Source organism: Tachyglossus aculeatus, chromosome 3 (assembly GCF_015852505.1).
Source record: "Tachyglossus aculeatus isolate mTacAcu1 chromosome 3, mTacAcu1.pri, whole genome shotgun sequence".
Classification (NCBI taxonomy): domain Eukaryota; kingdom Metazoa; phylum Chordata; class Mammalia; order Monotremata; family Tachyglossidae; genus Tachyglossus; species Tachyglossus aculeatus.
Window position 1 is genome coordinate 89135393 of NC_052068.1, and position 52197 is coordinate 89187589.

Here is a 52197-nt window from a genome sequence, read left to right on the forward strand (position 1 = left end):
CACTTCTCTGGGCCTCAATTACCTCATCTGTAAAATGGGGATGAAGATTGTGAGCCCCACATGGGACAACCTGATCACCTTGTATCCTCCCCAGCGCTTAGAACAGTGCTTTGCACATGGTAAGTGCATGTAAAAAATTTTGGTAAAAAATACCAAAATTGTTATTATTATTATATGGATAACTAGGTATGAAGCAGTGTGGGCTGGTGGAAAGAGGACTTTGGAGTATCTGCCTTTGCCATCCACTGTCTTCCCCCGTGACAGCAATTCATTCAATTGTATTTATTGAGCGCTTACTGTGTGCAAAGCAATGCTAGTCCCCAGAGGTAGGGATAGGCGAGTTGCCAGTTATGGACAAAAGTGAAACCTTTTTGTTGATACTTTTGTAAAGCGTGGGGAAACCTGTTTTGTACTTGTTCGTACTGGTAAATATCAAATCGGGTCTCTTCTGTCCCACTGAGCTCGTTACAGGGAGGGAACGTGTCCGGTAATTCCCTTGTATCCTCCCAAGTGTTTAGTACAGTGCTTGGCACATAGCGCGCCTGGGAGTCAGAAGGTCATCGTTTCTAATCCCGGCTCGGCCCCTTGTCTGCTGTGTGACCTTGGACAAGTCATTTCACTTCTCTGTGCTTCAGTTACCTCATATGAAAAATGGGGATTGAGACTGTGAGCCCTCAGTGGGACAGGGACTATGCCCAACCTGATTTGCTTGTACCCACCCCGGTCGAGTGCCCGGCCCATAGTAAGCGCTCAACAAGAACCACAATTATTATTATTATTATTAAATATCATTGATGGATTGGGCCTTTTGGTTATTGCTGTTACTATTATTTGCTGAGTGACTAGGCGCTCCGCGCACCTTAAAATATGGATCTTCACGAGGAAAAACCATTTCAATAAAATACCTAGTAAGGGGCCCGCCTGATTCATTCATTCAATCGTATTTATTGAGCGCTCACTATGTGCAGAGCACTGTACTAAGCGCTTGGGAAGTACAAGTTGGCAACATGTAGAGACTGTCCCTACCCAACAGTGGGCTCACAGTCTAGAAGGGGGAGACACATCGCCACAAAAATACAAATTGTCAACGCTGCGGTGTTTCCAGTGACAACGTATGGATCCGAAAGTTAGTGAAAAAACAGAATAGAAAAACATCGATTCTTTTGAAATGTGGTGTTGGAGGAGACTTCTGCGAATCCCGAAAAAAACAAACAAATGGACTTTGGAGCAAATTAAACCCAAGTGGGCTTTGGAAGGACAAATGACTCGACTTGGGCATATTTTGGGCACACAATCAGGTGGTCTCATTCTCTGGAGAAGACACTAATGGCAGGAAAAGTCCTGGGAAAACGTGGAACAGGGAGACATGGACAGAGACCATGACAAGGGTAACGGAAGAACTGTTAGGTGGCGGACTGTGGACGTTCTGGAGAAAATAGATCTGTGGAGTGGCTATGAATCAATCAATCATATTTATTGAGCGCTTACTGTGTGCAGAGCACTGTACTAAGCGCTTGGGAAGTACAAGTTGGCAACATATAGAGACGGTCCCTACCCAACAGTGGGCTCACAGTCTAGAAGGGGGAGACAGAGAACAAAACAAAACATATTAACAAAATAAAATAAATAAATAAATAAATAAATAAAATAAAACAAAATAAAATAAATATGAATGGGAAACGACTCAACGGCACATACTACTACTAATAAGGGGCCGGCCAAGGAAATAGAATAAAATGAATAAATAAAATAAATAAAACAAAATAAAATAAATATGAATGGGAAACGACTCGACGGCATGTACTACTACTAATAAGGGGCCGGCCAAGGAAATAATATAGAATAAAATAAATAAAATAGAATAAAATAAATAAATAAAATAAATAAATAAATAAATAAATAAATAAAACAAAATAAAATAAATATGAATGGGAAACGACTCGATGGCACGTACTATTACTAATAAGGGGCCAGCCAAGGAAATAAAATAGAATAAAATCAATCAATAAATGAATTAAATAAATAAAACAAAATAAAATAAATATGAATGGGAAACGACTCGACGGCATGTACTACTACTACTAATAAGGGGCCAGCCAAGGAAATGAAATAGAATAAAATAAATAAATAAAACAAATAAAATAGATATGAATGGGAAACGACTCGACGGCACGCACTACTTCTAATAAGGGGCAGGCCAAGGAAATAGAATAAAATAAATAAATAAATAAAATTAATAAAACAAAATAAAATAAATAGAATAAAATAAATAAATAAATAAAATAAAACAAAATAAAATAAATATGAATGGAAAACGACTCGACGGCATGTACTGCTACTAATAAGGGGCTGGCCAAGGAAATAGAATAAAACAAATAAATAAATAAAATAAATAAAACAAAATAAATATGAATGGGAAACAACTCAACGGCACACACTACTACTACTAAGGGGCCGGCCAAGGAAATAAAATAGAATAAAATGAATAAAATTAATAAAACAAAATAAAATAAATAGAATAAAATAAATAAGCAAATAAATAATGTAAAACAAAATAAAATAAATATGAATGGGAAACGACTCGACGGCACGCACTCCTACTAATAAGGGGCCGGCCAAGGAAATAAAATAGAATAAAATAAATAAAACCAAATAAAATAACTATGAATGGGAAACGACTCGACGGCACGTACTACTACTAATAAGGGGCCAGCCAAGGAAATAAACTAGAATAAAATAAATAAATAAATAAATGAATAAATAAAACAAAATAAAATAAATATGAATGGGACACGACGCGACGGCATGTACTACTACTAATAAGGGGCCGGCCAAGGAAATAAAATGGAATAAAATAAATAAATAAATAAATAAAATAAAACAAAATAAAATAAATATGAATGGGAAACGACTCGACGGCATGTACTACTACTACTACTAAGGGGAATAAAATAGAATAAAATAAATAAATAAATAAGTAAAATAAATAAACAAAATAAAATAAATATGAATGGGAAACGACTCGACGGCATGCACTACTACTAATAAGGGACCGGCCAAGGAACTAAAATAGAATAAAATACATAAATAAATAAAACAAAATAAAATAAATAGAATAAAATAAATAAGTAAATAAATAAAATAAACAAAATAAAATAAATATGAATGGGAAACGACTCGACGGCACGCACTACTACTAATAAGGGGCCGCCCAAGGAAATAAAATAGAATAAAATAAATAAAACAAAATAAAATAACTATGAATGGGAAACGACTCGACGGCACGCACTACTACTAATAAGGGGCCGCCCAAGGAAATAGAATAGAATAAAATAAATAAAACAAAATAAAATAACTATGAATGGGAAACGACTCGACAGCACGTACTACTACTAATAAGGGGCCGGCCAAGGAAATAAAATAGAATAAAATAAATAAATAAATAAAATTAATAAAACAAAATAAAATAAATAGAATAAAATAAATAAGTAAATAAATAAAACAAAATAAAATAAATATGAATGGGAAACGACTCGACGGCACGCACTACTACTAATAAGGGGCCGGCCAAGGAAATAAAATTGAATAAAATAAATAAATAAATAAAATAAATAAAACAAAATAAAATAAATATGAATGGGAAAGGACTCGACGGCACGTACTACTACTAATAAGGGGCCGGCCAAGGAAATAAACTAGAATAAAATAAATAAATAAATAAAATAGAATAAAATAAATAAATAAAATAAATAAAACAAAATAAAATAAATATGAATGGGAAACGACTCGACGGCACGTACTACTACTAATAAGGGGCAGGTCAAGGAAATGAAATAGAATAAAATAAATAAATAAAACAAAATAAAATAATTATGAATGGGAAACGACTCGACGGCACGCACTACTACTACTAAGGGGCCGGCCAAGGAAATAAAATAGAATAAAATAAATAAATAAATAAGTAAAACAAATAAAACAAAATAAAATAAATATGAATGGGAAACGACTCGACGGCACGCACTACTACTAATACGGGGCCGGCCAAGGAAATGAAATATTATAAAATAAATAAATAAAATAAATAAAACAAAATAAAATAAATATGAATGGGAAAAGACTCGACGGCACGCACTACTACTAATAAGGGGCCGGCCAAGAAAATAAAATAGAATAAAATAAATAAATAAAACAAAATAAATAGAATAAAATAAATAAATAAAATAAATAAAATAAAATAAAACAAAATAAAATAAAAATGAACAGGAAACGCCTCGACGGCACGTACTACTACGAATAAGGGGCCGGCCAAGGAAAAAAATAGAATTAAATAAATAAAATAAATAAAACTAAATAAATATGAATGGGAAACGACTCGACGGCACATACTACTGCTGATAAGGGGCCGGCCAAGGAAATAAAATAGAATAAAATAAATAAAACAAAATAAAATGACCATGAATGGGAAACAACTCGACGGCACGTACTACTACTACTAAGGGGCCGGCCAAGGAAATAAAATAGAATAAAATAAATAAAACAAAATAAATATGAATGGGAAACGACTCGACGGCACGTACTACTACTACTAAGGGGCCGGCCAAGGAAATAAAATGGAATAAAATAAATAAATAAATAAATAAAGTAAATAAAACAAAATAAAATAAAATAAATACGAATGGGAAACGACTTGACGGCACGTACTACTACTAATAAGGGGCCGGCCAAGGAAATGAAATAGAATAAAATAAATAAAATAAATAAAACAAAATAAAATAAATATGAACGGGAAACGACTCGACGGCACGCACTACTACTAGTAAGGGGCCGGCCAAGGAAATAAAATAAATAAATAAAACAAAATAAATAGAACAAAAAAATAAACAAATAAAATAAAACAAAATAGAATATGAATGGGAAACGACTCGACGGCACGTCCTACTAATAAGGGGCCGGCCAAGGAAATAAAATAAAATAGAAATAAATAAATAAGATTAATAAAACAAAATAAAATAAATACATAAATAAAATGAAACAAAATAAAATAACTATGAATGGGAAACGACTCGACGGCACATGCTACTACTAATAAGAGGCCGGCCAAGGAAATAAAATAAAATAAAATAAAATAAATATGAATGGGAAACGACTCGACGGCACTAATAGGAGGCCTGCCAAGGAGCGTTCCGCCTTTTTATTTTGGATGGATTTGGGGCCGACGCTGGGCCCCGCTTGGCCCTTCCCCGTCTTTACCTCAGCACCGCCCCACCCGCCATGGCTCCCTCACGCTCCCCCTCCGTAGAGCGGTGCATTCTGGGAGGCGCGCGGCTGGGCGCGTGCCACGCCGCGAAGGCCCCGGGCGGCTCGGCTCTTCCCCCCGCCACTTCGAGGGCCGCCCGAAGAGATGCCTGCCTCCTGGTAGGCGCCCCGGCCGGGATGGGAGGAGCGACGACCGAGGCCCGAAAGGCGGCGGGGGACGTCCGGCCGCCTTTCAGTTCGTTCAGGCGCGCGGCCCGGGCAGCCCGAGGGTCGCGGCGAGGACCCCAGAGGGCACCACTCCGGGCGGGGGCGCGGCCGTGTAGGTGGACCGCGGACCGTCCGAAATCCGGGGGCTCGCCGACTCCCCCCGGCCCGCGGATGGACCCGTCCGATCTCCCAGTCGACCGCCTCGGGGAAGACGAGACCACCGGGAGGAGGTGAGGGGCGGCGGGGGGAGGGGGAGGGGGAGGAGTGGCAGCAGTGGCAGCGGGCGATACCATTGTCTCCCGGGAGGGGGGGCGGCGCCAAGATGGCGGCCCGCCCGACGTGAGGCGAGGGCCATGAGCGCCGGAGGGTCGGCCCCCGGGCCCGGCGAGGCCAAGAAGAGGAAGTCCATCAGCCTGGAGCAGAAGTTCGAGGTGATCAAGCGTTACGAGAGGAACGAGCGGACCTGCGACATCATCAGGGCCACGGGGTTCCCGGGCTCCACGCTGCGCACCATCCGCGCCAACGCGGAGAAGATCAAGGAGAGCCGCGCCGCCGCCACGCAGCTGAGCGCCCGGCGGAGCGCCAGGGCCCGGCCGCAGATCATCGAGCGCATGGAGAAGCTCCTGAGCGTCTGGATGGAGGCCCAGACCAAGAGGCGGGCGGCCATGGTGTTCCTCACCGTCAAGGAGAAGGCGCTGGCCGTCCACGAGGACCTGCGGGCCGGCCAGCCGCGCGAGGAGGCGCCGCCCTTCAGCGCCAGCAGCGGCTGGTTCGCGGGCTTCAAGAACCGCTACGGGCTGCAGAACGTCAGGCTGACGGGGGAGGCCCCCAGCGCCGACGAGGCCGCGGCCGCCGCCTTCCCCGCCGCGCTGAGGGAGGTGGTGGAGGCCGGGGGCTACTCGCCCAAGCAGATCTTCAACGTGGACGAGACCGGCCTCTTCTGGAAGAGGCTGCCCGCCCGCACGGCCGTGTCCCGGGAGGAGGCCCGCGGGCCCGGCCTCAGGGCGGCCAGGGACCTGGTGACCATCATGCTGGGGGCCAACGTCAGCGGGGACTGCAAGCTGAAGCCCGTGCTGGTCTACCACGCCGCCAGGCCGCAGGCCCTGAGGGGCCTGGTGAAGCACTACTTCCCCGTCCACTTCCGCTCCAGCCGGAGGGGCCGCATCACGGCGGGCATCTTCTCCGACTACTTCTCCGGCCCCCTGCACGACGAGCTGCGGGCCTACTGCGAGCGGGAGAACGTGGCCTTCAAGATCCTCCTGGTGGTCGACCACGCGCCGGCCCACCCGGCCGGCCTGGCGGAGCTGTCGGAGAGCATCCGGGTGGTCTTCCTGCCCCCCAACACGGCGGCGCTGCTGCAGCCCATGGACCAGGGCGCCATCGCCGCCTTCAAGGCCTACTACCTGCTCAGGACGTTGGCCAAGCTGAGCGAGGCGACCGGCGGCGACGGGGGGCCGAGCGTGCGGGACTTCTGGAGGAGCTTCAACATCCGGAACGCCATCAACCTCATCGTCCTGGCCTGGGCGGACGTGCCGCCCTCGTGCCTCAACGGCGCGTGGCGCCGGCTGCTGCCCGGCGCCGTGCCGGACCCCAGGGGGTTCGACGAGCAGGCCGCCCTGCTGAGGAACGTCCGCGCCCAGTGCGTCGTCCTCGCCAAGAAGGTGGGCTTCGAGGAGGTGGAGGACGCCGACGTGGAGGAGCTGCTGGAGGCCCGGCGGGAGGAGCCGTCGACGGAGGAGCTGCTGCAGCTGGTGGAGGAGGCGGAGGCGGGGCGCGACGAAGAGGAGGACGCCGAAGAGGCGCCCCAGCACCGGCTCACCAAGGCCGTCCTGTCGGCTTCGCTGCAGCAGATCGAGAGGGCCCTGCGCAGGCTGGAGCAGCACGACTGCAACGCCGAGCGGAGCGGCAAGATCATCAGGGGGGTGAAGAGCGTGCTGACCCCTTACACGAAACTCCTGCGGGAGAAGAGCTGGCAGGCGGAAGACTGGCCGCTGTTAGCGGAGTCCCTCAAAGTTGAGGAAAACGTTTGCCTGCCGTCAAGCGGTAAAGCGTAAGTGCTGAAACCGGAAGGGGAGAAAACAAAACGCACCAAACCGAAACACACGTGCTTGAAATCGTTTAAAGCTTTTCTAAACGGTTAAAGCGTTCGGGTCTTAGAACTGGCAGGTTGAGATATTTAAGCTCATTTTTTTTTCCTATTACCAATCCGGATGCATAATAAAGGGTTAGAAAGTATCAACTGACTTCTGTAGTCTCCCTTATCCATCACCGTGTTATTTTTCCCACATCGGCAGAGAGTAAATATCCGTTTACCAACCCGGAAGAGGTTTATCGGGTGTCCACGGCGTGACGAGCCCTGAACGGAAATGTTGAGAGGGCAGGGAGCTTGCGGTTTTGTCGGGGGGCAGAGGCAGGCGCAAGTCATGCCAGAAAAAAGGGGAGCGGGGGAAAGAACGGTGCCCTAAATGGAAGGATAAGTAAGTGAACACAAAGCAATTTTCTACAAAAGTGCTAAAGATGGCTGTTGGGATGAAACAAACTCAGATGGAACAATTAATTGGGGAATGCCTCCCAGAGGAGGTGGATTTTTCAGTGGGGCTTCGAAGACGTGGAGAGGTGTGATCTGGTGGATTTGAAGATTGGACGGAGGTCCGGGCAGGGACGGGCACAGTCCAGAGTTGGAGGCGGGAGAGTCGAGAGCAAGATCTCGTAAGGTTACCTTGGGAGGAGCGAACAAGATGAGCTGCAGTGTGTGGGTGAGAAAAGCAAATAAATAAGGAGAGTGATGACGGGGTGCGGAGAAACCAATCCTAAAGAGCCTTTCCGTGATGTAGAGGGAAATGGTTAACTATTGGAACTTTATGACGCTTCGAGGGATAGTGTGGGTAGCCGGGTGCAGGATTGATTGGAGAGGGAAGAGGCTAGAGGCAGGGAAGCCTGTAAAGAGGCGGAGGGAAGTAGTCAAATCAGGCTATGGCCAGAGCCTGAACCAAGATGGTGGCTATTTGCGGGGATGAGAAGATCCACCTTCAGAAACCGTGGGGAAAGCCAGTCCCACCTAGCATGGGTTTGTATGTGTTGGTGGCAAAACAGTGAGTTTCTGAGAGAGAGGTCAGGTCAGGATTTTTGAACTATTTTCTCCTTAATCCCATATTTTTTATCGACACAACACAATTTTACGTTAGCACAAGGGGTCTTGAGAACTCAGCTATTGGGTTGTAGCAGGAAGAACTTTAAAATACATTTTGAAAGACTTGAGGTGAAGAAAATAGGAGTTCTTTCTCTTTCCCCACCCCTTCGGGTATTAGAATGTGACTTTGGGTGGGAGTGAACCGAAAAGATGTGTTCTGCGGGGATTTGATATCATGCAGGGCACGGTAATCACTTAAGGATCTCTAAGGCATCAACAACTCTCAGGGTGCTTACATGATGCTATTTGCAGTTCCAAGTGTGAAAGAGCTAAATAAAAACATTTATTTATGCGCTTAAATCAGTTACTTCTAGGGATTTCCGTAGCCTTCCGGTTTGGCATGTTCGTTGTTGAGAACATTTTTTTAGGAAACTAATAGTTGGGCACATATGCCATAATCGATGCTTTTCCTTCATAAAGCAGCGTCAGAGGATGGAAATTTCATGGTTTGAAGACTCCTACCACAGAAAAGAGTTGTAGTAAGGAAAGCCTCATTTACATCTACCGTACGGCACTTAAAAAAAGAATTGGCAAGTCACCTTAAGAATGGAAAAGCAGCTCTTAGGACATGTGCATTAACATTTTTCATTAAATTTTTATTCCTTTTGATATGTAAATTCACGCAGTATCAGTAGCACACTACCCTGCTTTGGTGTGAGGAGTGCATTACAAGTCATTGTGTTAAACTCCATTTAATAATATTTGTATGCAATGGTCTGACACATTTACTGTTGTGAAGCCAAGTACAGTTTTACGTAATTATGATCTATAAGGTACATTGCACATTAAAACCGACCAAAAGTGTCGAATATTGTTAATAGCTCTGAATTTGCTGATAATTTCTTCCTTGCCTGTGTACCTAAGTGCCATCCTTTCCTCCGTGCTGAGAGTGTGCTAAGACAGGAGTATCAATGATAGTCCACACCTTTTCCCTGTGTTTGGGGGAGTAGGCAATACTCGAACAATACGCCATCTAAACTGCCACTCATTGGAGAAAATAGCAGATTCCTTAAGTCCTGTGGTGTGATTTTTTTTTTTCTTCTTGTGGAAAATTTTGTAGACATGTGAAAGCTGGAATTCTGGCACTAACTGACCTTAGTGGGTTAACCAATATGGTTAGTGTCTTAAGGCACTTCTTTCTTCACTGTGGCAACTATGGGAATATTCGCCATTCATTTTTGGGGTTTGGGTGTAAGTGAAAACTGGGGTAAACAGCTGTCCCCCGAAGCAGCAGGGGAAAGTACTGTGGGATTTACAAATGGAGAATTTAATGCTCATACCCAACATCCACACATTTGTGAAAGATGAGAAACCATCGTTCCATCAACTCTTGAGTATCTGATGACTAATGGTGCAGTTTGTGTGTTTTCTAAGCCAGTTACTTCTCTTCTTCCCCCTGGGACCAGCCTTTTGGCACCTCCATCAGAAGATGGGCAGGGAAACCAAAGATGATGGGGTAAGAGGGGGAAACGAAAACAGCTAGATCCACTTGGGGTGCCAACTGTGCCTTCTGTCCCTCGTCATTAAGAAATAAAATCAGGAATTTAGTCCTTCAGACTCGCAAAGAGGCCCTGGGTAATGTGACATTGCGCAAATGCCCTGAAAGCACTTCTGGGGGCCTTTTAGAAGACGAGACATAATTAATTCCATAGAAAATTAGCAAGGGGTTGAAAGGGTCCCCTTGCCTATGAGCCCTGATGCACAGATTCAGTTTTCCCACTAGTGGAACTGTTGTTTTTTGGTATGCACATTCTGACTCCTCAGCCTCGTCACCCCTAGGAAATAAATGATGGGTAATGCATTTCAAAATCTATTCAGCTGCCAGTTTAGTGCCCGAGCTATCAGGAAGAGGAGCAATAGCTCTTTTCCCCAATTGTAATTTAGACACCCAGATCTTGGCTAGTGAATGTGGGCACCCTGGTATCCTTGCTGCATCACACATCCATGTTTCACAAATGTTTTTATCTTAGCTTCACCATATGGAATATTCAAGTAACGTTGACTTGGTGTAAATCCCTAGGGCTCTCTTTGCATTGTAAAACCACTATTCCTATATTTATAACAATAGACCCCTAATTTTCTGCCCCTTGTTTCTTGGTTTGTTTTGTTTTATGGTAATTGTTAAGCACTTACTATGTGTCTGTTTCGCTGGGGTAGATATAGGTTTATCAGGTTGGACACAGTCCCTGTCCCACATGGGGTTCACAGTAGGATTTAATCCCCATTTTACATTTGAGGAAACTGAGGCCCAGAGAAGTTGTGACTTGCCTGAGGTCACAACAGAAAGCAATCGGCAGAGCCGGCAGTAGAACCCAGGTCCTTTGAATCCCAGGCCTATGCTCTTTTCACTAGGCCACTCTGCTTGATTCAGATAACTGCGTCATCTGGACTGTTTTTGCTTTAGCTCGAACTTGGTTCAGCATTCTCCTATCGCATTCTTCAAGGAAATAGGTAGGTCTAAGCAGTTCTGAATCTTCCTGGAACATCTCATTCTATTCTTGGATAGATTGGATTCTGACTAGAAGGGATGATTTCTCCAGCAGCTGACCCAGAAGTACTCCTATTGATGTCTGCCTCCTTCTCTAGACTGTAAGCTCATTATGGGCAGGGAATGCATCTGCTCATTCTGTTGTATTGTGCTTTCCCAAGCGCCTAGTACAGTGCTCTGCACAGAGTAAGCACTCAATAAATACCATCGATCGATTGATTCTCCCACCATTTGCCCGCTGAGGAGATCTGTACGGCTCTTTTGTGAGCACCCATTCATCCTTCCGCCGTTCCTGTGACTCACTGACTCCAGTTTATTCAGGTTTATCCAGCGTATAAAGAATTGGAGTCCATTTACACGAGGAAATTTGTCATGTCCTATCATTACTGGATCAGATCAATAATCGTCCACCCAGCCCAGGAGTGTATGAAAACAGGTTGTTAACAGAAACTGCAGTCTGTGCCATCCTCTGACATTTCATCCTCATGACTGTGTTTCACCATCTACTCCCCTAACTCTTACCTCCGCAGCTGTTAACTTTTCCTCTAGTGGCCCATTGTGGATCGTGTGTCCATGAATTTATCTAAACCTAATATAATGTTTTGCACAACTCACTAAGGTGGCAGATTCTTTATGTTGCTCAAACCTGCTATGTGAAAAAGTGTTTCCCTCCATTTGTTTTTAATGTACCCCCTTCAAGTTTCATTGGGAAGAAGAGGGAGCCTCTCATTTCTGGTGATGTGGGCCTCGGCTAACAGCCATACCTCATTTGCCACACGGTTCCTGATCGCAAAACCTTTCAACACGTGTCATCTTGGCCTTCATCTTTCCAGACTGAAGAGACCTAATATTTGCAGGCCATCCTTCGGCAGAAGTTTCTGCACCTTACTGTTTTGGTTGCTCTTCTCTCAGTCTTCTCCAGCTAGGTGATGTCTTTCCTGTTCCTTAAGATGGCATTCAGACTATGCCGGGAATCCAGATGAAGATATAGGTAGTTTTATGTTGTGGCAAAACTCTGACCTTTTGTTTTCTGTGCCCTTTCGGACTGACATTTAGCATTTTGTTACTGTTTGCTCAGGGGACTTGCCCACTACGTAGTCGGCCCAGGCTTTGAATGAGGAGTTGCTTGGGTCAGTTAGCTTAGCGTAGGACCCTTCTCAGTCAGCGGACGTAAGAAGGGCTTTGGCACAGTGGAAGTTCTGCCTTTTAAGTTTCTTCTCCACCCTCTCAGAGAAAACCCATTGCTGTTGCTGTGTCTCCTTCCGGACAGTCCTTGGCCACAATCCCGAAGGAACCCTGCCCCTCCTAGTGAATACAGATTCCAGAGAGCTACCAAATTGGGCTCAACTGATCCCACCCTCTCCCGAGCGCTTAGTCCAGTCCCCTACATATGGTAGGAGCTTAATAAATTGCCCTAATTGGCCCTACCCTAGAGCAGCCCTTCCTATCTCTTGTGTTTCTCTAAGTGTTCAGATTTTAAGCATAATTATGGATCCAGCTAAACACCAGGTATAGAAGAGAGACAACAGTCTAGTCTCCCCAGGATCATCCCTGGAAACTTTCTTACAGATGGTGATTACATTGGTGATCCAATGTAATGTAGTCCTCCGATCCATTTAAAAGTCTCCCTAGACTATCTGATTTATGCCAGTCCCAGATTGAGAATAATTGAGGCCCTAGTGAGCACCTGCAGAACTGTTGAAATATATAAAATTTAGTCAGTGAAAAATTTGGTGGGTTGGGAGCAAGTGGGGAGAAATAAAACATTTCTATACCCACCTCTAAATTTATGGTAGGAATTAGACTCTGGTTGCTGTAGGGACAAATTTTATCATTTTGTACACCGACTTCTTCAGGATTTGCTTTATAAGGAAATAAATAATAACAATATCCCATTTTAAAATTGTAACCTTGAAGCCTAAAGAGAAGCTAGTGCAGAATAAGAAGATACATCCTAATCCAGCACACACGTACAAAAAAATGGAAAGGCAAGCCACACCCTAAAATTTCATAAATATCTTTTCCCTTTCAAAATATTGCTTTCCTGTTTTTCTATTCAACGACTGTCACCAGACAAACATTCCTGGGAATAATGCAGGGATGGGAGCTCACGCTATGTCCATCACAAGGTAACAAAGCATTGGTGTACATAAATAAAATCCATCAAAAGACTTTTCCCTCGCTCTTTTCCCAAATTAATCCTGTTGTGGGAATAGATTTAATTTCAAAAGCACATTCTTGCCCTTCCATTTTTCACCTGTTTCTTTTAAGGTATTTTCCTGAGAACAAGGACCCTGTTTTGTTTTCCTTTTTTGACTCCCCACAGTTAGATTGTAAGAACATAGCAACACCACATTCTGGGTCAGGTCGATGTTGCCAATTTGTACTTCCCAAGCGCTTAGTACAGTGCTCTGCACATAGTAAGCGCTCAATAAATACGATTGATGATGATGATGATGATATTGCATAGAGCCCAGATTGTTGGCTCATAGAGCAGCAGGAAAAGATGCTCCGAGGAACAGTCTGATATTTGCCCTCCCTGACAGCTATCTTCCCGATAGAGATGTGCCATCCAAGCAGAGCCCTCTGCACATAGTGGGAACTCAATACTGTCTAATTGACCTTAAGCAGTATTTAGCCTTATAACCAACCCATCTAATATCTGGAAGTTGGTTCTAAGTGTCATCCTAATATTTTGATTCCTGCAAAAGGATTATACAGCTTTACTATTTTAATTTTTACTCTATTGAACTTAATTTTGCTCAACGACAGATATATTAATCCGGAATAGTACTTTTCTCGGTTTGAATGGATATTGTTTGCAGATTTCCCAGTTTTTATTGTCCATTGTCTTCTAAACAGTATTTTTAATTTCATTTGCTCTCTCCCAGGGAATGAAGGATGGCAGCACGCCGGGCATTAAAAGCTGTTTTGGTGGATCTCAGTGGCACACTTCACATTGAAGATGCAGCTGTGCCGGGCTCACAGGAAGCTCTTAAAAGGCAAGCTATCCTCCAGATTCAGCTGACAAATATGTTTGTAAGTGCCATTTTACCAAGGCAGATCATTAGCTAAATGGATGGCCTAAAGATGGCACATCATAAGCTAACTGTATTCAGCAAGCGCCTTGGGTTTAGCTACAAGATGTGCGTATTATAATTTCTTCCAACCACTTTTCTTCAGGCCTACATTAGTTTAGTTAGCCTTTTCGTTTCCTTTTCTTTTTGTATTGGTAGTTCTGGATGGAAAAGTAAAAAAAAAAATATATAGAATCTTGACTAATAGGGGAAGCAAAGAGGTAAGGGCAAAGAAACCATTGAGCTAAAGGAGGTTGAAAACTCCTGATGAACAGGAATAAGTTCAGGAGTTGGATGTCAGAGTTTACTTTTACTGTATTGGTCAAGGTGTCACCTATTATTCCTGAAGCCAACCTCCCGATGTTCAGTTCATCAAATAAAGCTGAAAAGACTGGATTGTCTCCATGTGCTTGCTTGCAGCGGGGAGTTCTAGTGTGAAATAAATAACAGTGCATTTTTGAACAAACAGTCCAAAATCGCTTTCAAAGAACTTTTCAAGTGCAGCGATATTTCACACTTTGGTGCTTTTCCAGGCTAGACCTAGCCACGTGCCTGTGACGGATATTCCAGTGTTAGCAATCCTGGTTTATAAATGGAGAAAAACACAGGCAAAGAGCATGTCTTTCCCAGAACCCATAAAGTGAAACAGTGGCAGAGTTTGAACTCCACCTCAGCCCCAGCTTAATTCCTCATTCTGGGACGATCCAACCTCCCTCTCTCTATGTTCTGCCTTCTAAGAAGAGAGCAGCTCAGCGAGGGAGCGTGCTTTGCATTAGAGCAGATGCTTTGACTGCTTTTTAGATAGGTTCACACATCAAATTGTGGGTGAAATTAAAAAGAAAAATCTGGATGTGCTGAGTCTTGGGCAAAACAATAGCATCTCTAAATGATTGCTAGGCAAACTGGGTTTCTGCATTCTTGAGGTGCCGGGCCCTATAACGGCCTCCGTCACTGGGGCTGGCGGTTTTCCATTCCCAGGAAAACACATTCTCTCATTCGCGGTGCCAACACCACCAGTGTTTGTTTCTATAGTAACAAATAGGCAAAGAGAAGGTGGGGGACTAGTAAAAAGGAAAAAGAGGACTCATTTAAAATGATGTGGCCATTCCAATACTTACACATTTAGGAAGGAAATAGTTTAGTTGAGGTAAGCAGTATTTTTTGAAGGGGAAAATAATGAAGTTAATGTGTTTTGCACAGAAGCTGCCACATACCCAATATATCTTTACATTTCCAATTGATAGTGAATAATTTAACAAAATAAATATTTAGCATTAGGAGGAAGAATAATTTTCTTTAATTTTTAAAATACGGTCAATACTGTAAGTCTCTTGGTCCAGGTGCCAGTTTATAAAATTGTTCCCCAAATAGTTGCTTTAATCATTTTTTTTTTGCCTCAGAATAGTATTGGGTTACTAGTTTTATCCTTTGAAGGGATCATAAGAGTTGTTTCTCATACTGTTTCCGGGCACACAGTAGAGTGAGTCTGAAGAATGAAACCACTTCAAGGCAGAGCCAAAGCGAAAATCGGGATAAATACATGGCTAATTGAGGCAAAGGTCGTGGTAGATTTGGGCATATTTACCAAGGGTGTAGGCTTGCATTATCATTAAAAATAGGGATCCAAATCTCACTTTTTCTCCAGGCTTCATGGGGAAGGAAGTCTGCACTATATTCTTCGTTTTGGGCAATGTACACTTTCACGTTAGGAGTTAAGTGCACTTTCACCTCAGAAGAACCCTTGAGGGGCCTTACGGAGATAATTCCTAGAAATCCAGGCTTAACTTTGGAGGACGGTTGTGCTTTAACGTATTCCGTTAGGTTCAGAAGTCATTCGGTAGAAGCCCTTGGTCCCTCCGTGCCTAGATTATAGAGCCAGCACTGAGCTTTTGATCACTTTTCCCTGAAAAATCTCCCCTTGACATTCCAACTCTGCTCTCTTTAATGCTAGGTTGCGTAACGCTTCAGTTGTCGTTAGGTTTGTGACAAACACAACCAAAGAGAGTAAACGAGACCTGCTGGAGAGGCTGAAGAAACTAGACTTTGACATCACCGAAGATGAGATCTTCACATCTTTGACCGCGGCTAGGAACCTTGTGGAGCAGAAGCAGGTCAGACCTATGCTGCTGGTAGATGACCGAGCACTTCCTGATTTCCAAGGTAGGGAATGGGGGAAAATGGGATTTGGAAAGAATTGTGCTTCTTTTCCCTTCATTTTTCTTTCCATTTGCTCTTGAAACGTTGGCCTTTAATACTGAGCGTCGTGTGGGCCAGCATTACTGTTCTAAATTTCTCCAGTGAGAGGTTTATGTTCCGTAACCCAGTTGCCACTAAATGGATTTAAAAATTAATTTTGCTAGGAGGTCCTTGCAGAAGCCGCTGTCTGAGATTTTAGAAGCATATACTGTCTCCCCCTTCTAGACTGTGAGCCCGTTGTTGGGTAGGGACCTTCTATATATGTTGCCGACTTGTACTTCCCAAGCGCTTAGTACAGTGCTCTGCACACAGTAAGCACTCGATAAATACGATTGAATGAATATGCTTGCATCACCTTAATGCAGTTATGAGGTAGCTTTGATTAATTTTCAGATACAACTATCTTGTTTTCAAAGTGGAACACCGAAACCTAGGAAATACAGGGATTTGCCACTCTGTGAATATTTATTTAGGGACGTAGGCCTCATTTTAAACTGTTGATGGAAAAAATGATCGTGTTTATTCAAGTGCACAATGCTTTATGGCATAATGACACTTTTAATATGACTTGTTTCTCCCTCCTATTAATGCTTTTACATCACTGGCCAGGAGGGCACAAGGCGAAGAAATGGCAGCAGGAAAGCATTTCATGAAAAACGCCTAAATAATACCGATGACATCTGACTGGTGAACAGTCAGGGATTTGATCATTAGTAGGTCTCGTCCCATTTCAGCCGAGGAGCTGAGAAGTGTGATTTCGAGTAACGTTTCCGGGAGACTTTCTCCTTGTGCTTGTCTCTTGACTGGCATGAGAATCTGCCAAGGATTGGTTTGGTGGCTCTGCCCTGCTCTTTTAAGTTCACTGACAACTTTCCTACACTGGAGCCTCCAGAGTGGCTGTGGGGTGGATGAAAGGGTACCCTAAAATACCACCTCTCAGGAGGACATGCTCAAATCAGGGTACCTGGGGTATTTGGAGGCAGGACTCCAGGTACCCAGCACAAAAACGTTGGTCTTGCCTGTCTGTAGGGTGCACTCTCCGTTGGCTCTCAATTTCAGGTTTGCACCATTGACGATTTGGGTCAAACTGGAATTTTCTTCAAGAAAATTCTCAAAAAACGGGTCAGTGCAAATACGGCCGTGGATTCCTTTAGTGCATGATATACGTGAGAATAAATTGCATGCAGGTATTTATATTTTGTTTATAAATGTCTCCAATTCAGGTGATTTTCTCAAGTAATTTAGCAATATTGCTATTACCCTATAAATACATTTTTCTGTGGAGAATTTGCAATATTTGCATGATCAGGAACCATTTCATTGTATTTGCAACAGACCCTGAATGATTGAGAAATATTTTATATCGGTTGCTTCTCTCTCGACTGCAAGGTAAAAACTTAACAATTCTTGGTGATTTCTCTCCACCAAACTTTTTGTGAGAGCTGCTACCGGATAACCTAAAATGGACTGGCTAAATTTATCTTCCCTTTTATAATTCCCTTACTGATGTGGTGCTGATGAATAAGAAAATGGCCAAGTGGTAGGCAGTCAGAGGGAAGAGGAGAACAAGAATGGTATCTAGATCAACTCAGATGGGCTCAATCCGACCCTGAAAAATCAATCACTCAACCATATTAAGTGCCTACTGCGTGCAGAGTACTCTACAATTGGAGAATAATAATGGAGAATTGATGGTTCTGGTGCTCTGCCATCACAAGGATGAGGGTCATGGAATTGTAGGATTCAAAGATCCAAAAGGTGATCGATTATGGAGTCCGTACAGCCACGATGTGTTCCTGACTGACGATCTTGAACAACTGAAGCATGGGGAATGTTTTCCCTTAGACTTTCGTGCCATTTTATGGGTGCTGGTTTAGAACTAGCCCTGACACAATGACTAGGCCTTACAGGTCAGTATAAATTACACGGTAAATCCTGCCCTTCCTCTCCTGACTCCTCACGACTACACTACTCTATCAGCATCCATCACAAAACACCGGGATACAATCCATGAAAATGTGGCTGTGTCTTGGGGGGACGTTTTCCTGTAGACTAACATGTTATAAATTTGGATCCGCTCTAAAAGCAAAACTATTTTCTTTTCTGACCATTGTTAACAGTAATTTTTTAAAGGTGTTTGTTAAGCGCTTACTATGTGTCAAACACGGTTCAAAGTGCTGAGGAAGGTACAAGTTAATTAGGTTGGACATAGTCCCTGTCGCCCATGGGGCTCACAGTCTAAGTAAGAGGGGAGACAGGTATCTCCATTTCACAGTTGAGAAAACTGAAGCACAGAGAAGTTGTGACTTTCCCAAGGTCACACAGCAAGCAATTGGCAGAGCTGGGATTGGAACCCAGGTCCTTCTGACTCACAGTTTTAGACTCCACTAGGCCATGCTGCTTCTCATCACATTAAGTAAATGAGGAGTTGTTGCAGGATTATGAATCTTTGCCGGAGGGTGCGAAAGTAGAAGAATGTTCTGCTGATGGTGGCAGTGGTTTTTGAACTTCAGTAAAAAATTTGTCCAATTCAGATTAAACTGCCTTCCTGTCTTTATAAAGTACACCTTCTTAATTTTGAACTCTTTTCCATCGGGGTTGTCTTTAATAATTTTTATAAATGAGAATACTAATGATGGTATTTATCAAGTGATTACTATGTGCCAAGCACTGTTCTAAGCACCGGGGGAGATACCAGCTAATCAAGTTGGATGCAGTCCATGTCCCACTTGGGGATCACAGCACTAAACCCCATTTGACAGACGAGGTAACTGAGGCACAGAGAGGTGAAGTGAGCTTCCCAGGGTCACACAGCTGACAAGTGGCGGAGCCAGGATGAGAACCCAGGTCCTTCTGACTCCTAGGTCTGTGCTCTAGGCCACACTGCTTCTCTGCTGCTTCTAACCTCATCTGCTTTCTTTAAATTTATAGAAGACCTCTTAATCCCAGAATTTTAGCTGATGATGGAGTGGGCATATTCTTTTCATCTGTTTTGGCATCTTGCAGTGATTCATTGAACTGATGAGATACTAATTCATTCATTCAATCGTATTTACTGAGTGCAGAGCACTGTACTAAGCGCTTGGGAAGTACAAGTTGGCAACATATAGAGACGGTCCCTTTATCAAATCACAACATCTGTCTTTGCGGTTTATATCTATCGTGGGGTGGCCGTAACCAGAACTAAGCTACTGAACCATAAAGGCAGTATCTCCAGGTTTTATGAATCACGGGGTGGCTGTAACCTGAAGTATGTCTGTATTTCCTTTCTGTATCCTGGTGGATACCGAAAGTGCTTTTATAAGGGTTTTTATTCGGTCAGAGACCTATAAACAGCAGTTATTGTGTGTCAGGTTTCTCTATCGGGGCTGAAGAGTCAACTCATCACCTAATCTCAAAATGTGTAAAACTTGGAACACCAAGAATGAATCGGGCATTATGCAGGAAATAGATACGAAAGTACTGGAGTACATTTTGTATATACTAAGTGAGTGCTAACCCCAAGGATATCAATTAAAGATTTTCAGAGCCTGTTCCATCAGCCGCTATTGATTTGATGGCTAAATTCTCTCCCCTGGTGATTGTAATCAGAATAGCTTTTGAAGTTGGAAATTGCTACTTATTCCAGGGCAGCAGTTTAGCCTTTCCAGTTCAGATTTTCTAGTTTAAGGAGTATTAAATACAGTTTTAGGGTTTTGCTTTGTATTATCATTATTATTTTTATGGTATTTTTTAAATGCTTCCTATGTGCCAGGCGTTGTACCAAGCACAGAGATGGATACAAGTTAATCGGGTTGGTCAGAGCCCCTGTCCCACACAGGGCTCACAGGTCTTAATCCCCTTTTTACAGATGAGGTAAGTGAGACACAGAGAAGTTAAATGACTTGCCCAAGGTCACAAAGCAGACAAGTGCAGAAGTTCTTTTCATTCATTCAATTCAATCGTATTTATTGAGCGCTGACTGTGTGCAAAGTACTGTACTAGGTGCTTGCGTGTTAATTTTTCTTTTAAATACCATTTAAAATACCATTCTTTTAAATACCATTTCAAATACCATTCTTTTAAATACCATTTAAAATACCATTCTTTTAAATACCATTTAAAATACCATTCTTTTAAATGCCATGTCATTTTAGGCTATTGTGCAGCTGAGGCAGGAGTTCATTCTGCTCAGAATAAACTGGATTTAATTAGCTGATTGTTTATGAAAGGGGAGAAAGACCATTTTGTGTAAAAATCGAATTTTAAGTCAGTTGCATTACGTTTTATCTTTCAGGCGTACCAGTAAATGATCCCAATGCCGTGGTCATCGGACTGGCACCCGAACATTTTAATTATCAAGTTTTGAATCAGGCATTCAGGTAAGTTCTGAATCTAATGATTCCTGGACTGTTTATTTTACAGATGATTCGGGGCGGGCAGGGGTGCCAACTTTTCATTTTCGCCTTGAGGAGAGAGGAGAAGAGGAGGAGGAGGGCAGGGAGGAAAAGAAAAGAAGGGGAATCAATCAATCAATCAATTGTATTTATTGAGCGCTTACTGTGTGCAGAGCACTGTACTAAGCGCTTGGGAAGTACAAGTTGGCAACATATAGAGACAGTCCCTACCCAACAGGGGGCTCACAGTCTAAAAGGGGGAGACAGAGAACAAAACCAAACATACTAACAAAATAAAATAAATAGAATAGATATGCACAAATAAAATAAATAAATAAATAGAGTAATAAATATGTACAAACATATATACATATATACAGGTGCTGTGGGGAAGGGAAGGAGGTAAGATGGGGAGGATGGAGAGGGGGACGAGGGGGAGAGGAAGGAAGGGGCTCAGTCTGGGAAGGCCTCCTGGAGGAGGTGAGCTCTCAGTAGGGCCTTGAAGGGAGGAAGAGAGCTAGCTTGGCGGATGGGCAGAGGGAGGGCATTCCAGGCCCGGGGGATGACGTGGGCCGGGGGTCGATGCCGGGACAGGCGAGAACGAGGCACGGTGAGGAGATTAGCGGCAGGGAAGAGAGAAACTCACTTGTGCTACTCCTCCTCCTCCTTTACCACCACTTTTCTGGGCCTCATTATGGGTGCAGGAGGTTCCTCTCGCTGATTCACCTTTCACCCAACCCATCCAGGCAGCCTGGGGGAGCGGTTAGGGGTCTGCCTGTTTGCTGCTGTAGAGCGAGGAGCAGCTGGCCCCAGTTGTGGCAGCATCCCAGCTCCCTCGCCATGGCTTTGGATCCCGCCCTGGATGTGCTGCAGGTCACGGCCCCTGGGCCAGGTCCTAGGTCAGACAATGTGCTTTAGTAGCCGAACCAGGACTACTCTGGCTAAGGTCTTGCTGGACGCGGCGAGTGATGACAGGCCTCAATAATCGCCACAGTCTGACCTTTCACCTCTCTTCATTAAGATGGTGGCACCTCTGAGATTCTGTGGTATCTCCTTAGCTTTCCATGTGTCGAGGACTAGCTTGTGTGAGTGTGTAAGCAAGGAGTCCTCTCCGTGCTCGTAGGTCTCAGCAGGATCTCGAGAAGCAGTGTGGTGTAGTGGATAGAGCACGGGCCTTGGAGTCAGCGGGACCTGGATTCTAATCCCCGCTCCGTCACTTGTCTGCTGTGGGTGACCTTGGGCAAGTCACGTCACTTCTCCCTGCCTCAGTTTTCTCTTCCGTAAAATGGGGATTAAGACTGTGAGCCCCTTGTGGGTCAGTTTCATTCCTGACTCTGCCACTTTCCTGCTGGTGACCTCATGCTAAACCTCTATTTTCCTCTCTGTCAAATGGGAATACCTGCTGTCTCCACGTCCGGTAGAGTCCCGAGTGAGAAGCGGCTATGTCTGTTGTGATTATTTTTAATCTGCCCCCAGACTTTGCACAATGCTTGGCACATAGTAAATGTTTAATAAATGCCATCAACCTCATCATCATCAAATCGCATTAGGGTTGACACCCTCCGTCTTCATATATAACAGACCACCACTCTCCCCACTTTCAAATACTTACTGAAATCATATCTCCAAGAGGCCTTCCTCTACTGAGCCTTCACCTCCCCTACTCCCTTCTGCTTCGCCTATGCACTTGGATCTGTACCCTTTAATCTCCTGATATTCACCCCACCCTCAGTTCTACGGCACTTAGGTACAAATCCGTTTTTCATTTTACCGTCAGTCTCCATGTGCAGTGATTCCCTCCATGTCAGTGATGAGGCTAGGGCCATCTTCATTTTTCCAAGGTGTTGAGACAGCATGTGTGAGACCATGTAGTGTTTCCAACAACGTGTGAGAGCCCTGGCTTCTGCAGTGGCTCTGGATCTCTGTTCCTTTGGTGTCTGCCTACCGGTCACGCGTGTTCCTAGACTTGACTTTCATGTTATAATATAGGTTTTGGTAAGCATAACTTTCATGTGAATCACGAGAGGTGTGTTGCCGTAAGTCATCCAACAGAAACAGTGGATCTCAAAATATTTTTTAACAGCTATGTAGGTGGAATGTTGGTGAACAACTATAGACCTCTTCCAAAATCTGGGACTGGTTCAAACATGGTGAGCTCAAGTCTTGTGGTGGTGGAGTGGGGAGGAGGTAGTTAGTGAGTAAATTACTCCTGAGGTGTTTACTTAATAATAATAACAATTATAACAGTAATAATAACGGTATTTGTTAAGCATGTCCTATGTGCCAGGCGCAGTACTAAGCGCTGGGGTGGGTACATGGTCCCTGTAGCTGGTTGGGCTCACAGTCCCAATCCCATTTTACAGATGGGGTAACTGAGGCACAGAGAAGTGAAGTGACTTGCCCAGAGTCACACAGCAGACTAGTGGCAGAGCCGGCACTGGAACCCATGACCTTCTGACTCGTAGGCCCATGCTATATCCACTGTGCCTGGAGGCAGTTCAAAAATATCAAACCTTTTGTTGTCTCTCCTGGACGGACAGCTTTCATTAATGCAGTTAAGTCCCTTATCTCACCGAGGCTGGCATTACAGTGGAGAAAATTTACTTCAACTGTACTCCAAAGTTAGGTCATGAAGTTTTGATCTTTTTCCTTCCCTTTCATCTCTGCCTTCCACTTTGGGTTATTCGTTTTTTTGCCTTTCACTGTACCTCATTTGTCAAGAAGGTCAATACGGTATCATCACAGCCTTAAAAAGGCACTTAGCTACCCCTGCAGTCTATGCCAAAGTAATAGAGAAAGATGTCTGTTTTCATTTTATTACCTGTGCCCCACTTAAAGGGTGGAGCTGCTTCAAAAATATTTGGGAGGTAAAATTTTGTAATTGGAAGCGAGAATTCCCATTTGTATTGGAAGTGGTATGCCAAACAATTAAGATCCATCAATCAGTAGTATTTATTGGGTGCTTACTATGTGCAGAACACTGTACACTGCCCTGGGGAGAGCACAGTACAGTAGAATAGGTAGACATGATCCCTCCCCACCAGGAGTTTACAGACTAAAGGGGGAGACAAGTATTGAAGTAAATTACAAATGGATATATACATAGTTGCTACTTGCCCAGGGCGGGGGTGGGGGGGAAGCGGAGGTGTACACCAAAGTGATTAAAGGTTGAAGACCCAAGTGTGTAGGCATCACAGAAGGGAGGGCAATTGAGGGAAGTTAGGGCTTAGTAAAGGAAGGTCTCTTGGAGGAGATGTGATTTTTCAGTCAGGCTTTGAAGATGGAGAGAATGTTCATTCAGTCATTCATTCATTCAATCGTATTTATTGAGTGCTTACTGTGTGCAGAGCACTGTACTAAGCACTTGGGAAGTACAAGTCGGCAACATAAAGAGATGGTCCATATCCAACAATGGGCTCACAGTCTAGAAGGGGGAGACAGGCAACGCAACAAAACAAATAGACAGGTGTCAAAACCATCAGAATAGAATTATAGCTCTATGCACATCATTAATAAAATAGAGTAGTAAATATGTACAAGTAAAATAAATAAAGTAATAAATATGTACAAGTGCTGTGGGGAGAGGAAGGGGGTAGGGCAGAGGGAGGGAGGGAGGGAGGGAATGTTTGTTGGATATGAACACAGGGAAGTTCCAGGCCAGAGGAAGGGTGGAAGAAAGGGGTTGGTGGAGAGAACGATGAGACCTAGATAGAGTGAAAGGTTGGCATTATAGGAGTGAAGTGGGTGAGCTGAATTGTAGTAGGAGATCAGTGAGGTAAGGTAGGATGAGAAGAGCTGACTAAGTGCCTTAAAGCTGATGGTAAGGAGTTTCTGTTTGATGTGGAGGTGGATGGACAACCACTGGAGGTTTTTGAGGAATGGGGAGACATGGACTGAATTTTTTTTAATTTTTATTTATTCATTTATTTACTTTTCGAGGAAAATGATTCAGGCAGTAGACTGAAGTATAGGCTGGGTAGAGGAGAGAGAGAAAGGGAGGGAGATCAGTAAGGAAGCCAATCCAGTAGCCAAGATGGCATATGACACCTTGGATGGGAGGAAGGAACAGAGTCTCAAGATGTCAAGTCAGTGCTTTATACCAAGAAGCCAGTTTTATACTGTTAAAACTCCTCTCTGTGTGACCCAGTTTCATTCTGTAATACCTCCTCTATGTGAACTTAGGGTTGATCTCTTGTCATTTCATGAGTGTAATTGAAATTAAACTTGAAATGTGATAACTTCTGAAGTGGTGGTACCCAAGTCTACGTGTACTAACTACATTTTGCCCCTATTTTCCACAGTAAATTAGAAAGATAATGTGAGAACATTGCTGACAACCCAAAAGTGTACCTTCAGAGCTCAGTGATATCATGCTCTAGAATCCTAGGGCTGAAAGGGATCTCAGTGAAATCATGCTCTAGAATCCTAGGGCTGAAAGGGATCTTAAGAAGTTATCTAATCCAAACTCTCTGGCTTCAGGTAGGAGCCATATGTACCCAACCCCAGTTTCTATTTAAAACCGGAAAGAACGATTCTCAGAGTTGTTTTTGAATTCTTTAGCATCAGACTTTGACTTTTGAATTCACCATTTTAACCACTTAATCTAAAACGTACTGCCCTCCCAACCTGCAATTTGAGAGGGTTATCTTTAATAGAAAGCGGGTGGTCCATTTCTTAGCTGCACCCTGTCCCCATTCTAATAAAAATCTAGGTTGGCTACTTTCTAAATGCTTTAACACTATCTTAATTAGTTCACTTTCCTAGCGGCACTGATTTTCAACACTACATATTAAAGCATTACAGTGCCCTTATAGGTCAACTCCAATTTCACCAAAGCACTTGAACAGCTGTGGGGAGAGTTAAGAGCAAAGATTTTCAGTCTTCTCCTTCTTTGATATTTACTTTTAGGCAGAGAATATGCCTTCCAGCCATTGGAAGCGCGTGGAGTAAGTATAGACATCTTAAATGAGCCACTGATTAGTTAAACTTCTGTTCGGGCTGATTACGAGATCATTTTTCAGTGCCAAATTCTATTGCATTGCTGCCTGAAAATACTCTGGGCTTAGATGTTGATCTCTCCCCTAGATATTATGCTGAATTTTGTTTATTGAGTGTTAAAAGGGGAAATGAAAGGAAAATTCATTGGTTAACCAGTATCTCTGTTGTTCACTTGTGAATAACTGGGCAGGGATGGGTTTCAATTGCTTATGTAGAATTGAAGATGTGTCAAATACGGTACTACTAATCCTATGCAGGCACCATAAAAATGAAAATGAATACACTTAACAGGCAAGAAAATAATTTTTCAGGATCAAGGAATTTTCTTAAATAGCCAATAGGTGGTGATGAAAATGAGTCAGATGGGGAGAATGGATTAGATTAGGTTGGGTCAACTTCCATATGCCACTTGTCATAGTTAACATTTCTTAATGGACTGTAAATTTCCGCTCCTTATAGCTTTTCCTATTTAATATTTTAAAAGAGAAGAAAGGATATGCTTTTTGGAGGGATGGGGGTTCAGTTTGATTAACTCATTCTCCTGAAAACTAGAAATGCTCCTTTTTGGAAAAAAAAAATTATGCAAAGAAATGTTTCTGAATGGGGAATGCCTTTGTCCATTTTGCAGGTTCTTAAATTCTTGGTAAGAGTTGAATTCATTCATAATTGCCAGTTATGCATGGCACAGTGTTCTTCCATGTTATTCAGTGCTTGTATTTTCCTGTATTAAACTGCAAGTTTCACATGTTTGTTAAAATAAAGCGAACTGAAGATTTAGCCGTAGCCATTATAGGGGTGTATTACATGTATGCCTTGAAAGTATCCTGACAGGAAAGAGATGAGGTGTCGAGAGAGGGTGCAGTGGGGTAGATTAAAGATAAGAGTTTACATCAGAAATAATAAGTTCTGAGCAGGGTTTAAGTCTGTGGTCCGGTAGTATTTCCTTCCTATCTTTGCTAGACAAGTGTTCTTTTTCACATTCCTTCCTTTAATTCCCCCAAGACAGTAAATCAACAGACATTGAACACTCTCAGATCTTCTCTATACAGATGCTGAATGCATAAGAAAACACAGTTCAGCCCTTCAATCAGAACTATTATTTATTGAGCAGCTACCGTGTGCAGAGCACCGTATTAAGTGCTTGGGTCAGTTTAGTACAGTGGAGTTGGTAGGCCTGGTCCCTGCTCACAAGGAGCTTACAGTGTAGACGGGGAGACAGACATTAAAATAGGTTACGGATTTGTATGGCAGTGCCATGAGGTTGAATACAATAGAGTTAGTAGAAAAGGTCCCTGTCCTCAAAAAAGCTTGCATTATAGTCGGGGAGAGAGACCATTTGGTCAACACACTGAAGTAGCTTTAGGTCAGGATTTGGTGGTGATAGGCAAATTTAACGCCAAACATCTGCTGGAAAAACAACTCAGCGCCTCACAGATCATTTTTGAATGGCATATATGAGAGAAATCAACCATGGCAGACTCCCTTCCTAATTCAGTCCTCACTATCAGGAAAAAACAAAACCAAAAAACAAATTAGTTGAATAGTTATGGCACAACATGCTAGAAATATAAAATTGGGCCTTGGATGGCTTCATCTTAATTAAAGTCCAAACTCTAACAATGAATTGTTTTACCCAGTAGAAATGTGTTTTAACATAAGCACGAGCTCTTTAAATGTCGTTTTAGTATGAGCATTATGTGTGTAGATTAAGAAATCATCTAAAACTAAGCTATGTCTGGGTAATTCTAATTTCTAAATTTGGACAGATATCGATGCATGGACAAGGGAACAAGGTAACTCCACCATAAACAAATCTTCTATTTAATGAGTAGTTCTCTGCGAATAACAGAGCCCTTAAAAAAGAGAAATCTAGTTGGTAGTTAACCAATAGCTGACCTTAGGCTTCAGGGAGAAACCATCTGTTTGATCTAAATTCCTCCTTTTTGGTTTTTTTTAGCTACCTCATTCCTTTCACTAAATCTCCTACTGGCCATCTCCTACAATGGCCCAGCCCAATAATAATAATAATGATATTTGTTAAGCGCTTACTATGTGCCTTAGCTCCTCTAGCACCAGCTTGCTCACCTTGCCCCGATCTCTAAAACACTACAATGCTTGGGCTTGTCTCCCCATGTAGACCATTAGCTCCTTGAGGGCAGAGTTTTTGCCAATTTAATTCTTTTGCATGTTCCCCAAAGCCTAGTTTGGTGCTTTGCACAAGGTAGATACTCAATAAATGCTGCTGCTGAGTGTAATGATGATTTCCTAAGAGGCTTGCCAAAAACTTTCGGTTGATTGACACTGAGGTGCCCTTTTGATGTTTTTTTAAAGAATGCAATTTTTAAGTCATCCCCTGACTGTTGTACTTTTTGGCAGGGACTTGGCAAAGAAGTGCCGTGATCTAGTGGATAGATTCAGAGAAGCAGCATGGCTCAGTGAAAAGAACAAGGGCTTTGAATTGTCAGCTGTGTGACATTGGCCAAGTCACTTGACTTCACTGTGCCTCAGTTACCTCATCTGTAAAATGGGGATTAAGACTGTGAGGCCCCCCGTGGGACAACCTGATCACCTTGTAACCTCCCCAGCGCTTAGAACAGTGTTTTGCACACAGTAAGCACTTAATGAATGCCATCATCATCATTCAGACCTGGGAGTCAGAAGGACCTGGGTTCTAATACCTGTTCCATCACTTGTCTGCCATGTGACATTGGGCAAGTCGCTTAACTTCTCTGTGCTTTAGTTGCCTCACCTGTATAAAGGGGATTAAGACTGTGAGTCCCATGTGGGACGTGGATCATGTCCAACCTGATTAGCTTGTATCTACCCCAGCATTTAGTAGAGTGCCTGGCACCTAGTAAGTGTGCAACAAATACCACAAAAAAAGAAACACAAAACAGAAACTGCCCCTTTCACTGGAGCAATTAGGAATGTGTTCTTTAAAAGGTGCTCCCTGATTAGAATCCCTCTCCACTTAGCTAAGATCCCTCTGAGACAGGAGCGCCCATTTCTGACTACCTTCCCTTCATTCTCCTTATTCATTTGGAGACTTGTGAATAAGGGAAAGAGATGAAAGAGGAGCAGAAATAGCTGCAGAGATGGGGAGGAGAACTAAGACTTATTCTCCTTCCCAACTTTGCTGTTGCTAAGGTCCTTTAACTTGGTTTGTTAACTAACCTTTAAGTTGGTTTGTTCAAATCCCACTGTTTCACACACCATACATCTTAAGTGCTAGCTTTCCAAAGGGTTCACTAGTGATAGCTCACACAGCTAGCAGAACGTTACTATTTATACTGTTAGGAATTGGCCATTCAAGGCCCAATGTGAAAGTCAACAGAGAAGATTATCTTCAGTACATGACTGAGGAAATGTGCACATAACCTGTCAGGAAGTTGATTTTAATATGTATCCTTTTTAAAAGAATATTTCTTGAGCATCTTCGAGTCAGATTCAAAGAGACTCATTAGACTTCTAGTTTTGTTTTTTTAACAATGCAACAGCCTGTTGTTGGGTAGGGACTGTCTCTATATGTTGCCAACTTGTACTTCCCAAGCGCTTAGTACAGTGCTCTGCACACAGTAAGTGCTCAATAAATACAACTGAATGAATGAATGAACATTAAAGGAACAGAGAAGGAAAAAGAAGTAAGGAAACAGAAGAGTAAGCCCTTAACAGGGGTGGTAAAAATAAACAGGCAATTTCAAGATTTTGGATTTGTCAGGGGCTCTTTATTAATTCCCTTCAGCCTTGCTTATAAATTTTGTTCTTATGGTACCCTTCCAAACATCCTGTCCCTACAATTACCAGATCTTGGGCCCATTGTAAGCGCTCAAATACCATTGATGATGATGATGATGAAATGGATTCTGAATGGCCCCCGAGTTTCACTACTTGACCTCTTCTGAAATACAGTTGGTGTGATTATTGCCCTGGGTTATTGATTTACAAGAGGGGGATAATAATTATAATTGTGATATTTAAGTGCTTCCTATTTGCTAAGCACCATACTAAGTGCTGGGGTAGATACCAGATAATCAGGTCAGACACAGTCGCTCTCTCGCAGGAGCTTATGGTCTAAAGGACAATAAGAATGCCTCCTGCTGCACTGAATTATCACACCACTTGCTTTGCCTCTCTCAACTATTTCTCAAAGGCTTTCCTTCTAAATAAGGACTTGGATCCACTCTGCTTGACCTGTGAGGCCTAGCAAACATGTTAAACCTCACATAATCCCATACCGTACTGAGAAGCAGCAAGGGATAGCACAGGCCTGGGAGTCTGAAGGTCATGGGTTCTAATCCCTGCTCTGCCATTGATCTGCTGTGTGACCTTGGGCCAGTCATTTCACTTCTCTGTGCCTCCATTACCTTGTCTGTAAAATGGGGATTGAAATTGTGAGCCCCACGTGGGACAGGGACTGTATCCGACCCAATTTTCTTGTATTCTCCCCAGCGCTTAATACAGTGCCGTGCACATAGTAAGGGCTTAACAAATACCATAATAATAATAACAATACCCCATTTGATTAACCGTGTCTCATCTACGTTAGACATAAACATTAAAAATAATTGACATTTTATTGTCCTTTTATGAGCCATCATAAACAATAACATATAGTACTGAACTAGACTTTCAGTAGGTGCTCAATAAATATTGACTGGAAGCAATCTATTCTCATTTTCTACCGTTAGTTACATTTCTACGTCGTGCAGTAACTCAGAGATTACTTAGAACTCAAGAAATTGTCCATTACCTGAGAGTCTTACTGCTTTCAGTTAGAGTGGATAGAATTGATTGGTACATAGAGATGCCAGAATTATTTCTCCAACAGTGACTTTAAAACCAATTCTCCGTCTCCATGTGTGCCTGCCGTTAGGGCTTGAAATAAATTAGGCCATGGTTCTAAAGATGTATGCTCTTATTTTCTTTTATCCTTTTGTCAGATTTTTGATTGAGTTTTTAGCCTGTTGTGGGCAGGCTATGTGTCTCCCAGCTGTATTGTACTCTCCCAAGCACTTAGTACAGTACCCTCCATACAGTAAGCACTCGGTAAATACCATTGATTGCTTATGGGCATTGGTGCTTCCCAAGCACTTAGTACAGTGCTCTGCACACAGTAAGTGCTCAATAAATACGATTGAATGAATGAATGAATGGTGCAGATAACGCAAACATGTGAGTCCTTTTAGTTTTCTGATCAATCAATCAGTGGTATTTATTGAGTGCTTACTATGTGCAGAGCACTATACTGAGCACTTGGAGAGTATATTACGACAGAATTCTCAGACACGTTCGCAGGCCATAGTGAGGTTATAGTCTAGAGGGGGAGTAGACGTTGATATGAATAAATAAGTAATTTATATATAATTTCAAGATATATTCATAAGTTCTTTGAAGGTCCGGGTGGGGCAAATATCAAATGTCTAATGGTCACAGATCCAAGGGTATAGATGAGGCAGAAGGGAAAGCAAGCCAGGGGAAAGAGAGCTTAATTGGGGATGGCCTCTTGGAGGACATGTGACCTTAATAATGCTTTGAAGGTGGAGAAAGTGGTGGTCTGGCATTTTAGGAAAGGGAGGGAGTTCCTGGCTAGGGGGAGGATGTAGGAAAGGGGTTGGCAGCGAGATAGATGAGATTGGGGCACAGTGAGTAAACTGGTGCTAGAGGAGTGGAGTGTGCGGGCGGACTGTAGTAGGAGAACAGGGAGCTGAGGTAGGATGGCATGAGCTGATGGAGTGCTTTAAAGCTGATGGTAAGGAGTTTCTGTTTGATGCGGAGGTGGATGGGCAGCCATCAGAGGTTCTTGAGGAGTGGTCAGCCATGGGCTGAAAATCTGTCGGTAAATGATCTGTGCAGCAGAGTGAAGTATGGATTGGAGTGGGGAGAGACAGGAGGCCGGGAGGTCAGCGAGGAGGCAGATGCATTAGTCAAGGTGGGATAGGAGGTGTGCTTGGATCGGCATGGTAGCAGTTTGGATGGAGAGGAAAGAGCGGATTTTAACAATGTCGTGAAGGTAGAACCGACAGAATTTGGTGGAATGAGATTGTCTGTGGAATGAGAGAGATGAGTCGAGGTCAACAGCAAGGTTATGGACTTGTGAAAGAGAAAACAATATACTCAGGAAATGTGGAAAATGTGACTGTGAGACTGAAAACTTTTTATTGGCCTGAGGATTATTTTAACTTAATTTGCAAGGCTGATTTTAGACAGTACTATATGGGGTCATGCTACTTGTTGTTTACTCATTCATTCAATCACATTTATTGAGCGCTTACTGTGTGCAAAGCACTGTACTAAGCACTTGGGAGAGTTATAATATAACAGACACATTCCCTGCCCACAAAGAGCTTACCACTTCATTCACTGTTCAAATAGTAATAATAATGATAAAAATGGTGTTTGTTATGCTCTTACTATGTGTTATACATTGTTCTAAGAGCTGGGGTGGATAAACACTAATCAGGTTGGATACAGACCCTGTCCTACGTGGGATTCCCAGTCTTAGAGGTAGGAGGCCACACCCCAGACTTTCACAGGCTTTGATTTGCTTCAAGAGAAAAGGCAGTTGCTTTTGGAGAAACCGAAGGTCTACAAAAGTCTAAATCCGTGCCCGTTATGCTGTGAGCAATATAGAAATGATTCATTGGAGCAGAAATGCTTTTATAGTGGGAGGAGACGGAAGCCCTCTGTAAGCATTCTTCATACGTGTTCAGCTAAGTTTTCACTATCCAGGGGCTTATTGTTATCAAGATAAAACATAAAGGAAAACACTGATGATTAGAGAATTTTTTTAAAAATTAAACTTGAGGAAAGGTTGAAACAACCGGGATTCTTCAGGCAGGAGAAGAAAAAAATTGGAGTGACAAAAACAGTCTTCACTTACGAATTGGGGGTGCTGATACCAGTTCTTTCTCCGTTTCCACCAAGACCAAGATTGAATAAATGAGATTAAGGAGCAGCCGATAAGATTTATTAGAAAAAGAATGTCTCAGTATTCGGGTTTGTTCATTTCTCTAGGCAGTTAGCTCATTCCGGCCAGGGAATGTGATTGTTAATTCTGTTGTACTCTCCCAAGCGCTTAGTACAGAGCTCTGCACATAGTAACTGCTTAGTAATTGCCACTGACTGAGTATGGCAAGAATTTCCTACTCTGGTGGGTCTGAATTGATTCAGATGTAGTTTTCCCAAAAGGCCAGAGGATGAAATGATAACCTCATCTGTGCTTTCACATAGCCTTATGATTCTGAATCCCAGAAAACCACCAAGTTCTCTGGCCTAAGCAGACATTGCAGGGCAGATATATGCATGCCTCTTTAGGGTTCTCAATATAGTTGATCTTCACAAGAAACTATAAATCAATCAATCGATGGTATTTTTGAGTGCTCGCTATGTGCAGAGCACAAAGCTATTCTTATTTTATTGTATTTTATTATTGTTATTGTCAGGTGCTTGCTCTGGGCAAACACTGTATCATCATCATCATTATTATTATTATTATTATTATTATTATTATGGTATTTGTTAGAGGCTTACTATGTGTCAAGCACTGTTCTAAGCGCTGGGGTAGATAAAAGTCAATAAGGTTGGACACAGTCCCTGTTTCACATGGGGCTCAGAGTCTACGTACTGAGTGAAAGGTACTAAAGAATCAGTACTAAGGCATCAGTTCAGACCCAGCCCATGATCCATAGGGAGCTCTCAATCTAAAAGAGAGGGAACGATGAAAGCAAACAGAGAAATTTATAACACAAACAACAACAGAAGCAGCAGGAATGACTCCTGGCAGAGAAGCTGCAGAATGGCCTAGTGAAAAGAGAAGTCAGAGGACGTGGGTTCTAATCCCAGCTCTGCCACATGTCTGCTGTGTGACGTTGGGAAGTCACTTCACTTCTCTGGGCCTCGGTTACCTAATGGGGATTAAGACTGTGAGTCCCATGTAGGACAGGGACCGTGTCCAACCTGAATGCCTTATATCTCTACCCCAGCGTTTAGAACAGTGTTTGGCATATAGTAAGCACTTAACCTTTCAAAAAATGGCAAAGGCAAGCTCCTGCTCAGCCCAGGAGAGGGATGCCACCGTTTGAGGAGTGGGGGGGATCCAGACCACATGACAGCAGCCTCAACTTCTCTGTTGCATAGAGAGCACGTCTTTCTGGAGGGGAAGGAGGATTCAGAGCAAGTGTTTTGGTGATGAAAGCTGCTGCCTCTCCCTGGTTTCCCTACGCCCAGTCTCAAACAATTGATCTCATTTATTGAGCGCTTACCATGTGCAGAGCTTGGGAGGGTACAATATAACAAAGTTGGTAGACAAGTCCTCTGCCCACATTGAGCTTACAGTCTCTTACAGTCTGGAGGGGGAGACGAACTAATACAAATCAGTTACAAGTATGTACATAAGTGCTGTGGGGCTGAGGGAGGGGTGAAGAAAGAGAGCAAACCCAAGTGCAAGGATAACACAGAAGGGATGGGGAGAAGAGGAACAAATTCAAGTTCGAAAGACAGAAGGAAGTGGGAGGAGAGGAAATGAAGGCTTAGTCAGGAAAGGCCTCTTGGGGGAGATGTGCCTTCAATAAGGCTTTGAAGGCTGGGAGGGTAATCACTTGCCGGATATGAAGAGGGAGGGTATTGCAGGCCAGAGGCAGGATGTGGGCGAGAAGGCAGCAATGAGATAGATGAGATGGAGGTACAGTAAGGAGGTTGGCATTAGAGGAGCCAAGCTTGCTCCTCTTGACGCTGCTGCCCAGGTCCTCTTCCTGAAGAGTCTCTCCACCCCTTCTGTTCCTCTCTCCTTCTTTCCCTCTCTCTTCCCCCTCCATCTTTCCTCCTCATTCTGTCCTCCCTACCCCTTTCAGTCCCCCCCCCCCTTTATTCTTTGGCAGACTGGAGGCCAGGTGTCTACCAAGCACTGGTCACACCTCACTGTAGAAATTCTCCAGGGGATCCAGCAGTTCTTTATCAATTGGGCCAGTTCCTCCTATTACCCAACTAGGTCATTCGAAAAAGCAGTCAGAGGTTTTTCAGCAGGAATCTTCTGTCAGGTGTGTGGCCACCTTAATGGACGTGGCTGTAAGTGAGGGACATGCCAGAGACATTATTACTTACTCTTTGCCTCCAGTATCCTCTGTTGGAAGCTTCCATCCTAGGCCAGCCCCACACTCCTGCCTTCTTATTCAGCGGGGAGAGAGATTACAAAGGGCAGAAGGAGCCCAAGTTCTGCCATACACAGGAAATTCTCAACTCGGTGATGCATAATTTTGCCTCTTTCCTAAAGAAAGCTCTCATCAACCTATTCTAGTTACTGCCTAAGATACCCATGCTCTTCTCTGGCTTTGGGTTCCGCATTGAAGCATGTATTATGTGAGAAAGCTTGATGGGAGTAGTAACTGCCTCACTGAGAGTTGGGAGCATGTTGCAGTCTACAGCTTCCATTTACAGTGGCTGCAGGAACTCCTGTCTTCGCCTCTTCCCAGGAAGGCAAATACAGCACTGTCTCGGATCGATCAAGCCGACCAATCGTATCCACAGTAAACGTATGATAAAATATTTACCGAGTGAAATCAAATAAGGGTTTTGTTTAGCTACATACATGGAAAGCGATCTTGAGGTCTGTTGCAGTAAAAACAAATCCAGTTCTGAGGCGAAGGAGCAAGTGAATGTGGATGCTGGGGAGAGTTAACAGTAAATTTGGGAACTATGTATCCATCTCTAATAGGTCTTCAGCAGCTTATCAGGCTTCTTTACAGCAGATTCTCAGAGTTTCTTCTTGCTAAACGATAAGAAATATGTTTCTGTTGGAAATGATTGCTTTGTAGTGGTCAGAAGCAGCAGGAGAAGCAGCGTGGCTCAGTGGAAAGAGCCCGGGCTTTGGAGTCAGAGGTCGTGGGTTCAAATCCCTGCCCTGCCACTTGTCAGCTGTGTGACTTTGGGCAAGTCACTTCACTTCTCTGGGCCTCAGTTATCTCATCTGTAAAATGGGGATGAAGACTGTGAGCCCCCCGTGGGACAACCTGATCACCTTGTAACCTCCCCAGCGCTTAGAACAGTGCTTTGCACATAGTAAGCGCTTAATAAATACCATCATTATTATTATTATTATTAAGAAAGAATCTTGTCATCTGCCTGCCCCTTGAAGTAATTAATAATAATGGCATTTATTAAGCACTTACTATGTGCAAAGTACTGTTCTAAACACTGGGGAGGTTATAAGGTGATCAGGTTGTCCCACAGGGGTATCACAGTCTTCATCCCCATTTTACAGATGAGGTAACTGTGGCACAGAGAAGTTGTCACACAGCTGACAATTGGTAGAGCCGGGATTTGAACCCATGACCTCTGACTCAATAAGCCCGGGCTTTTTCCACTGAGCCACACTGCTTCTCAGTGTGATGTGGGGTAACTCATATGTAGGTGCTAAATCACAAATGCTCAAATTGTGTACCTCTCCAAGAAGGCCGGAACTGAGCTTTACTGACAGGTCTGATTTAGCAGCTGGAGTGTTTAATTATGTGACAAGAAGGAAAAGAAGTGATGACTTCTTCTCTAAGGGCAGGAGGAAGTAAATGTTTTAACCAATGATTTAAGGAAATGATGTATTGATCGAGTGAAGCAGCGTGGCATAGTGGGTAGAGTACGGGCTTGGGAGTCAGGAGATCATGGGTTCTAATCCCGACTCCGGTCCTATCCCACGTGGGGCTCACGGTCTCCATCCCCATTTTGCAGATGGGGGAGCTGAGGCGCAGAGGAGTTGAGTGACTCGCGCGGGGTCATGCAGCAGACGAATGGCAGCAAAGCTTGTGACTCCCAGGCCCGTGCCCTGTCCCCATGCAGCGGACAAATGGCAGCAAACCTCATGACTCCCCGGCCCGTGCCCTGTCCCCATGCAGCGGACTAATGGCAGCAAACCTTGTGACTCCCAGGCCCGTGCCCTGTCCCCATATAGTGGACAAATGGCAGCAACCCTTGTCACTCCCTGGCCCGTGCCCTGTCCCCATGAAACAGACTAACGGCAGCAAACCTTGTAACTCCAAGGACCCTACCCAATCCCCATGCAGCAGACTAATGGCAGCATACCTCGTGACTCCCAGGCCTGTGCCCTGTCCCCATGCAGTGGACAAATGGCAGCAAACCTCGTGACTCCCAGGCCCGTGCCCTGTCCCCATGCAGCAGACTAATGGCAGCAAACCTTGTGACTCCCAGGCCCGTGCCCTAACCCCATACAGCCGACAAATGGCAGCAAACCTTGTGACTCCCAGGCCCGTGCCCTGTCCCCATGCAGCGGACAAATGGCAGCAAACCTTGTGACTCCCAGGCCCGTGCCCTGTCCCCATGCAGCGGACAAATGGCAGCAAACCTTGTGACTCCCAGGCCCGTGCCCCGTCCCCATGCAGCAGACAAATGGCAGCAAACCTTGTGACTCCCAGGCCCATGCCCTAACCCTATGCAGCAGACAAATGGCAGCAAAGCTTGTGACTCCCAGGCCCCTGCCCTAACCCCATGCAGCAGACAAATGGCAGCAAACCTTGTGACTCCCAGGCCCGTGCCCTGTCCCCATGCAGCAGACAAATGGCAGCAAACCTTGTGACTCCCCGGCCCGTGCCCTGTCCCCATGCAGCAGACTAGCGGCAGCAAAGCTTGTGACTCCCAGGCCCGTGCCCTGTCCCCATGCAGCGGACAAATGGCAGCAAACCTCGTGACTCCCCGGCCCGTGCCCTGTCCCCATGCAGCGGACTAATGGCAGCAAACCTTGTGACTCCCAGGCCCGTGCCCTGTCCCCATATAGTGGACAAATGGCAGCAACCCTTGTCACTCCCTGGCCCGTGCCCTGTCCCCGTGAAACAGACTAACGGCAGCAAACCTTGTAACTCCAAGGACCCTACCCAATCCCCATGCAGCAGACTAATGGCAGCATACCTCGTGACTCCCAGGCCCGTGCCCTGTCCCCATGCAGCGGACAAATGGCAGCAAACCTTGTGACTCCCAGGCCCGTGCCCTGTCCCCATGCAGCAGACAAATGGCAGCAAAGCTTGTGACTCCCAGGCCCATGCCCTAACCCCATGCAGCAGACAAATGGCAGCAAACCTTGTGACTCCCCGGCCCGTGCCCTGTCCCCATGCAGCAGACTAGCGGCAGCAAACCTTGTGACTCCCAGGCCCGTGCCCTGTCCCCATGCAGCGGACAAATGGCAGCAAACCTCGTGACTCCCAGGCCCATGTCCTGTCCCCATGCAGCGGACAAATGGCAGCAAACCTTGTGACTCCCAGGCCCGTGCCCTGTCCTCATGCAGCAGACAAATGGCAGCAAATCTTGTGACTCCCAGGCCCGTGCGCTGTCCCCATGCAGCGGACAAATGGCAGCAAACCTTGTGACTCCCAGGCCCGTGCCCTGTCCCCAGGCAGCGGACAAATGGCAGCAAGCCTTGTGACTCCCCGGCCCGTGCCCTGTCCCCATGCAGCAGGCAAATGGCAGCAAACCTTGTGACTCCCCGGCCCGTGCCCTGTCCCCAGGCAGCGGACAAATGGGCAGCAAACCTTGTGACTCCCAGGCCCCTGCCCTAACCCCATGCAGCAGACAAATGGCAGCAAACCTTGTGACTCCCAGGCCCGTACCCTGTCCCCATGCAGCGGACAAATGGCAGCAAACCTTGTGACTCCCAGGCCCGTGCCCTAATCCTTTGCAGCAGGCAAATGGCAGCAAACCTTGTGACTCCCCAGGCCCGTGCCCTGTCCCCATGCAGCAGACAAATGGGCAGCAAACCTTGTGACTCCCAGGCCTGTGCCCTGTCCCCAGGCAGCAGACAAATGGCAGCAAACCTTATGACTCCCAGGCCCGTGCCCTAACCCCGTGCAGCAGACAAATGGCAGCAAAGCTTGTGACTCCCAGGCCCGTGCCCTGTCCCCATGCAGCAGACAAATGGCAGCAAACCTCGTGACTCCCAGGCCCGTGCCCTGTCCCCATGCAGCAGACAAATGGCAGCAAACCTTGTGACTCCCAGGCCCGTGCCCTAACCCTATGCAGCAGACAAATGGCAGCAAAGCTTGTGACTCCCAGGCCCCTGCCCTAACCCCATGCAGCAGACAAATGGCAGCAAACCTTGTGACTCCCAGGCCCGTGCTCTAACCCTGTGCCATACTGCTGATCTGTCGATGGTTCTCGATTGATCTCTGCTATGTACTGAGCGCTCGCTCGCTTTGTGGAGAGCCCCGTACAGAACGCTCGGGAGATTACACTCCAACAGAGTTGGTCGATGGGACCCCTGCCCGCAAGGAGTTTAGAGGAGGAGTTGGGCGTTAAAAACAGATTATTGGATTGGTTTCATTGCACTCCACAGACAAACGTTTTCAGTCAATGCCTGCCGATGACAAAGTAAGAAATTGTCTTTAGGAGGCGTGAAGATGGAGCCATCTAGTCTCGGCCTGCTACCGCTTCAGCAGAACCCTTTCATTTTGGCCTCATGATGGCTTCTGCTTAGTTACTCGGTTTTTTGTTCTCTGTCTCCCCCTTCTAGACTGTGAGCTCACTGTTGGGTAGGGACTGTCTCTATATGTTGCCAACTTGGACTTCCCAAGCGCTTAGTACAGTGCTCTGCACACAGTAAGCGCTCAATAAATACGATTGATTGATTGATTGATTATGAAGAAAAATTGGATCTCGCACCTGCAGTATTGGGGAACATCCAATACTGGATGATAGTGGGCTTTTGGCCCACTACACATCTGCCGTACACCCCCTGGTCTGGAATGCCCCCACTCCCCACATCCGCCAAGCTAGCTCTCTTCCTCCCTTCCTCCCTCACCTCCTCCAGGAGGCCTTCCCAGACTGAGCCCCCTCCTTCCTCTTCCCCTCCTCCCCCTCTCCATCCCTCCCGCCTTACCTCCTTCCCTTCCCCACAGCACCTGTATATATGTATATATGTTTGTACATATTTATTACTCTATTTATTTTACTTGTACATATTGATTCTATTTATTTTATTTTGTTAATATGTTTTGTTTTGTTCTCTGTCACCCCCTTCTAGACTGTGAGCCCACTGTTGGGTAGGGACCGTCTTTATGTGTTGCCAACTTGTACTTCCCAAGCGCTTAGTACAGTGCTGTGCACACAGTAAGCACTCAATAAATACGATTGATTGATTGTCTGCTGTGTAACCTTGGGCAAGTTACTTCTCTGTGCCTCAGTTACCTCATCCGTAAAATGGGAATTGAGACCGTGAGCCCCACGTGGGACAGGGACTGTGTCCAACCCTATTTGTTTGCATCCACCCCAGCGCTTAGCACAGTGCCTGGCACCTAGTAAGCGCTTAACAAATACCATAATTATTGTTATAATTGAAATGTAAAAGAAACTAGTGCGATGAGTTGCTTTTTGTGTTGAGGGAGTTTAACATTTTTCATGACCTTTTCTATTTATAAATTATGGATTTACAGAGTTGGGTAAATATGGCCGATACAGACCGGGTGACAAGAGGCACCTCAGTGGGCTTTGTGGGGGAGGGTGGTGAGAGTTATAATTTCTTGTCAGGGGCGCGTTGTGTGACTGCATAATGCTTTAGCTACAGAATTCAGTGGCGGCGTTCGTTCAGACAAATATTTCAAGAGGTGATCTTTGCTACGTAATGGGTTTACCTCCTGGGGAGCCCACCCGACTTTAGTTGTCAATCTGATTGCCCAGCTGTGCTTGCCCGGGGCAATTGGTTCCAAGAGGTCTGTGGAGTTTGATGGAGTCTCCCATCAGCAATGATGGATGACCTTTGGTCTTAGGACTTGAGGACCGAGGACCCGTGCAGAGGTGCTAATTTTTGTAGCTATCGGCTTAGACAGGGCCACTTGCACTCTCCCACCCGTCGGGAATGTTTCTGCCGGGATATGAGCGAGTAGGCCGACAACGCAATGCATAGTCCGTGTAGTGTCTTGGTTCACATCAGGGTACTTATCAGGGTGTCTACCAATCAATTCATCCATCATTAGTATCTTTTGGTATTAGTATTAGTATCTTTTAGACTGTGAGCCCACTGTTGGGTGGGGACTGTCTCTTTATGTTGCCAACTTGTACTTCCCAAGCGCTTAGTACAGTGCTCTGCACACAGTAAGCGCTCAATAAATACGATTGATAGTATCTCCTGAGCACTTACTGTGTACTGAGCGCTGCACTAAGCACTTGGGAAAGTACACTTTAGAAGGGTTACAGTCTGCAGGAGGAGCTTAGATTCTACAGGGTACAACAAATGACTTTCTGTAGTGTTACTCAGCCAAGAGTTCTGTGATGCAAATCTTTGGATGAGAGACTACTGAGAAGAACGTGTTAGATATATCCAAAGAATGCATGCACCTGTTTTTTTTTTTTTGTCACAGTCTCAAGTATAAGGGAATGTTTCCTTTAAGCCAATTTCGATCTTCCCTGGCTCTCTAGGTTGCTGCTGGATGGCGCTCCCCTTATAGCAATACACAAAGCCAGGTATTACAAGAGAAAAGACGGCTTAGCCCTGGGGCCTGGACCTTTCGTCGTGGGATTGGAGTACGCTACGGACACCAAAGCCACTGTGGTAGGGAAGCCAGAGAGAACTTTCTTCTTGGAAGCTTTGCGGGGCGTCGGCTGTGTGCCGGAGGAGGCCGTTATGATCGGAGACGTAAGTGAAAGACCTCGTTGAGTGCCCGTTTATGTGCCATTGCTTCCCACACCAACCCAATTCTCTCGTATCCACCCCTGCTCTTGGTACAGTGTCTGGCAGATAGTAAGCGCTTAACAAATGCCATAATTATTATTATTAGTTTGGAATAATGGCCTTTGGTAGTCAGCCTTCCTGTTTTTTATTCATATTAATGGGATAAATATGTGTCTCCTTCTAGACTGTAAGCTTGTTATGGGCAGGGAACGTGTCTGCTAATTCTGTTTTATATCACTCTCCCAAGTGCTTAGTACAGTACTCTGCACCTGTTAAGGACTCAATAAATAGGATTGATTGATTGCCGTAGACCTCATAACAAAACAGTTTGAGTCATAAACAAATGAAAACAAGTGATGATCAAAAGGGAATCGGTTCCAATTGGCAATAGATGCTCAATGGGGATGCCCTTTCAGAACTGTGGAGGATTCCTTAGAATTCCCGTGTACAAAGATGAGAGAGCCGTACATTTCCAAAAGAGAGGATTTAACTGGTGACCCAGATGACAGCAGCTTTTGCTGTCCTTTGGAGGAAAGCCACTGGGTAACTCCAAGTCTAGTGAAAGTAAAAATAAACACTTAGAACAGCTCATCCCTAAAGAATGGCTTCACTGAAATTTCTTTCTCTTTACCATATTCCCGGTAGGAAGGTTGGTGACAAGTAATGTCTTCCCACCTGAAATTCCAAAGCCATATTGGGAGTCAATTAGGAAACTGAGAAGTTATCCCAGGATTCCTAGTCCTTTCTGGGCTGGGCCCAGGGCAACACAGCAGGGGCAGGAACTGCTGCTGTGAACCTCAGTAGCAGCGTAGCCTAGTGGGTAGCGCAGAGACTTGGGAGTCAGAAGGACCTGGGTTCTAATTGCAGCTCCACCACGCATCTACTGCATGCCCTGGGGAAAGTCACTTCACTTGTCTGGGCCTCGGGTCCCTCATCTGTAAAATGGGGCTGAAGACTACCAGCCCCTTGTGGGACATGGACTGTGTCCAACCTGACAACCTTGTGTCTACTCCAGTGCTTAGTACAGTGCCCAGCACACAGTAGGTGCTTAACAAGTGCCATAAAAAATAAAACAAAAAAATCGGGTGTAGCACTTTAAATAATCTTGGAGGAAAAAAGGCCCAAACCTCCCTGACAATCTATGACTGGGATTCCCTGTGGGAGGCTGGTCGGGGAGCTTCATGGACTAGTTTCACTGTGGAAGCAGCAGTCCTTCCTAGTGGGCATGGATATTGAGCTCTGTGTCTTATAGAGACTATCCCTCTGAGCATGACCTCCAGACCATGCGTGCCCTTAAAAATCCTAAGGCTCTCGAGATTTGGAGGAAAAGCGCGCTCAGTTTTTGTGGGCCGAGAATTTAGAAGAGGTTAGTACACTTTTGGAAAACTAATAATATTGGACTCCTATCTACAAATTATATATTATAAATTATCTATTTATACTCATGTCCATCTCCCCCTGTAGACTGGAAGCTCATTGTCGGCAGGGAATGTGTCTACCACCTCTGTCGTATTGTACTCTCCCAAGTTGTTAGTGCAGTGCTCTGTACACAGTAAGCATTTCATTCATTCAGTCGTATTTATTGAGTGCTTACTGTGCGCAAGGCACTGTACTAAGCGCTTGGGGGAGTACAGTATAATCAATAAACAGAGACGTTCCCTGCCCATTTTAATGATGATGATGGCAAATCACCCTGGATGTTCTCCCTCCATCTAAGCAGGAAACTCCTGGGCTTCCCCTCCTTACTGCCTCCTTTCTCCCTCCGAGCCCTCCATCCAGTTTCAGTGGGTCACAATTAGGAGTAGTACTAATAGTATCTGAACATCCACTGTGTGCACTACGCTGTACTTAATGCTCAGGGAATGCCAAACCAAGGAATAAAGCAGTGTGGCGTAGTGGAAAGAGCACAGGCCCTCCACATGCCTGTTGTGTGGCCTTGCCCAAGTTCCTTAACTTATCGCAGTTACCCCATCTGTAAAATGGAGATTAAATCCTACACCTTCCTAGTTAGACTGTGAGCCCCATGTGGGACAGGGACTGTGGCCAACCTGATTAACTTGTACCTATCCCAGCGTTTAGTACAGTGCTTGATGTATATAGTAGGTGCTTAATAGTCATTATTGTGTGACACATTCCCTGCTCACAAAGAACTTACACTCCTTGAATGTACAGTGGAATAGTCATATATATATATATATATATATATATATATATATATATATATATATATATATATAAAACAGAAATGCTGAAGATGGGTTCGAAGTTCCTAAGTGCTAGAGGTGAATTTGGCAGGTTTAGATGATTTAAGGTGCAGGGAACTAATCAAAAAAGGCCATTTGAAGGAGTCTTGTGATAAATGCTCAGAAGTCAAGTATTGCTCTCTGCTTCCCCCATACCCTCTAAGCCCGATGGCCAGATTTCCTGTGATTTTTCCACTCTGACCCTTTCCAGTTAGATGAGGGATCGGTTTTAGCCGAGCAGCCGATCATCCGTGACAGTGGTGACTAAACGTATTCCTCGTTCTGCCCCCAGGACTGCAGGGATGATGTCGGAGGTGCCCAGAACGTCGGCATGCTTGGAATCTTAGTGAAGACCGGTGAGTGTCCCCCCCTCCCTTGCAGTTGGCCAACACCCAGAGCAGGTGGAGAGGAGAGCAGCAGATCCCGGAATGAGCTTTAGGCAGAAATGGCAAAACGCCGATGCTTGGCTCCGATTCTCCTCGGGTCTGAGAATGGAAATGAAATCCTCCGGAGGCCCAAAAGGATAGCAACCTTCTGTTTAGGAACTGAGACCGCCTCTTAGGTACCAGGCCAAATTGAAGAGTGGTGAATATAGCAACAGCTGGGATAGTTAGAGAAACTAGGGGTAATGGAGGAGGTAAATTTGCAGGTGCAGCAATACGGCTAATTCCTTGAATTTCTGTTCAGCCTTCAAAGAAGGCAAAACCACCTTTCCACCCATGGCCAATCGAACAGCCCAAATATCATCTGGTTTTCAGGGTTTTTAACATCAGCATTATTGTTTTCTTTCTAGCCTCTCCTGTCTTAGAGTCCGTTGCTCACAACGAGTGAGAGAATTCCACCCATTTGGGAATTGTTAGGAGTCCTAATCCCAAAGCCCAGTAATATCAGATTCAACGGGATCTAGTGAGATGGAACCGCGAATGAACCGGCACACATTCAGCACAGCTTTGGGAGCGATTTTAGTGTCAGACTCAGCAGGTGAATTTCTTGTGGGGTCTTTTCATTAGATTAGGAAAAGATCATTAGTTTCCACTACAACAAGAGACTAGCAGCACGTGTTGACGGATGACAGCAGGCAGCCTGTCAAATGAAGAATTGTAATTAAGCCCAGGTGAAACAAAGGTCTGGATTAATGTTTCAGTAGGAGGCCTAGAGGATAGATCTCCTCTTTGCACAGTCACCTAAAGTGATACCGAGACAACTTAATGATCTGATTGATGTGGACCTCGCTGAGGGAGGAAATTCAAAACGTACGGTTTCTCTTAGAGATCACAACTCCTATTAGCAGTACCAAAAGATGTACCCTGGGGTCGGGGAAGGAAAAATATCCGCTCCCAAATTACCAAATTTGTGTAAGAAAATGTAGCAAAATTCACTGTCCTTTTCGCCCAAGGGCGCAGGAGTCTTTTATGGCTGACTTCATGCAAGAACCAAAAATAACACCCTCAAAAAGTGAGTTTACCAGCCCATCCTCCTCCCACCAAGCATCAGAGCAGCATCCTTTATTGCTTAAGGAAAATAAAAGCATTCTACAGAGTCGGGTTTGGGGAGGGGAGAGCCTGGATTCTAATCTGCTTTATTAGATTAGATTGCCTCATAAAGAGAGCATGGGATTAGAAGGTTGGAAGGTAGAATCTAGACAAAGCTGGCATCGACTTTGTGTGGCCCATTTAGCCTTTCCATGCCTCAGTTTCCTCATTTCTCTAAAGGGTATAACAAAATAATAATAATCACAGCTGTCTCTCCCTGACGTCACAGGAGTATTGTGGGGATAAATTGAGGTCATTGATTTGGAAGCCCTCTGGAAAAAAAAAAAGGAAAAGAAAATATTCAGGATATTATTGTGTTTACTTGTTCCAGGTACAATTACATTTGGTTGTAAAGCTATTCTAGGGCTAGCCTTGAAGAATAAAATAGACTCTAAAAGGAGCCTTGGGGTGTCATTGGAACAAGGAACTTCAACATTCGAACAAGTTCATTTGAACTTGGATCAGACCAGGGCCCTGGGCAAACCAGCAATTCCCAGACAATGTCGAAAAATCATCCCTTCAAACTGCCGGGGCCCTGATTGCTCAGGTTGTTCAAACTTTTAAAACAACCTAAAATTCATTGCAGAATTTATAAATATGGAAATTTACTTTCCCAAGACAACTCATACCTTCTGCTTACAAGACAGGCCTCCTTTGAGTCTCTGGATTCTTATTCAGCTTAGCGGTGTGTGAGTCCCTGAAAACCATAGGGTGTTGCTGTCTTTTTCAGAGTTGGGCCAAGGTAAGCAAAAAAATTAGCCAAACTCATCAGCCACCAGTCCAGGAAATTACTGCATTGGCCCAGGGTTAAGATCACAACTAATGACCACATTTTAATTAATGGCAGAGGCACTTTCGCCCATGTGAAGCAGTTTAACAACATACTGTCAAATACAAAGTCTTTTGCCACTTTTAAATTTGATAAAAACCTCCAAGCAGGTGTTGCTGCTTGTACTAGGGACATAAGATGGTTTTTTAATGTTACAGATGTGCCAGAGGAGACGAGGGAAGAGGATTTGTATTTAGCTAGCATAAATGCCCAATCTTTGCCCAAGATAGACCGTGCATTTCCCCATTCATCCCTGCTCCTTTTCCTCTCTGTAAATCTTTCATTTTCCTCCTCACCTCTTAGGTTCTTCAACGTTTTTTTTTGGTTGGTCTGTCTTTTTCTTCCTTTCTCCATTATCTGACTCGGCTTTCTTGCCCATCACTCTGCATCTGACCTTGTTTCTCTGGCCCCCTCAGTATTGATGTCCCTCTCTCTCTCTCATTCTTTTTCTCTGCTGCAACATTCTTTTTCCTTGTGCTCTCTCTGTCTCTCACTCACTCTTTCTCACTCTGTCTTACCCCCCAACCCCACCAAGAGAAGCAGTTTGGCTTAGTGGATAGAGCACGGGCCTTGGATTCAGGTTCTAATTCCGACTCCGTCACTTGTCTGCTGGGTGACCCTGGGCACGACACTTCACTACTCTGTGCCTCAATTACCTCATCTGTAAAATGGGGATTGAGACTGTGAACCCCACTTGGAACAGGGACAGTGTCCAAGTTGATTTGCTCATATCCACCCTAGTGCTTAGTGTACAGTGCCTGGTACATAGTAAGTGCTTAACGGATATTATCATTATTATTATTACCTTCTATTCTTTAAACTTCATGGTTCTTCTCTCCAATTCTTACCCCCTTTCTTTCTGTCATTTCCCCCAAGACCTGCTCTTTCCCTTTTATCTTTTTGGTTTGGGTTCTCTTTTTGGTTCTTCTAGTTTTTAGCCATTCTCTCCCTCCTCTTTCTTCTTCCCTCTTGTCCTTCTCACTCTCCCCTCTTTTTCTCCCTTCTCTCTTCCTTTTCTCCCTTTCCCTCTCTCATTCTCTCTCACCCCCCAACCCCACCTTCTAGCCCTTAACCTTCATGGAGCATCTCCCCTTTCTGTCTGTAATCTCCCCCGGGCCCTCCTCTTCCCCTCTTGTCTCTTTTTGCTGCTTCTGGTTTTTAGCCCTTCTCTCCCTCCTCTTTCTTCTACCCTCTTTCCTTATCCTTCATACTCTCCTCCCTTCTTTTTTCTTCCTTCCCTCTCCTTCTCCCTCTCTTCCTCTGTCTCTCTCCCACAAGATGCCCCCACAATGTGGCTTTCAGGAAACCACAGCTCTGCCTTGGCTTTTCAGGATCTGGGCTTCTGATTGAAAAATCCCAGAGAGGCCAGTGGGGAGTGGAGCCAGTTTTGCCTGGTGATGTAATGTTGTATCGATAACTGTTTTCAGGGAAGCAGCATGACCTAGTGGATAAAGCACGGGATTGGGAGTCAGAAGGACCTGGTTTCTAACCCCAGCTCTGCCACTTGTCTGCTGTGTGACCTTGGGCAAGTCACTTAACTTCTATGTATCTCAATTACCTCTTCTGGAAAGTGGGGATTAATTCTCGGAGCCCCCTGTGGAACATGGTCTGTGTCTAACCTGATTAGTTGAATCTACCCCAGTATTTAGTACAGTGCCTGGCGTATAGTACTTGCTTAACCAATGCCATGAAAAAAAGGTAGGTGGGGAGGGTGTTCTGAGTTTCCTGATCAAATGGAATTGCTATAGCAACTTCAGATGTTTTCAAGCAGCTTCAAACAGTCAGCTCCCACATGAACCAGTTCTATCTGTGGTAGTGGGATAATCCAGTTGGTATGGGAAATTGGTGGTTGGGACTCTGAAGCGCCTCAGGAAGGCTTTGTGATGGTGATGGTAAATTTGGGAGATGGTGACCCTTTGGGTGTCCTGTAAGTGGAGGGAAACGTTCCGGGGTGACTCGTGTGCTTTTGAACTGGGTCTTTGTTAACTGTGCTTCTGTTCATTCCAGGAAAATACCGAGCAGCAGATGAAGATAAAATTAATCCACCTCCCTATTTAACCTGTGAGAGTTTCCCTCAAGCTGTGGACCACATCTTGCAGAATCTACTGTGAGGGATAATGGCAATTTGCACAAACTTGAAATTGAATTGTGATTTTTTCAAGAATAAGCTGTAAAAACTGAACACCCAGGGGGAAAAAAAAGAAAACCACACCCAGACACGTATATGATCACATTTAACCAACCTTTATTGGCTGCTGTTTAGAGCAAAAGATATTGAAATGCATGCAGTCACTATGTCCAGCTAATTCTTTGTGTTTTGTTTGCTAAAGTAGGTGTAGTCTAAAATAAGGAAAAGCTGAGATTTGGGGGCCAGTTCTTGTAAAACATTCATCAGGTCAGACAGCACCAGAGGAACAGATCCACCACAGAGTGAAGTTTGGCGATGTCTTTTAGCTATTTGGGCCAGGGGGGTAAAGGGAAGGTGTTGGGATTGTGACTAAAATAGAAGGGTTTTTTTTAATAATGAAAGAACACACTGAAAGGTGTAGTTTTAGTATTGAGTACAACCGTAGAATCTATCAAAGGTGCCAAACAAAGCAATCTAGAAGGGAAACTGGATTAGTTTTTAGACCAAGCGATCAAGTAAATTTGCTTTAATGGATGCTGAAAACTAGATTATCTACTGTATTATTCCCAACACGAGTGACTTCTTTTTCTCTTCATTAGCCAGAGATGACTAATTTAAATTTAGAACCTGATTTTAATTTAAAATAATATTACCATTAATAACCTATTCATTGTAGATACCTATTATACTGGGTAACAGTTGTTTTGGAAATTTTATGTAAAATTAAAACTATCAGTATTTTACAGATGTTTTAATTAGACATTGTTATTAACAGGAACAGTGCAGAAACTAAAATCAAGCCCTTAATGTCTTATAGACCATACATTTTTGGAGTTAGTGTCCACAGGGGTCCTATTAGCTGTACATTTGCAAGATTTCATTATTTTTCCCTCTCACACTATGGGAAAAATCTTTTAGAAGCTATTGGGACAAATTCAAGCTTTTATGTATTCGGTTAGTACAGCTGTAAAGAGGAAATCTCATTGTTTAGCTCGGATCATTCTTCCTCCGCACGTTCAATCCGCCAAAATGAAAAGGGGACTGACTCGGTAATGATTTTCCGAGCACATCTGCATAGTGATAATGCAAGTCCTTTGCAGTTGTTTTACAGGGCTCTTGGGCATTAAATTATTAGAATATAATTGTAGCGTACACCTTATGGAAAGTCTGGTTGGTGTTAATGAGCTACAAGTTTGGATACTTGTTCAGAGAACCATCCTGGACTTGGAGAAAGACACGGCTATGTGAAATGAATTTATCTGCAAAGCCGGGGATTATCGAGGTCCTGTGAGTCTGCAAGGGACAGAGTGCTGCTTGATTGTCCCAAGCTGCTGAGCTTGGAATCACATCACAGTTGCCTTTGCACTCAAAGGCAGAAAGGGATAAAACTGCACCATCCCCTTCCTTCACCTCCCACCTTCTACTCTCGATCAGCTCAAATCACTCCAACCCACATTCGAAAGTACAAAGAAAAGGGTCACTCAAAGTGTCTCAACCCTGGGGATGTTTAAAAGGGTCTTAGGACACTGGACAGGGATGCCCATCTGGGACTCCTGGAGTGTGCTTGGAAAAGAGGATTGGTTAGCTTAGGACCTATTTTTGGTCAACAGTCGTGGACAAAGCAATGGCCGGAACAGGATGAGGCGAAAAGGAACTTCATTTACGCATAGGGTCAACAGGCCAACTGAATGGGGGACGAAAACCTCTCCAAAGGAAGAAGCTACTCTGTTGGTGTCTGGTCTCAAGAAGAGCATGGTTCTTAAAGTCTGCTCTCTGTTGTTAAACAAGAACTCTAGATGTCCAGGCCTTTCTTTAACTAATCACGGATGTAAAGGGTGTTGGGGGAGGAGGCACAAAGCCTTTGTAGGGTTTTTTTTGGTTTGTTTTCAAAAAAGAAGGAAGCATTAGCTTGTTTGCCACCTTGAAGTGGGGCAGGGAGGTGGGGAGAAGGGTCCTGGTACTCTGCGTTATGCGTATTAGGATTGGACACTGCTCAAGATTCCTTCCTATAAAGGGAGGGACATGGATAGAAATGAGATTCTGGTTGGAGGTGAGCAGATTGGAAGGGTGACACTGAAGCCATTCCAATAGGTGGCAGCTGGTGAGAGCTTTTTGACTGCAGTCAGAGGGACTTTTTTCATTCATTCAATCGTATTTATTGAGCGCTTCCTGTGTGCAGAGCACTGTACTAAGCGCTTGGGAAGTCCAAGTTGGCAACATATAGAGACGGTCCCTACCCAACAGTGGGCTCACAGCCTAGAAGGGGGAGACAGAGAACAAAACAAAACATATTAAAATAAATAGAATAAATATGTACAAATAGAGTAATAAATACATACAAACATATATACAGGTGCTGCGGGGAAGGGAAGGAGGTAAGATGGGGGCTCAGTCTGGGAAGACCTCCTGGAGGAGGTGAGCTCTCAGTAGGGCCTTGAAGGGAGGAAGAGAACTAGCTTAAGGGAAGAACTCTCTAAGGGGATTGTGAGCCCTCCGAATATATGGCTAAGGAAGAAGACTAAAACCTTTGCCGGAGACTTCAGAGGAGAGATATCGGGTATTCGAATGTGATGATTTAGGTATAATCCTGCTAGGAGCTGGCGGCTAGGGGACCACTAGAGATCCCTTCCAGCCCTGATATTCTATGATGGGTATTTGTGGCTGGGGCCCAAATGGATGCTGGGGATCTCAAAGGTAACAGGGTAATTTCATTGTAAACTCTAGACTGTAAACTCCCTCTAGACTGTAAGCTCATTGTGGGAAGGTAATGTGTCTACCAACTTTGTTGTATTGTTGGATGGTACTCTCCCCCGTGCCTAGGACAGTGCTCTGCACACAATAATACAGTTGATTGATTGTGCATCTAGATAGCCCTACAGGGTTGGAGGGAGGAATCATGGCTGGCGTATTGATTCTGTGGACTTTGTATCAGTTTGTGGGTTTAAATCAATATACCACCTCTATACCTACTTCCTTTTTCCTTAATTTGGTTGCTCATGTACTTACAATACCTACTGTAATTTAAATAAAAGCAAATAGTTAAGGACCTAATTTTGAGTATCTTTACATTATTGCCTTCTAAATATCTCTGGGGTACTCGGGGACTTGGGTGAACTGTTCTAGTTCCTGCCAAAGGAAATACTGAGGGCCAGTCCCTTAAAGCCGGGCTGTGCAGCTGTGATTTTAGATTTGCCTGTTACTGAATGGGGTAGCACCATTCCAAAGTAATTTGGGGCCAAACGGTACTTTTAACAAAACTGGATCCCAACTAAGTCAGTTCATTGTCATTAACTGAGCCAATAGGGATTGAGAAATTAAAAAAGTTGAAAGCTGAAGAAGCCTGCATCAAAAATGAGCAACAGCAGACAGGATGGAGAGTAAATGCTTGGAAGTCGGAGGGAGAGGACATGGAGGTGAGAGGGGAGGTGTCAGTTGAGGGAAGACCTTAAACCCATGAACAGGAGTCTTTGAATGATGGTGGTTGGGTCGGGGGTGGTTCTTGGAACCTTTTCATTGTTTTAAGCAGACAAGTGACAAAGTTATTCTTAAAGGGGTTATGTGGAGCCTTTGGGTGGGACAGAATGGAAGCGAGAGAGGCTGAGACAGTAATCCTGCTGAGAGTTGGTTAAAATAGAGCTGGGACTGCCAGAATGAAAAGAAAGGGTGGATATAAAAGAAAAATATCCTAAAGGAAGAAATGGAAGAACATGGACGTGAAGGTGAGAGGAGTCTGAAGACTCCTTGGTCACGAGGCTAATGATACTTCTGAGAGTGATGGAGCACTTGTGGGTGGAGGGAAGATCAGCTTTTTTGGGCAATTACTATATTTTTGGGAGGTGGTGGGACATCTAAGTGTAACTGTGGCTCTCCATGATCTGGTGATCAAGTTAAATACAGGATAAACAACATGACTAAAGCACAGAGCTGGCAACAGGTGCCCTGACCTGTGTTAAAATGCTGAATTTCACTCAAAGGGAATGAATGACCTTTTTGTTGGTGCCTTAGTTGTGCAGGGTCAAACT

The 52197-nt window shown here is 44.4% G+C and overlaps 2 protein-coding genes across 3 annotated transcripts; both read left to right on the forward strand.

Moving 5' to 3' along the window:
* The first annotated feature begins 5592 nt into the window (after positions 1-5592).
* HDHD2 (haloacid dehalogenase like hydrolase domain containing 2) lies at positions 5593-50053 on the forward strand. 2 transcript variants are annotated; one of them, XM_038743683.1, is made up of 7 exons: positions 5593-5693; positions 14033-14143; positions 16170-16378; positions 20691-20775; positions 41191-41407; positions 43979-44042; positions 48055-50053. In XM_038743683.1, the coding sequence occupies exons 2-7, from the start codon at positions 14043-14045 to the stop codon at positions 48156-48158; spliced, it is 780 nt and encodes a 259-aa protein (XP_038599611.1). In that variant the 5' UTR covers positions 5593-5693; positions 14033-14042; the 3' UTR covers positions 48159-50053. The 2 variants fall into 2 exon arrangements, with proteins under 2 accessions (XP_038599611.1, XP_038599612.1); XM_038743684.1 differs by lacking the exons at positions 5593-5693; positions 14033-14143 and adding an exon at positions 14151-14180.
* LOC119925312 (tigger transposable element-derived protein 1-like) lies at positions 5817-7813 on the forward strand. The gene is made up of 2 exons (XM_038743419.1): positions 5817-7506; positions 7758-7813. The coding sequence occupies exons 1-2, from the start codon at positions 5817-5819 to the stop codon at positions 7811-7813; spliced, it is 1746 nt and encodes a 581-aa protein (XP_038599347.1).
* Positions 50054-52197: the final 2144 nt, after the last annotated feature.

Bases quoted from the DNA above. Each gene is read 5' to 3' on its own strand.
- LOC119925312 (XM_038743419.1), top strand. From the start codon at position 5,817: ATGAGCGCCGGAGGGTCGGCCCCCGGGCCCGGCGAGGCCAAGAAGAGG. The intron at 7,507-7,757 runs GTAAAGCGTAAG...CCACATCGGCAG, and splicing joins CGTTTGCCTGCCGTCAAGCG to AGAGTAAATATCCGTTTACC.
- HDHD2 (XM_038743683.1), top strand. From the start codon at position 14,043: ATGGCAGCACGCCGGGCATTAAAAGCTGTTTTGGTGGATCTCAGTGGC. The intron at 16,379-20,690 runs GTAGGGAATGGG...TTTATCTTTCAG, and splicing joins AGCACTTCCTGATTTCCAAG to GCGTACCAGTAAATGATCCC. The intron at 44,043-48,054 runs GTGAGTGTCCCC...TGTTCATTCCAG, and splicing joins TGGAATCTTAGTGAAGACCG to GAAAATACCGAGCAGCAGAT.